The following is a 72089-nucleotide window of genomic DNA, read 5'->3' on the forward strand; positions in this document are numbered from 1 at the left end:
TTTAGAAGCACAGTTCAGATCTTATATTACTCCAGAGAAATAAGTTAACATATTTTGGTATAGGTTGTGCTATTAATAAAAAAAACTGAAGTGGGAAAAATTACAAAAAAGTGTATATGTTTTTACATTTTTAGTGATTTGTCTGCTCATAATAAAAATAAAAAACATGGAATGAATTAAACAAATCTAGAATATGAAAGCCTCATAAGTCTTGTAAAAAACAAAGTTAAAAAAAAGTTTAAGATATTCAAAGCAGTTGCAAAGATATTGTCATTTAAAGAAGTGGATATCAGAAGTGGAAAATTTGATCTGGACACAGGGGTATCAATGACCCTTGGTCATGAAAGGGTTAATGGTGAAAAACATGCCACAATTAATACGTACAGTAAAATGTGGTTGTATTACGGCTGTCCAATACTAGCATAAAGCATGAAAAAGTTGGGCCCCTTGTAAGCATATACAGATATAGCAAGTTTAGGCCTCAGGCACGCGACCGTAGTTGTGTGCACGGCCGTGATTTTCAGCTCGGAAGGCCGCGGAGTGTCACCCGCGGGCAGCCCGCAAATCACGAGCCGTGCACATGGCCGCGTGCATTTATTTATATGAGCCTGGACTGCAAAACATGGCCGTAATAAAACATGTTGTAATGGTGGTGGTAGGGAAACAGACAAGTGAGCCCTAATCTACCCGCCACTCTGTCCCTGCCTACTTGCAACGACCCGCCCTAGGCGACGGGGTACAACTGAGCGACGGTCCCTACGCTCAGTAAGTGCACGAGACGAACAGACAAGGGTACACAAAGCTAAGGGAAATGGGGCAGTTGCCCACGGCAACACCGTGAGCAACAAGAGTGGTGAACGAGCCGAGTCAAACCAGGAGTGTACGAGGTACCAAACGCAGAGCAGGAGAGTAGTCAGTAAGCCAGGGTCAGTATGGAGCAGGGTCAAATAGTTAGGAGCTGTAGCAGGGCCAGGAAACCACACGAGAAGAATCACAAGCAAAGGAGGAACAGGAAAGGCAGGTATAAATAGACAGAGGGCGGGAGCTATCTCCATCTGGCCAGGCTGCGATAGGCTCTCCCACTCCTAAGCCTGCCATCCTGAGTGGTGGAAGATGGAGTCAGTCTCAGAGACTTAGACTCAGGTGCAGACTGATTACCTATGGGCATATACACAGAAGTTGTGCCTGGCAGATCCTTTACACATGTCCTATCTTTTTGCGGTCCAGGCTCCTGTGCAATGCACGGACCGTGGAAACCACGGTTGTGTGCATGGACCCATAGAAATGAATGGGACTGCAATTCACCCGCAGATTGCGGGTGAATTGCGGCCGCAAAAACACATTCGTGTGCATGGGGCCTAACTTGACCGATAACTTGCTGCAGAGTGATAACAACAAAAGCCATTGAAAAGTCAAGGTAAAGTTTCTTGCTACAGTTTATTTAATGCGTTATTTACATTTGTATTCTCTGTAATTTTACAGATTTCTTACTTAATCCGATCTTTAAAATGGCATTCATCAATAAATCTTTATTGACTGGGTTAGAAAACTAATTGTATTACTAACGTCTGACCGTTCCAGAAAGGTTGGACCTAATTATATGGAAGAAAACTATTTTAATGATGAGATTTAAATACCTGATCTTTGTTATGAGGGATGGACACGTAATACAAGAGGAATTCTTTCCAAAACAAGATCCAGTATAGCGACTTGAAATACCAGTTTGAGAATGAACACAAATATTCCCTGACGTCACCTATGACACTGCAAGTTATTATAAGACAGTACAAAGATTGATGTTAGTAAATAATGCTGGCCTTCCATGTAGTATATTATGGCAAGATAGACCTTTTAATTACATTATAGATCAGTCCAGTTCTGGATGCTATCTTTTCATATATTTCATTAGGTACTTCCAACCTCCACCAAGGTCTCTGCTATTGCACATAAGACTTCGTTTTAGATCAGATCTGTGTTGTGTTAAAGGGTTTAAAGAGGCTCTGTCACCACATTATAAGTGGCCTATATTGTACATGATGTGATCGGCGCTGTAATGTAGATTACAGCAGTGTTTTTTATTTAGAAAAACGATCATTTTTTACGGAGTTATGACCTATATTAGCTTTATGCTAATGAGTTTCTCAATGGACAACTGGGCGTGTTTTACTTTTTGACCAAGTGCCCGTTGTACAGAGGAGTGTATGACGCTGACCAATCAGCGTCATACACTTCTCTCCATTCATTTACACTGCACATAGCGATATAATTATATTGCTATGTGCAGCCACATACAAAAACACTAACGTTACTGCAGTGTCCTGATAATGAATATACTGTACATTACCTCCAGCCATGACGTGATGTGTATTCAGAATCCTGACCACTTCTGTAGTGTCTCTGTGAGATTCCAGCACAGCACAGCGAGATCTTGCTGTAAATGACAGTTTACAGCGTAATCTTGCAAGACTACGCCTGCTGTGCTGTAAATCACAGAGACATGCAGAGAAGTGGTCAGGGTTCTGAATACACATCCCGTCCAGGCTGGAGGTAATGTGTATTCATTGTCATGACACATAAGTAGCGTTATAGTGTGTTTATGTGGCTGCACATAGCGATATAGCTATATCGGTATGTGCAGTGTAAATGAATAAAGAGAAGTGTATGAAGCTGATTGGTCAGCGTCATACACTCCTCTGTACAACGCCCACTTGGTCAAAAAGTAAAACACTCCCAGTTGTCCATTGAGAAACTCATTAGCATAAAGCTAAAATAGGTCATAACTCCGTCAAAAATTATTGTTTTTCTAAATAAAAAACACTGCTGTAATCTAGATTACAGCGCCGATCACACGATTTACAAGATAGGCCACTTATAATGTGGTGACAGAGCCTCTTTAACAAAAATACACTGTTGTGTCCCTAGTAGACAAGCTAGTAAAGAGTAAGATTTACAGGAGAACTTCCAAAAGCATTATATTAAAGCTCCATTACTGTACAAACACTGGGTAAAACAGAAATACTGTGTTAAACCTAGTGGAGCTACAGATGACCAGCATTCAAAGAACACCAAAGAAAATCCCTGTCATGCACTTCCCCCACAGACCCTGTACTAGGCATAACATAACTAAGTGTGTCAGTTGTACCTGAAGTGTTCCTTTAAACCCTTCCGGCACCTTGACGTAACTGCACGTCGATGTGTGCAGTAAGTTTGCGCACCTTGACGTGCAGTTACGTCTGTGCTTTGAGAGTTAACCGCCACGCGGCGCTACACCGCAGCGGCGGTTAACTGTGCAGGGTGTCTGCCCTGCATTCCCCGTTGCCGATCAGCGGCCCATCGCCGCTGATTTAGGCAGTTAACCCCTTGAAATCACGGGGGCTGGCGATGGTACCCATGACAACCGGGCGCCAGACAATGGCTTCCGGGCTGCCATGGTGGTGGTCGTAGGTTTCCTGTCAGTGTGACTGTCACAATGACAGTAGGAATGCATTACACTATGTAGGTAGTGTAATGTATTCCAGCAGCGATCAGAACTGCAAGTCTAAGTGTCCCCTAGTGGGACAAGTGAAAAAAGTAATAAAAAAAGAATAAAAATGTTTTAAAAAAAGTGTAAAAATAAAAGTTATAAGTGACAAACAAGAACTGCTTTTTTTCCTATAATAAGTCTTTTATTATAGGAAAAAAATTACACATATTTGGTATCACCGCGTTCGTAACGACCCTAACTATAAAACTATAATATTATTTTTCCCGCATGGTGAACACCGCAAAAAAATAAACGAAAAACAATGCCAGAATCACTATTTTTTGGTCACCACCCCTTGCAAAATATACAATAAAAAGTGATCAAAAAGTCACATGTACGCCAAAATAGTACCGATACAAACTACAACCCATCCCGCAAAAAACAAGCCCTTACACAGCTTTTTTGACTGAAAAATAAAAAACTTATGGCTCAGAATACGGTGACAGAAAAAATAAATTTTCTAAATAAGATATTTTATTGCACAAACGCTGCAAAACATAAAAAAACCTATATACATATGGTATCGCCGTAATCGTACCGACCCGCAGAATAAAATCTAATGGTCATTTATAGCCCAGGGTAAACGCCGTAAAAAATAAGTAAAAATCATTGTCAGAATTGATGGTTTTTGGTCACCTGGCTTGCCGAAAAATGGCATAAAAAGTGATCAACAAAATCGCATGTACCCCAAAATGGTACCAATGAAAATTACAGATTGTCCCGCAACAAATAAGCCCTCACAGAGCTCCGGTGGTGAAAAAATAAAAAAAGTTTCGGCTCCCAGATTATGGCGATGCAAAATGTGCAGAGCGTTCCAAAAGCGGATAGGATCGGGCAGGGCAGCTATCAGGAATTTCAGGGCCCCATACAGCTAAATTTTCTGGGCCCCTCTACCGTGGCACCGCTTGTTAACGGTACTCCGTCCAGCACTATATCATGCTATCCAGGACCGCCATCAGGGGGATATTAGGGGTACTGATGTGAGGGGCCCGGCAACTGCCGCGACTTGCCTTTGGTAGAAAAAAAACAGGCCCCTGCAATGGGGCCCGTTTTTTTCACCAAAAGAATGTCGTGAGCTGCGGGCCCCCCCTCTCGTCATGGGGGCCGTCAAACACCGCCCGCGCGACCTAGCACCTGCGACCGCCCGCGCACCCACGGCCGCCTGGAAGCGCGCACCGAATTTTGAGGCAGATTTTGACCTGCCCACACTATCTTGCCGCGTTTTTTACCCGCGGCGACTGAGGACAGCAGACAAAAAACATAGCGAAAAATGCATTTTCTGCCTCCCATTGATTTCGATGGGAGGTAAGAGGCGGAACAGCGTCAAGAAAGGACGTGCTGCTTTTTCTTTTTTCCGCGACTGGCTCCCATTGATTTCAGATTATATCAATGGGAGGCGGTTTTGGAAGTTGTTTGCGGATTCTGATGCAGTGTCCGAGTCAATATCAAGGCCCAAAAACTCTGTGAACTGGGCCTTATTGTTAGGGCTTATTCAGTTGAACGTGTAATACATCCGTGCAACGCGCGTGATTTTTACGCGCCTCACACTCTATGGGGCCGTGCAGACTGTCAGTGATTTTCACGCAGCGTGTGTCCGCTGCGTAAAACTCACGACATGTCCTATATTTGTGCGTTGTTTGACTTCAATGGGTGCGTGAAAATCACGCCCAGCACTTCCGCAGCCGTATAAACTATGAATGAAAACAGAAAAGCACCACGTGCTTTTCTGTTTACAAACATACAAACAGTGTCATAATGATGGCGGCTGCGTGAAAATCACGCAGCCACGCATCATACGCAGCTGATACACAAAGTTGTTATGAGGGGTTTAGTTTCCAAAATGGGGTCACCAAATTTCAAGAAGCTTACACCCCCGAAAAGAACATTTCAATAGACGAGTCCCTTGTACATTTTAAGGGGAGACTAAAATTCCGCCAATACCTGCCCAGTAAGACGGTGAGGTATGGAATTAAAATGTACCAGCTGTGCGAGTGTAGCTACATGTTTAGGCTTTATGAAGGGAAGGACACCAGGATAGAACCTCCAGAATGCCCCCCTGTCCTGGGAGTTAGTGGAAAAAGGTGGGATTTGGTGCACCCACTGCTGAACCAAAGTTATCACCTTTACATGGATAACTACTACATCAGCATCCCACTATTTAACTGCCTCTACACCAGAAGTTCTGTAGCATGTGGCACCTCACACAAAAATCAGAGAGGCAACCACTGAGAAAGGGAGAAAGCAGGGCTCTACACAGCGAGAACATGTTGCTGCTCAAGTATAAGGACAAGAGGGATGTCCTTACGTTGACCACAATACAAGGTACCGGCAGCACCCCTGTCCCTGTCCGAGGTAGCACTACAATGAGCCCCAAGCCTGATCAATTACTGAAGCCGTACAGTGCCTTGCGTAATACAAAGGTGTGGTACAAAAAGGTGACCATGCACATTGTACAGATGGCATTGTATAACTCTTACGTGCAATAACAATATGCCGGACAGGGACATTCCTTCAGATTCAAGAGGCGGTTATCAAGGCCCTTGTATTTGGGAACCAGGAAGGGGAGGGCCCCAGTACTTCTAGAAGTGATGGTTCACGTATTGTATCAGGGCAACACTTTCCTAGCGAAATCCCCTCCACTGGTAAAGGGAAGGACCCAAAAAAGATGTAAAAAAAACCTGAAATTTGTAAATTTCATTTCTTCTTTGCTTTAATTCCTGTGAAACGTTTAAAGGATTAAGAAACTTTCTAAATGCTGTTTTGAATTCTTTGAGGGGGTGAAGTTTTTAAAATGGGTTGACTTATTGGGGGTTTCTAATATATAAGGCCCTCAAAGACACTTCACAACTGAACTGGCCCCTGTAAAAATAGCCTTTTGAAATTTTCTTGAAAATGTGAGAAATTGCTGCTAAAGTTCTAAGCCTTGTAACATCCTAGAAAAATAAAAGCATGTTCAAAAAACGATGCCAATCTAAAGTAGACATATGGGGTATGTTAATTAGCAATGTGTGGTATAACTGCCTGTCTTACAAACAGATACATTTAAATTTAGGAAAATGCTAATTTTTCGCAAAATTTTGGTGTTTTTCACAATTAAATACTGAATGTATCGAGCAAATTTTGCCAGTAACATAAAATCCAATGTGTCACGAGAAAACAATCTCAGGATCGCTTGGATAGGTAAAAGCATTCTGATGGTATTACCCAGGGGCGTAGCTAGGGGGGGGGGCAGGCGGGGCATGTGCCCCGGGCGCAACCTGGAGGATAGGGAAGGGGGGGCGCCGAAGAGCAGCTGATCGTTGCTGACAGACGCCCCGTATGTCGGACACCTGCAGCAGCTTTAGGAAGAGCCAGGAAATTACGGCGTTCTGACTGGGGTCTGTGACAGCCAGGGAGTGGCCCAGTCCAGTAACCTGACTTGTCACCTGACCTCACATCAGTGACATGAGGTCAGATGAGACTCAGGTCAGGGGACAGGTCCACTCCCGTGCTGCAGCCTTCCAGCTCTGCTGTTACACAGCCGAGAAGCAGAGAGGAAGCTCCGCCCACAGCCCGTCCTGACCTGTGATGCTGTCAGCAAGGAGACATGGTGAGTGTCTGTGTGTGTATGTGTGTGTAGTGTGAATACAGTGTGTGTCTCTGTGTTTGTATGTGTATATGTTACAGTGTGTGTGTGTGTGTGTGTGTGTCTCTGTCTGTCTGTGTCTCTGCATGTAGAGATTGGTTCGGAATGCACTAGATCAGAGAAGGTGCACGAATAGGGTCCAAACCCAATCGTATTTTAGAGAAAGTATTCGGCACACTGAGTCGTGAGTTTCAATTTCTTAGAATTTATTATATTAGATGCCAAGGGTTTGGTGCGTGCAACGTTTCGGTCAAAGGACCTTCGTCAGGCACTACAAGTGTACAGAACATTACACGTGAGTATATTTGCATCATATACATATATAAACCATAGAATTAACATAATATATGACATAAGTAAGACAAATGATAAGAGAAAATAATGAAAATTAAATGTGCTATAAAGTAACACACGAAAATAATAATGTTACAACAAGAACAGAATCGGTAAATGGATGACATCCTAGTCCTGGGCACAACAACACGATATAGTCAGATATACGGTGGAATGTCTCCCAGTAGTCTATATGATACACGGTACAATTTAGTAAATGACGATACCCACAGGAGACGGCGCCAGCCAGTCAGATGTTGGCTAGGCAGGGTCTTGACAGGAGATACCACAAGCGTCCCCTGACTAGTAGAACGCCCTCAGCGTGACGTTGATAGCTAGACGCGCGCCGAGGAACGCCCACCGCCCGCCCTATACAGGGATATTTAAACCATGAGTGTCACTCTCAAACTAGTGCCAAAACAAGCGGAAACCCGCCATTCTGAGGACAGTGCCGATCATCTGGATATACCAGTAACCTGGGGGAACGAGGTATGCCTATAACAGCCCTTCACTCACTATAGTCCTTCTTTACATCTGTGATACGATAGTAAGCAATATGCTTACCTTGGAGTCCCTGAGTTGTCAAATTGAAGGAGTGACATGGTAAACTGATAACACATTAGCAGCTTACAGCAAATGAGTACATGGGTCACCTGACCTCCAACAGACCTTATATGCTAGCTATGTCACTTTGTGTTATCTGCCCACTTGACCATACAACGTTAATGCATTGTACAAGTAATTAGAACTACAGAATAACAAGTATAGGATGTTTACCTTGCTATATCTTATTTCCTTAAATGCTGAAGTCTAGATATTTCTTTTGAACAAAGCTTCTACAAAACTGTCTATCAGCATACATTCTTCCTATATCAGCGATCAGGGTAAGGCTGGGTTCACACAACCTATTTTCAGGCGTAAACGAGGCGTATTATGCCTCGTTTTACGCCTGAAAATAGGGCTACAATACGTCGGCAAACATCTGCCCATTCATTTGAATGGGTTTGCCGACGTATTGTGCACACGACCTGTAATTTACGCGTCGTCGTTTGACAGCTGTCAAACGACGACGCGTAAATTGTCTGCCTCAGCAAAGAAGTGCAGGGCACTTCTTTGCAACGTAATTTGAGCTGTTCTTCATTGAACTCAATGAAGAGCAGCTCAAGATATACGAGCGTCACAGACACCTCGTATATTACGAGGAGCTGCTTTTACGGCTGAAACGACGCAGCTGTTTTCTTCTGAAAACAGGCTGTCATTTCAGCCGTAAATGACAGCTAGCGTGTGAACATACCCTTACATGGAATAGTAGGATTGATGGGTATCGTCATTTACTAAATTGTACCGTGTATCATCTAGACCACTGGGAGACATTCCACCGTATATCTGACTATATCGTGTTGTTGTGCCCAGGACTAGGATGTCATCCATTTACCGATTCTGTTCTTGTTGTAACATTATTATTTTCGTGTGTTACTTTATAGCACATTTAATTTTCTTTATTTTCTCTTATCATTTGTCTTACTTATGTCATATATTATGTTAATTCTATGGTTTATATATGTATATGATGCAAATATACTCACGTGTAATGTTCTGTACACTTGTAGTGCCTGACGAAGGTCCTTTGACCGAAACGTTGCACGCACCAAACCCTTGGCATCTAATATAATAAATTCTAAGACATTGAAACTCACGACTCAGTGTGCCGAATACTTTCTCTAAAAAAAAATAAAAAAAAAAATTTGTCTCTGCATGTGTTTGTCTCTTACATTATCTGTACTCAGAGAGTTATCACTGTGTTATTTGTGGTGTTACATAGGACTGCAGGCAACACTACTACATTATCTGTAATCAGAGAGTTATCACTGTGTTATCTGTGATGATACATAGGACTGCAGCCAACATCTGCTACATTATCTGTAATCAGAGAGTTATCACTGTGTTATCTGTGGTGTTACATAGGACTGCAGGTAACATCTGCTACATTATCTGTACTCAGAGAGTTATCACTGTTATCTGTGGTGTTACATAGGACTGCAGGTAATAATACTACATTATCTGTAATCAGAGAGTTATCACCGTGTGTTATCTGTGGTGTTATATAGGACTGCTGGTAACATCTACTACATTATCTGTACTCAGAGAGTTATTACTGTGTTATCTGTGGTGTTACATAGGACTTCTGGTAACATCTACTACATTATTTGTGCTGTGCACATATATGTGCCTGTGTGCGTATATATGGGTCTGTTTGTGAATGTGTCTTTGTGCTTGTATATTTATGCCTTTTATGTATTTGTATATGTCCCTGTCTGTGTATTTATCCGCTGGTGTGTGTGTGTATATGTGTCTGTACGTCTATATATTTACCTGTATGTATATATTCCAGAATGTGTGTATGTATATTTGCCTGTATGTCTAAATATCTATCTTTATGCATGTACAGTATATATGTTCCAGCGTGTCCATATATGTGGTTAATTTTTGGTTTGTGTAGGGGGCGGCAATAGAGAGTCCCGCACAGGGCGCCATCCAAGCTAAGGCCGGCACTGGCTGTCACCAACCCTAGTCAGAAGGAACTCCGTCGCTGCCTGCGCCGAATGACCACCTCGGCTTCTCCGGTAAGTCACACCAGGCAGAGCGGAGAGTGGTAGCGGTAGGCTACCGCTCACCGGTCTGTTCACAATGTGGCGCTAAGTACAAGGGGGGGGAGTGTGCCGCTATTTAAAAGGGGGGGAATGTGGCACTATTTACAAGGGGGGGGAGTGTGGCCCTATTTACAAAGGGGCAGCGGGCTGTGTGTGGCACTATCTACAAGGGGGGCAGTGTGGCGCTATCTACAGGGGGCTGTGTGTGGCCTCTTTAATTTATTTTCTTTTAATTTATTTTTATGTTAATTACATTATAGAACTATATCGCTTGTAAAATGTAGAAATGCTTTTATACTCGAGTTACATTAAAAAAATTGTGAAAAAAAAATGACACCTCATTGATTGGTAGGGAAAGAGAACATGGCAAGGGGGAAGGAGATGTCAGGAAATAAATGGGGTGGGGGGCGCCAATCTGAATCTTTGCCCCAGGTGCAGGAGAACCTAGCTACGCCTCTGGTATTACCACATAAAATGAAACATGTCAGATTTTAAAATTGGGGCACTGTCAGGAAGGTCAAAAGTGGCTGCAGCGGGAAGAGGTTAATAAATGTAGCCCATTATAAGGATCCACTTCACAGCTAGTGTGTATACATTGATGTGGTAGGTTATTTGGATCCCTATGACAATACTCAACTTCCAAACCACAGAAAAGAAGTGAAAGCCTTTGGTTCTGTAACTTATCCCCACACAGAAAATTAATAAAATCTTCAATGAGCAGTAAAGTTGGTTTTTCGAGAAATATTATATGAGTTATACAACATCTTCTGGTTATTTTATGTGAAAACTGTTTTGGAACAAATATGTGCAAACATTCCAGAAACCTGTCAGAACTCATGGTATTTCATAAGTCTTCGATCATGTATGCATGTCTATGTACTTTAATCTCATATTTGCACGCAAGCAAACAGATTCATCCCATGTCTGATAAAGGGTCTATAAAGTGCTATGAGGACAAAGAGAGGCTGAAGGCAAGTATGGCCCACTGGGGAGATTAGGTTCGTACCTTGTGGTGCAATGCATGCTGCCTGAGTTTTATAGTCGGGTCAAATATTTTTTTTTTTTAAATCAAAGACCATTTGTAATAAAACAGTACATGTGTACTATTATATAGGCTATATTTAATTTTTGTGTCAAAGTCTGCAAAGTACAATGTCAAATAAATAAAAACTGTAAGGGTATGTTCACACGGCCTATTTACGTCCGAATTACGTCCGAAATTACGGCTTGAAAGCGTTGACAAACATCTGCCCATTGAAAGCAATGGGCTGACGTTTGTCTGTTCACACGAGGCGTATATTTACGCGTCACTGTCAAAAGACGGCGCGTAAATAGACGCCCGCGCCAAAGAAATGTCATGTCACTTCTTCAGACGTAAATGGAGCCGTTTTCCATGGACTCGATGGAAAACCAGCTCCAGTTACGTCCGTAATGGACGCGGCGTTCAAGCGCCTGCACATGCCGTTACGGCTGAAATTACGGGGCTGTTTTCTCCTGGAAACAGCCCCGTAATTTCGGCCGTTACGGACGCTGCCGTGTGAACATACCCTAAAGCAACAGAGTAGGACCCGCAGGTCCACAAAGAAGGACACTTTTAAATTAAAAAGTCATTACAAGTGATAATGAGGAATCTATGACATAAGTGCAAAAGAAAGAGTTATGACAATTCGTCAAACAAGTAATAACAATAACAATACAAGGGATCAAACGGTCATCACTTCCGATCTTTAGATGAGAATATGTAGAATAGTCAAAGTAAGCTTTATTTACATAACATAGTCTCAAGTCTATCTGGTCCTGTGGCTGTGCAGTAACTGGTAAAGGAGGAATGCTATGGTGTAAAAGGGGGTATTTCAGGCTTTATGTGCAAAATCCAACCAAGTCTTCCAGCCTGCCAATTCTTCAAAATGGCAGATCTGTGAGACCACATAGAAATTGTTGGGGGTTCAACATCTGTCCACTTTAATGATTTCAGCCCCAAATTTGCTGATTCCATTAAAGTAGATAAGTTAGGCCGGATTCACATGAGCATGTTCGGTCCGTAAAGGACGGAACGTATTTCGGCCGCAAATCCTGGATCGAACACACTGCAGGGAGCCGGGCTCCTAGCATCATAGTTATGGACGACGCTACGACCTGCGGCCGAAATACATTCCGTCCAGTATGGACCGAACATGCTTGTGTGAATCCAGTGTTCGTTTTTGAAGGACGTAAAGAGGCAGAAGATTTCCACACAGTTATTAGTTCTGGCGTTAATTTAATTGTAGTTAAACACATTTTATTACCGTAATCTGTTCAGTAATAGCAGGCCAGAATTAACGCACATTCCCACCAATTATGCAATATAGTGCCCGTGTGGGTCTAACACTGCAAAACGAAATATGAAGGAGCTAGATTCAGTTTGTATAGGAAACCCAGAGGCCTATACCACCTTGTCATAAGTTTAGATGAGCTTTCCTGAATGCGTACGCACATAGAGAAACCATACGAATTACACATTATTTCGAAGGTTTCTTCCTTTGAAAAGGTGGTATGTAACTCAGCCTCCCACCCTCTAATAAATCTAGGTTTATCAGAAGATGAGTTAAGAAGACCTGAGTATAGTTTAGATACAAATTTTGGGGGCAATTTGGGCAGGGCTAAATACTTTTCATACCATGTAGGTTCTCTCAGCTTACTCGAGAATTTAGTCCGAAAATGTCTCAATGTCTGATTAAAGGTCTTAGACCTCAAGATGATTCAGAGATGTGTCAGGTATAAGATCCTGTACAAGGGTTGAGTCAGAAACGAAGGTGATTTTAGGAAGTCATGTATTGCGGTTTTACCTAATTTTCTCCATAGGGTTATATCTATTTTCCCCCCAAACATTTTATTAGATTTTCTTAGTATGAACAACAAACCACAAATGTGGGGAAATAAAAACAATAACTATAATATAATATAATAACTATTGCGAAAGAGAAACACATCTAAAACGCTATATAATTGTAGTACAGATATATCATAAACTCCAGTATTAATCTTCTAGATTCCATTTTATGTTCACATTTTATTTTAAAACGTTTGTAGATGCCATGTAATGGCTACTAAAAAACGTCTGATAAAGCCTGTATAGACATAGATCATTACTAATAGATATTTTTAATCTTACAGTTATATACCACATTGCTGTTACAATCGTATATATTGTATATATATACTAGCAGTCTATTTGTCTGTTGTTTGTGTATGTGGTTAAAACTTTGTTTCCTGCTGATATGAAGCCAACATATCCAATAAAGTAAAGCATTTTACTAGAAAATACATACATTTTTGTTCTAAAAGATTATTTATTTATTATTATTTTTTTTTTTTTTTTTTTAATTATACAGAAAACATAAAATTATTAAACAGTTCAATAATTTGACTGCAGTCGTGCCTAAGGCTTTATTCACATGAACATATAATACGTCCGTGCTACGCGCAAGGAAATCACGCGCGTCACACGGACCTATGTTAGGGAATGGGGCCATTCAGACTGTCAGTGAATTTCACACAGCGTATGTCCGCTGCGTGAAATTCATGACATGTCCTATATTTGCCCGTGTTTCCCGCAGCACGCACCCATTGAAGTCAATGGGTGCGTTCAAATCGCGCTCGGCACACGGAAGCACTTCTGGGTGCCGCGCGTGATTCGCGCAACAGTTGTAAAAAGAATGAATGAAAACAGAAAAACACCACATGCTTTTCTATTTGTAATCATAAAACCAGAGTGTCATAATGATGGCGTCTGCGCGAAAATCACGCAGCCACGCATCATATGCTGATGACACATGGACCTTTTGCACGCGCAAAACGCAGCGTTTTTTTGCGCGTGCAAAATGGACACGTTCGTGTGAATAAGGCCTAAGTCTGCTGGGGAGTTTCAACAGCTCATTGTTGGCAGTGACGTATCTTGTCAGCCTGGAGACGGGCTTGGGTCTGTTAAGGGGTTTCAGTAGCTCGGGCAGCAGCCATGCGCTTTGCTGCAGGAGTCTTTTGTCCAAGTGCAGGGTTCCTTTTTGAGGCATCACTGGTCTGAAAGGGGTTAAATTTATGAGAAGCCTGAAATCCAGTATAGGTACAGCAGAGGCGTAGCTAGGTTTTCCAGCACCCGGGGCAAAGATTCAGTTTGGCGCTCCCCCCCCCCCACCACCAACCTCTTTCCCGACATCTCCTTCCCCCTCGCCGTGTTTGTTTTCTCTACCAATCGACGTGTCATGTATTTTTATGTAACGCGAGCATAAAAAACATTTGTACATTTTACAAGCAATATGGTTCTATACACAACACCAGAACCAAGCTCACTACATATATACAACACCAGCACAAATACAGCTCAATTTAGTGCAACCCCTTGCGTATATGTATGTACGGCGTAAAACTACAGCTCCCAGCATGGCCCAAACAATGATAAGGATATGCTGGGAGATGCCGTTTCACAAAAAGTAAATCCTATCATAATCATACCACCCATCATCTCGCTGCAGATCATACAGTGACTACAGTGCTGATTAGAGGCAGAATAAACATTTACATTGAGTGACTCACCGGTGACGTCTCATATTCTAGTTCTTTTTCTACATCCGGTCCAGACCACTATGATGACTTCTCCCGGTCACAGCCCATTTCTGCAGTTTGCCGCTCACTTTTCCAACATTTCTGCACATATAAATAAATATAAAGTTATCATTATACCACACACTACGCCCCTAAATATAATAGCACCATACACTGCACCTCTAATTATAATAGCCCACCCCTGTATATAGTACTCTACAGATAGCCCAACCATGTATGTAGCCCCCTGTATATAGTGCTCCACATATAGTCCACCCCTGTATATAGTGTTTCACAGATAGCCCATCCCTGTATATAGCCCCCCTTGTACATATAGTCCACCTCTGTATATAGTGCTCCACTAGATAGTCCACCGCTGTATATAGTGCTCCACAGATAGCCCACCCTTGTATATAGCATATACAGGGGTGGGCTATCTGTGGAGCACTATATACAGGGATGGACTATATGTACAAGGGGGCTATATACAGGGGTGGGCTTTCTGTGGACCAATATAGGGGGAGCTATTTGTGGGATACTATATACAGGGGTGGGCTATATCTACAGGGGGACTATATACAGGGGTGGGCTATATCTACAGGGGGACTATATACAGGGGTGGGCTATATCTACAGGGGGACTATATCTACAGGGGGACTATATCTACAGGGGTGGGCTATATCTACAGGGGGACCATATCTACAGGGGGACCATATCTACAGGGCTGGGTTATACACAGGGGTGGGCTATATCCACAGGGGTGGGCTATATCTACAGGGGTGGGCTATATCTACAGGGGTGGGCTATATACAGGGGTGGGCTATATCTACAGGGGTGGGCTATATCTACAGGGGTGGGCTATATCTACAAGGGTGGGCTATATCCAGGTGTGGGCTATATACAGGGGTGGGCTATGTACAGGGGTGGGCTATATCTACAGGGGTGGGCTATATCTACAGGGGTGGGCTATATCTACAGGGCTGCGCTATATACAGGGGTGGGCTATATACAGGGGTGGGCTATATACAGGGGTGGGCTATATCTACAGGGGTGGGCTATATACTATATCGGGGCGCTCTCCTATACCGCTGGGTCACATTCAATCTCCCATACATGGGTAAGTGCACATATCGGATTTAAATTTGGCTCTATGCCATTTTTCCAGGCACCAATTACTTTTTAGTTACTATAGGCCTCTTTTGAGTTAGGCACATTGTCCTTCTTTACACAACTTATATTTTAAAATTATTCCTATTTTGATGCACCCCATGCTGGAGCTACATTGAGTTACAGTAATTGTGCATACTATCAGTGTATTAAAAATATATATATATATTTATACTCAATGTATACATCTGTGATCCGCACAAGGATTTATTTTTAGATTCTCTGTCTTTGTCATTTAATGTATTTTATGTTATCAATAAAGATGTTTAGTTTTTTCATATATTGATATGTATGGACTCCTTTTTTTCTCTTGTTTATCATATATAGCCCCCCCTGTAGCTATAGCCCACCCCTGTATATGGTGCTCCATAGATAGCCCACCCCAGTATATAGCCCCCCTGTAGATATAGTCCCCCTGTATATAGCCCACCCCCTGTAGATATAGTCCACCTGTATATAGCCCACCCCCTGTAGATATGGTCCCCCTGTAGATAGCCCACCCCAGTATATAGCCCCCCTGTAGATATAGTCCCCCTGTATATAGCCCACCCCCTGTAGATATAGTCCACCTGTATATAGCCCACCCCCTGTAGATATGGTCCCCCTGTAGATAGCCCACCCCAGTATATAGCCCCCCTGTAGATATAGTCCCCCTGTATATAGCCCACCCCCTGTAGATATAGTCCCCCTGTAGATAGCCCACCCCACTATATAGCCCCCCTGTAGATATAGTCCCCCTGTATATAGCCCACCCCCTGTAGATATAGTCCCCCTGTAGATAAAGTCCCCCTGTAGATATAGTCCCCCTGTAGATATAGTCCCCCTGTAGATATAGTCCCCCTGTATATAGCCCACCCCCTGTAGATATAGCCCCCCTGTAGATATAGTCCCCCTGTATATAGCCCACCCCCTGTAGATATAGCCCCCCTGTAGATAAAGTCCCCCCGTAGATATAGTCCCCCTGTAGATATAGTCCCCCTGTAGATATAGTCCCCCTGTAGATATAGTCGCCCTGTAGATATAGCCCCCCTGTAGATATAGTCCCCCTGTATATAGCCCACCCCCTGTAGATATAGCCCCCCTGTAGATATAGTCCCCCTGTATATAGCCCACCCCCTGTAGATATAGTCCCCCTGTAGATAAAGTCCCCCTGTAGATATAGTCCCCCCGCAGATACAGACACACTTCTATTACAGTTAAAAAAAAATAAAAAAAATATTCAAACTCACCTTATTCCCGCTCCCACGCCGTCCGGCAGCCATGGCGACCTGCTCTATTCTGCGCAGGTCTCCAGGGGGTTGACACAGCGTCTATGCAAGGCGCTGATTGGCTGGGCAGGATGACTTTCCCTGCCAGTCAGTCAGCGCCTTTCATCGACGGAAGCGTCAATGGTACAAAAGGTACCAGTCGCTTCATTCGTGGAGAGGTGCTGAATGGCCGGGCACGGAACGTGCCCGGAACGTGCCCGGTCATACATTGCTTCTAATTGTACCTGTGTCCTTGCGACACAGGTACAATTATAGTGCAGGAGGAGGGGGCGCTGGCGCCCCCCTCTAAGCTGCGCCCGGGGCACGTGCCCCGCCTGCCCCCCCCCTAGCTACGCCCCTGGGTACAGTGTAGTATAGGTAAAGGCCATTCACGGCGAGTAAAGAAAGATGGCTGGATTGTTATGGAAACCCGGTGTAAAACAAAAATGACTGGGTTGAATGGGAAACTGGTGTAAAACTGTGTGTATGTCAGTGAAGCTAAGGGTATGTGCACACGAGAAGTGGCTTTTACGTCTGAAAAGACAGACTGTTTTCAGGAGAAAACAGCTGCCTCGTTTCAGACGTAAATGCTCCTCCTCGCATTTTGCGAGGCTTCTCTGACAGCCGTAAATTTTGAGCTGTGCTTCATTGAGTTCAATGAAGAACGGCTAAAATTATGTCGGAAAGAAGTGTCCTGCACTTCTTTTGACGAGGCTGTATTTTTACGCGTCGTCGTTTGACAGCTGTCAAACGACGATGCGTAAATGACAGGTTGTCTGCACAGTACGTCGGCAAACCCATTCAAATGAATGGGCAGATGTTTGCCGACGTAATGTAGCCCTATTTTCAGACGTAAAACGAGGCATAAAACGCTGAGTTTACGTCTGAAAATAGGTCGTGTGAACCCAGCCTAAGAATGAAGAACCTGCGAGCTTCTATTGGCTAATACGGGTAATCTGATGTGATATGGAGGAGAAAGCCAGTGGTGCCATATTTGCTTTGTATTGCAATTTTTTGCAAATATGTTAAGAAGAGCCCTAGAGAGCTGAAACCTGATGTAACACCTTCGAAATTGCCTGATTTACTTATGTGCTAAATTTAATGCAGATTGGTCCAGTTGTTAGGCTGTTAGGCCGTGCATAAAGAATAGACCGCAGAAATTTCTTTCTTATACATATATAAAGACAAAGGTGTATGTATATATATATATATATATATATATATATATATATATATATATGTATATGTATATATATGTGTGTGTGTGTGTGTATACAGGGCCGCCATCAGGAATTTCAGGGCCCCATACAGCTACATTTTCTGGGCCCCCCTACCGTGGCACCGCCTGTTAACGGTACTCAGTCCAGCACTATATCATGCTACCCAGGGCCGCCATCAGGGGGGTATTAGGGGTACTGATGTGAGGGGCCCGGCAAATGCCGCGACTTGCCTTTGGTAGAAAAAAAAACAGGCCCCTGCAACATGGGTCAAACACCGCCCGCGTGACCGATCGCGCACATACGCAAACTCCCGCGCGTCCGCAAGCGCGCACCCGCGACCGCACGTACCCGTGACCGCCCGCCCGCGCACCCGCGACCGCCTGGAACCGCGCACCGAATTTTGAGGCAGATTTTGACCTGCCAACACTATCTTGCCGCGTTTTTTGCCCGCGGCGATTGAGGACAGCAGACAAAAAAATGCAGGAAAAATGCATTTTCTGCCTCCCATTGATTTCGATGGGAGGTCAGAGGCGGAACCGCGGCAAGAAAGGACGTGCTGCTTTTTCTTTTTTCCGCGACTGGCTCCCATTGATTTCAGATTAAATCAATGGGAGGCGGTTTTGGAAGTTGTTTGGTGCTGATTCTGACGCAGTGTCCGAGTCAATATCAAGGCCCAAAAACTCTGTGAACTGGGCCTTATTGTTAGGGCTTATTCAGACGAATGTGTAATACGTCCGTGCAACGTGCGTGATTTTCACGCGCCTCGCACGGACCTATGTTACTCTACGGGGCCGTGCAGACTGTCAGTGATTTTCACGCGCCTCGCACGGACCTATGTTACTCTATGGGGCCGTGCGGACTGTCAGTAATTTTCACGCAGCGTGTGTCCGCTGCGTAAAACTCACGACATGTCGGTTGGCGCATCACGCACCCATTGAAGTCAATGGGTGGGTGAAAATCACGCCCAGCACTTCCGCAGCAGTATAAACTATGAATGAAAAACAGAAAAGCACCACGTGAAACAAAACATACAAACAGAGTGTCATAATGATGGCGGCTGCGCGAAAATCACGCAGCCACGCAACATACGCTGCTGACACACGGAGCTGTTATGGACCTTTTGCATGCGCAAAATGCCACTTATTTTGCGCGCGCAAAAAGCACACGCTCGTGTAAATCCGGCCTTAGGGTAGGAACACACTAGGCATGAACACCGGATTTTATGCAACACATTTTATTGTGGAAAATCCGCAGCGTATTACAGTCGCAGCAGAGGAGATGAGATTTAAACAAATCTCATCCACACACTGCAAAAAAAATTTGACCTGCAGTGTGGCTTTTTAAGCCGCAGCATGTCAATTTATTCTGTGGAATCGCTGCTCCTCTGTTGCGGAAATGCTGCGGTTCTGCCGCAAAAATCACACATGAGAGAAAAAAAAAGGTACTTTTTTAAATTTATAAAAAAGTTTAGACTTGCCCCGGCCGTAGTCCTGGTGACGCGATCCTCTATTCTTAGCACAGCCCAGCCTCCTGTCATGACGTTTCATCCCATGGGACTGCTGCAGCGGTCACATGGTTTACAGCGTCATCCCAGGAGGCGGGGCTACGTTCAGAAGAGAGAGACGCGTCACCTAAAATACGGCCGGGGCAAGTCTAAACTTTTTTTTCCCTGCAGGATTCCCGCAGCGGACACGCCTCATGAAACCTGCGCCACTATTTGGTGCGGTTTTGCTGGCAGAATTCCCTGCGGCTACCAGGGCAGATAAGCTGTGGAGTTTTACTCAGCATATCCGCCTAGTGTGATCCTTATGATGTCGCTCCTGGAGCTGCTGCCGGTCTCTAAATAGGCAATTGGTCCAGTAGAATTTGGAATTATTTTTTTTTGTGAACCAGCTTAAAAAAACACAAAACTTTTGTGTTAGGGCCTGTTCACATCACCGTTCGCTTCCGCTCCGGGGTTCCGTCTGAGGTTTCTGTCGGGTGAACCCCGCAACGGAAGCGAACGGTGATGTGAACAGGCCCTAACACAAAAGTTTTGTATTTTTTTAAGCTGGTTCACAAAAAAAAAATAATTCCAAATTCTACTGGACCAACTGCCTATTTAGAGACCGGCAGCAGCTCCAGGAGCGACATCATAAGGGACACACTAGGCGGATATGCTGAGTAAAACTCCACAGCTTATCCGCCCCGGTAGCCGCAGGGAATTCTGCCAGCAAAACCGCACCAAATAGTGGCGCAGGTTTCGTGACGCATGTCCGCTGCGGGAATCCTGCAGCGAAAAAAAGTTTAGACTTGCCCCGGCCGTAGTCCTGGTGACGCATCTCTCTCTTCTGAACGTAGCCCCGCCTCCTGGGATGACGCTGTACACCATGTGACCGCTGCAGCAGTCACATGGGATGAAACGTCATGACAGGGGGCCGGGCTGTGCTAAGAATAGAGGATCGCGTCACCAGGACTACGGCCGGGGTAAGTCTAAACTTTTTAATAAATTTAAAAAAGTACCTTTTTTTTTTTCTCATTTTGTGATTTTTGCGGCAGAACCGCAGCATTTCCTCAACAGAGGAGCGGCGATTCCACAGAATAAATTGTCATGCTGCGGCTTAAAAAGCCACACTGCAGGTCCATTTTTTTTGCAGCCTGTGGATGAGATTTGTTCAAATCTCATCCCCTCTGCTGCGACTGTAATACGCTGCGGATTTTCCACAATGAGGGTATGTTCACACGAGGGTGTCCGTAACGGCTGAAATTACGGGGATGTTTCAGCCTGAAAACATCCCCGTAATTTCAGCCGTAACGGCATGTGCAGGCGCTTGAACGCCGCGTCCATTACGGACGTAATTGGCGCTGCTATTCATTGGAGTCAATGAATAACGGCTCCAATTACGGCCAAAGAAGTGACAGGTCACTTCTTTGACACGGGCGTCTATTTACGCGCCGTCATTTGACAGCGGCGTGTGAACAGACAAACGTCAGCCCATTGCTTTCAATGGGCAGATGTTTGTCAGTGCTATTGAGGCGCTATTTTCGGACGTAATTCGGGGCAAAAACGGCCGAATTACGTCCGTAATTAGTGCGTGTGAACATACCCTAAAATCTGTTGCATAAAATCTGCAGTGTTCATGCCTAGTGTGTTCCTACCCTAAGGCCGAATTCACACAAGCGTGTGCTTTTTGCACGCGCAAAAAACGTGGCATTTTGCGCATGCAAAAGGTCCATAACAGCTCCGTGTGTCAGCAGCGTATGATGCGTGACTGCGTGATTTTTGCGCAGCCGCCATCATTATGACACTCTGTTTGTATGTTTGTAGCACGTGATGCTTTTCTGTTTTCATTCATAGTTTATACTGCTGCGGAAGTGCTGGGCGTGATTTTCACGCACCCATTGACTTCAATGGCTGCGTGATGCTCAAACAATGCACAAATATAGGACATGTCGTGAGTTTTACGCAGCGGACACACGCGAATCACTGACAGTCTGCACGGCCCTATAGAGTAACATAGGTCCGTCGTACGAGGCGCGTGAAAATCACGCGCGTTGCACGGACGTATTACACGTTCGTCTGAATAAGCCCTAACAATAAGGCCCAGTTCACAGAGTTTTTGGGCCTTGATATTGGCTCGGACACTGCGTCAGAATCAGCACCAAACAACTTCCAAAACCGCCTCCCATTGATTTAATCTGAAATCAATGGGAGCCAGTCGCGGAAAAAAGAAAAAGCAGCACGTCCTTTCTTGCCGCGGTTCCGCCTCTGACCTCCCATCGAAATCAATGGGAGGCAGAAAATGCATTTTTCGCGGCGTTTTTTGTCTGCTGTCCTCAATCGCCGCGGCCAAAAAACGCGGCAAAAAAACGCGGCAAGATAGTGTGGGCAGGTCAAAATCTGCCTCAAAATTCTTTAAGGAATTTTGAGGCAGATTTTTTTTTTGCCTGCAAAATACTGTGTGAACAGGGCCATACATAAACAGCACTTTGAGATAATTTACTCACTGTGTCAGAAGAGCTGCTCCCACTCCAGTCCTCGTCAGGCGATGTCTTCCAGGCGAGGTCTTCGGTCCAGACGTCCAGTCCTTCACCTCCAGCCAGGCTCCAGGTAAGTTTTGTCCATGTGTGTCCGCGGCTGTGCGCGCGGGCGATCGCGGGTGCGCGCTTCCGGGCTTTCGCGGGTGCGCGCGCGGGCGGCCACGTGTGCGGGCATTCGTGGGTGTGCGCTCGCGAGTGCGCACGCGCGGGAGTTTCCTTGTGCGCGCGATCGGTCGCGCGGGCGGACGGTTTGACGGCCCCCCATGACGAGGGGAGGGGGCCCGCAGCAGCAGCAGCAGCTCACGACATTCTTTTGGTGAAAAAAACGGGCCCCATTGCAGGGGCCCGTTTTTTCCTACCAAAAGAATGTCGCGGCAGTTGCCGGGCCCCCCTTTCAATCAGGTTTGGCCGGGCCCCTCACACCAGTACCCCTAATACCCCCCTGATGGCGGCCCTGTGTGTATATATATATATATATATATATATATACACGGTGGGGTTAAAAAAAAAATATCAGTGAGTTTAAAAGAGCAAATAAAGCTCAAAACAATAATAATATTTATTCAGTTTGCGTTAACCCCTTGAAGACACGGCCAATTTGAGTTTTTCATTTTAGTTTTTCCCTCCCCGCCTTCCAAAAGCCTTCTTTGTTTTTTTTGTTGACATAGCCGTATGAGGGCTTGTTTTTTGCGGGAGAAGTTGTAGTTGGCACCATTTATTGTACTGCATAATGTACTGTGAAGCTGAAAATAAATTATTTGTGGGGCGAAATGGGAAAAAAACAGCGATTACACCATTTTTTTTTACGGTGTCCATCAGGCGGTAAAAACTACATGTGCACCTTATTCAAGTGGTTTGAAGCACATCGGCAGCCCCCACGAAGTGATCGTGGGGGGTTCCGATGCTTGTCGTGGCAATCGGAGGTCAGACAATGACCTCCGGGTTGCCATGTACGGAAGCCTCGGAGGAGCAGCCTCCTGCCGGTCCTCCGAGGCTTCCTGTCAGTGTGACTGTCATGTCACAATGACAGTTAGGCTGGGTTCACACAACCTATTTTCAGACGTAAACGAGGCGTATTATGCCTCGTTTTACGTCTGAAAATAGGGCTACAATACGTCGGCAAACATCTGCCCATTCATTTGAATGGGTTTGCCGACGTACTGTGCAGACGACCTGTAATTTACGCGTCGTGGTTTGACAGCTGTCAAACCACGACGCGTAAATTGACTGCCTCGGCAAAGAAGTGCAGGGCACTTCTTTGCAACGTAATTTGAGCCGTTCTTCATTGAAGTCAAGACGCCTCGCATAATACGAGGAGCAGCATTTACGGCTGAAACGAGGCAGCTGTTTTCTCCCTAAAACAGTCTGTCTTTTCAGACGTAAAAGCCTCTCATCGTGTGCACATACCCTTAGAGTACATTACACTACATGTGTAGTGTAATGTACTCTAGCAGCGATCAAAGCTGCAAGTCTAAGTGTCCCCTAGTGGGACAAGTGAAAAAAGTAAAAAAAAGATAATAAAAATGTTTTAAAAAAAGTGTAAAAATAAAAGTTATAAGTGATATAAACAAACACTGCATTTTTTTCCTATAATAAGTCTTTCATTATAGGAAAAAAATGAACACGTTAAAAAAAGTACACATATCTAGTATCATCGCGTTCGTAACGACCCCAACTATAAAACTGTAATGTTATTTTTCCCGCACGATGAACACCCCAAAAAAAATCAATAAAAAACGACACCAGAATCGCTATTTTTCGGTCACCACCCCTCCAAAAATAGAGAATAAAAAGTGATCAAAAAGTCGCATGTACCCGAAAATAGTACCGATAAAAACTACAACCCGTCCCGCAAAAAACAAGCCCTTACACAGCTTTTTTTGACTAAAAAATTAAAAAGTTACGGCTCTCAGAATATGGTGACACAGAAAATAAATTATTTAATAAAAAAGTGATTTTATTGCGCAAACGCTGCAAAACATAAAAAAAAACTTTATACATCTGGTATCGCCGTAATCGTACTGACCCGCAGAATAAAATATAATGGTCATTTATAGTGCAGGGTGAACGCCGCAAAAAATAAACTAAAAAACATTGTCAGAATTGCTTGTTTTTGGTCACCCGGCTATAATAAGTGATCAAAAAAATTGCATGTACCCTAAAATGGTACTAATGAACACTACAGATTGTCCCGCAACAAATAAGCCCTCACGCAGCTCCGAAGGTAAAAAAATAAAGAAGTTCTGGCTCTCAGAATATGGCGATGCAAAATGTGCAGTGTTTTCTAAAAGCGGGTAACATCTGACACCATTTATCAGTGCGACATGGCCACACATCTATGAATTATTATTTATTTACCGCATTATTATACCCTCTTATTATGCCCTGATGTTCTCCGCACAGATTACATATGCCCCCACAATATAAACTGAAATACCAGCGAAACCCCAAACAGAAAAACTACCAAGCAAAATCTGCGCTCCAAAAGCAAAATGGCGTCCCTCCCTTCTGAGCCCTGCAGTGTGCCCAAACAGCAGTTTGTGCCCACATATACATTACCGTTCAAAAGTTTAGGGTCACCCAGACAATTTTGTGTTTTCCATGAAAACTCACATTTATATTTATCAAATGAGTTGCAAAATGACTAGAAAATATAGTCAAGACATTGACAAGGTTAGAAATAATGATTTTTATTTGAAATAATAATTTTCTCCTTCAAACTTTGCTTTCGGCAAAGAATGCTCCATTTGCAGCAATTACAGCATTGCAGACCTTTGGCATTCTAGCTGTTAATTTGCTGAGGTAATCGGGAGAAATTTCACCCCATGCTTCCAGAAGCCCCTCCAACTAGTTGGATTGGCTTGATGGGCACTTCTTGCATACCATACGGTCAAGCTGCTCCCACAACAGCTCTATGGGGTTGAGATCTGGTGACTGCGCTGGCCACTCCATTACAGATAGAATACCAGCTGCCTGCTTCTTCCCTAAATAGTTCTTGCATAATTTGGAGGTGTGCTTTGGGTCATTGTCCTGTTGTAGGATGAAATTGGCTCCAATCAAGTGCTGTCCACAGAGTATGGCATGGCGTTGCAAAATGGAGTGATAGCCTTCCTTATTCAAAATCCCTTTTACCTTGTACAAATCTCCCACTTTACCAGCACCAAAGCAACCCCAGACCATCACATTACCTCCACCATGCTTGACAGATGGCGTCAGGCACTCTTCCAGCATCTTTTCAGTTGTTCTGCGTCTCACAAATGTTCTTCTGTGTGATCCAAACACCTCAAACTTCGATTCGTCTGTCCATAACACTTTTTTACAATCTTCCTCTGTCCAATGTCTGTGTGCTTTTGCCCATATTAATCTTTTCCTTTTATTAGCCAGTCTCAGATATGGCTTTTTCTTTGCCACTCTGCCCTGAAGGCCAGCATCCCGGAGTCGCCTCTTCACTGTAGACGTTGACACTGGCGTTTTGCGGGTACTATTTAATGAAGCTGCCAGTTGAGGACCTGTGAGGCGTCTATTTCTCAAACTAGAGACTCTAATGTACTTGTCTTGTTGCTCAGTTGTGCAGCGGGGCCTCCCACTTCTCTTTCTACTCTGGTTAGAGCCTGTTTGTGCTGTCCTCTGAAGGGAGTAGTACACACCGTTGTAGGAAATCTTCAGTTTCTTGGCAATTTCTCGCATGGAATAGCCTTCATTTCTAAGAACAAGAATAGACTGTCGAGTTTCACATGAAAGCTCTCTTTTTCTAGCCATTTTGAGAGTTTAATCGAACCCACAAATGTAATGCGCCAGATTCTCAACTAGCTCAAAGGAAGGTCAGTTTTATAGCTCCTCTAAACAGCAAAACTGTTTACAGCGGTGCTAACATAATTGCACAAGGGTTTTCAAGTGTTTTCTAATCATCCATTAGCCTTCTAACACAGTTAGCAAACACAATGTACCATTAGAACACTGGAGTGATGGTTGCTGGAAATGGGCCTCTATACACTTATGTAGATATTGCATTAAAAACCAGATGTTTGCAGCTAGAATAGTCATTTAGCACATTAACAATGTATAGAGTGTATTTCTGATTAATTTAATGTTATCTTCATTGAAAAAAACTGTGCCTTTCTTTCAAAAATAAGGAAATTTCTAAGTGACCCTAAACTTTTGAGCGGTAGTGTATGGCATCGCCATACCCGGGAGAACCCGCTTAACGCTTTATGAGGTATTTGTCTTCAGGGGCACAAACTGGGCACGACATATTATGCACTAAAATGGCACACCAGTGGAAAATTGCAATATTCACACCATACGCTTTGCATTAACCCCTTTGAGCACTATGACTTAATAGCACGTCATGGTGCGGGGGTGATGTATGGAGCGGGCTCACGTGCTGAGCCCGCCCCATACGCTGCAGGTGTCGGCTGTGTATTACAGCTGACACCCGGGACTAACGGACAGGAACCGTGATCGCTCTGTTACAGGAGTCTGTAAAAATAACAATATACTGCAATACATTAGTATTGCAGCATATTGTACCCGCGATCCAATGATCGCTGGTACAAGTCCCCTAAGGGGACTAATAAAATGTGTAGAAGAATTAAATTTATTAGTAGTGAGAAAGAAAAAAGTTTAAAGTTAAAAAAAAAAAACTTTTCCCATTTTTCTTCAAAAGTAATGTAAAAAAATAAACAGAATTGATATCGCTACGTCTGTAAAAGGCCAAACTATTACAATATACCATTATTTAACTCGCACGGTGAACACCGTAAAAAACTTAAATAATTTAAACTGCCAAAATCGCTGTAGTTCTCGTTTTTACCGCACAGCGAAAGCTGTAAAAACGAAAACCCCAAAAAATGGAATCAGATTTTTTTCCTATATTACTATATTTTCCTATTTTTTTTCCAGTTTCCCAGTACTTTTTATGCCACTTTAAATGGTATCAATAGAAACTACAATTCCTCCCGCAAGAAGTAAGCATCACTCTACTGACGGAAAAAGAAAAAAGTTATGGCTCTTGGAAGGCGGGTAGTGAAAAACGAAAATAAGAAAGCAAAAAATGGATCAGTCCTGAAAGGGTTAATTCATTTCTAATGAAAAAAATGTATGACCACATGTGGGGTATTTCCGTACTCGGGAGAAATTGCTTTACAAAAATTGATTGTTTATTTCTCCTTTATCCCTTGTGAAAATGAGAAAATTCAACATTTTAATGGATAAAAATTGTGATATTAATTTTCTACGCCTAATTCTAGAAAAATTCTGCAAAAGACCCGTGGAGTCTAAATGCTCACTATACCCCTAGAAAAATTCCTTGAGGGGTGTTTCCAAAATGGGGTAACTTGGGGGGCTTCCACTGTTTTGGTCCCTCCAGGGCGTTGCAAAGGCGGCATGGCACCGAAAAACAATCCAGCAAAATCCGTGCTCCAAAATCCAAATGGCGCTACTTCCCTTCTGAGCGCTGCTGTGGGTCCAATCAGCAGTTTATTACCACATATGGGATATTGCTGTAATCAGGAGACAATGCTTTACAAATGTTGGGGTGATTTTCTTCATTATTCCTCGTAAATATTAAAAATTTCTATGTTTTTTCAGAAAAAAGTAGATTTTCATTTTTACAGACTAATTCCAATATATTTAGCGAAAAACCTGTGTGGTCAAAATGCTAACTATACCCCTAGATAAATTTCTTGATAGGCGTAGTTTCCAAAATGGGGTCACTTTTGGAGGGTTTCCCCTGTTTTGGTCCCTCCAGGCTGTTGCAAACGCGACATGGAACCGAAAACCAATCCAGCAAAATCCGTGCTCCAAAATCCAAATGGCGCTCCTTCTCTTCTGAGCCTTGCTGTGGGTCCAATCAGCAGTTTATTACCACATATGGGATATTGCCGTAATCGGGAGACATTGCTTTACATATGTTGGGGTGCATTTTCTTTATTATTTCTTGTAAATATTACAAATTTCTATGTTTTTTCAGAAAAAAGTAGATTTTCATTTTTACAGACTACTTCTAAAAATTTAGCGAAAAACGTGTGCGGTCAAAATGCTAACTATACACCTAGATAAATTCCTTGAGGGGTGTAGTTTCTAAAATGGGGTAACTTTTGGGGTGTTTCCACTGTTTTGGCACCACAAGACCTCTTCAAACCTGACAAGGTGCCTAAAATATATTCAAAAAAAAGGAGGCCCAAAATCCACTGGGTGCTCCTTTGCTTCTGAGGCCGGTGCTTCAGTCCATTATCACACTAGGGCCACATGTGGCATATTTCTAAAAACTGCAGAATCTGGGCAATAAATATTGAGTTGCATTTCTCTGGTAAAACCTTCTGTGTTACAAAATTTTTTTTTATCAAAAATGAATTTCAGCAAAAAAAATAAAATTTGTACATTTCACCTCTACTTTGCTTTAATTCCTGTGAAACGCCTAAACGGTTAAAACACTTTGTGAATGCTGATTCGAATACCTTGAGGGGTGCAGTTTTCAAAATGGGGTGACTTCTGGGGATTTTCTAATATATAAGGCCCTCAAAGCCACCTCAGAACTGAACTGGTCCCTGAAAAAATAGCCTTTTGAAATTTTCTTTAAAATATGAGAAATTGCTGCTAAAGTTCTAAGCCTTGTAACGTCCTAGAAAAATAAAAGGACGTTCAAAAAACGATGCAAACATAAAGTAGACATATGGGAAATGTTAACTAGTCACTATTTTGTGTGGTATTACTATCTGTCTTACAAGCAGATACATTTGAATTTAGAAAAATGCTAATTTTTGCAAATTTTCTCAAAATTTTGGTGTTTTTCACAAATAAATATTGAATTTTATTGACCACATTTTTTCACTAACATAAAGTACAATCTCAGAATCGCTTGGATAGGTAAAAGCATTCCGGAGTTATTACCACATAAAGTGACACATGTCAGATTTGAATAAATCGGCTGGGTCCTGAAGGCCAAAACAGGCTGTGTCCTGAAGGGGTTAAACATAAAAAAATCCATTATTTAACTGTTTTTTACTTTTTTTTATTAGTCCCCCTAGGAGACTTGAACCAGCAATCATTGGATTGCTTGCATGATATACTGCAATACTAATGTATTGCAGTATATCATGATACTGACAGTCTCTTTTGAAGCCCTGAAAAAGGCATACAAGGGAGTACAAAGATGGCAGATCTGGGGCCTTTATTAGGCCCCCAGGCTGCCATAACAACTATTGGAACTGGCCGATCGCGCTGCGGGGGGCATGATGGCGTGTTTGAGGGGGCGCCCCCTTGATTATAACAATTTAAATGCCGCAGTCACGATTGACCGCAGCATCTAAGGTGTTAAACGGGCAGAATCACTGTGAACTTTGATTCCGCCTGCTGGAGTGAGGTGTCGGCTGTGTAACACAGCCGTCACCCGCCGAGAATCGAGCGCACTCAGCCCGTACTTCCCCATGGCGACAGCAACGTAATAGTACGTGGCATGTCGCCAAGGGGTTAATCCTTAAAGTAAAGAAAAAGGAATCAGAGAGTAATCAGAAAGTAAAGCAAAAGGAAAACTAGGCTGTTCAAAAAAATAGCAGTGCCAGAATTTTGCTTTAAAAACTCAAAAATGTAATTTATAAACTGAAAAAATATTTCAGATTTCACTTTACTAAACTAATATTTAGTGGCATAACCATTGTTTCTTAGAACTTTTGGACATCTGTGGTGTATGTTGTCACGGACGCAATGATAGCCAGAGATTGGTCTGGAGACCACATGGGCAACACAATAAAGAGGCCTTCATAAGGGAACCTCACACCGGTCCTACTCCCGGGATTATGGTGTGTGGTGGCATAATGTAGAGTAGCTGAACCTCTGTAGTCTTCATTTCAGGTACACTAATAGCTCGACGTTACATTGATTTGGTCGTGGAACCAGTGGTACGGCCATTTCCCCAAAATGTCCCAAAAGCCGTTTTTCAACAGGACAATGCCAGGCCGCATTTTGCTCGTGCTACGGTGAGAAGCCTGCCTAGCCTAAACGTGCTACCAGGGCCTGCAGTGTCTCTGGACTTTATTGATAGCATGCCAAGGCATATAATTGCATGTATTTCTGCGCGTGGCGCTCATACTCGATACTGAATAAATCAAGATGTTTGGAATATTCTGTTTCCATTTTTTTTAATAATTTGCATATCATTAACATGTCTATCGATCCTGTGATTTCCACAATTTCAAAACTTTTCCTTCTTGGTGTTGAAATTTCGATGTTGAGGAATGTATTTATACACAGTATAAGCTATATTTAATACCAATGGCAGTTTCCAGTCTTTTGAGTCCTCCAAGGGTCTAGTAGCTGTACCCAATGGCGCTGTCGTTCCTTTAATAATGGAATAAAATAAAATCCTAGATAAAATGTATTTTTAAAAACGCATCGATTTATTAATAATTTCATGGAAGATAACTCGTTTCGGGGCATGTATACCCCTTCATCAGATTGAGAGAAACATTCTTTCTCTTGATTAGATGAAGGGGTATACATGTCCCAAAGTGCCTTACCTTCTATAAGACGATAACTGTCAATACATTTTATCAAGGACTTTATTTTATTCCACTATTGGAGGAACTACAACATCATCAGATACATGATTTTTCACAACATTTTAGTTGGTAGTGAATACTCTGGCCCTGGCCAGGACTCGGATATAAGAAATTTTCAGGCTCCAACCAATTCCTCTACCCCTCAGTTGGGCTTTATGTACTTTAATTTTCTTTAATAGGTAAGCAGCATATCTTTCGAAATCTACTCACCCCTAACATGTTTTGTGCGTATTACACTTTGTGCGGTCCATTCTTTTCTTTCTTCAATGGTCTAGTCCACTGCTTCTCAAACTGTGAGGCGGGCCTCACTGGTAAGGCACCAACCAATTGTTGGTAAGTGGCAGCTGGGTAGACATGTTTTACAGAAGAGATCATATGCTAAACAAGCCTCTCTTTGGTTGCACCAATCTCTGGTTTAGCAACATAATTGTCACGATGCGGGGTGTGGACCCACTGGGCCGTACCGCAAAGCGGGATGGCAGCTGGCCAAACAGGTATAGTACTGAGTCTGTAGTCCAGAAAGAGTACCTGTGGCAACTCGGACAGTAGCAAGGCAGGCTCGGCTGGGATCAGGCAGCAGGTAGACGTCAGGCGTGGAGTAGCAGAACAGGCGTGGAATACAGCGCAACACGACATCAGCTCAGCACGGAACTTGACCAGGATAGCACGGGATACAGGATACAGGAACAGGGAACACTTGGGAACATGATGACACTAGGTATAATGTCCGTGGCTGCGGGCTGTCAGCTTCGTTCTCCCTCTGACAGCCGCAGCCACGAGTCGGCAAGTGCTGGCTCCAGCCTCCTCCACAGGAGATGCCAGCGCTCGCGTCTACTCACCACAGCCGGATCCCGTAGGATGCGTGCGCACGCTCGTGCCTGCTCTTCAAGGGGCAGCACGCGCACCGGACCACGTTCATGACCCTTGACCCGTGAGTACTCTGGACTATAAGAGGGGTCCAGCCCCCTAGTTCTTTGCCTGAGCTTTGTTGTGTATTCCTAGTCTGTCTTGCATATGGCCTCCTAGTGTTTCCTGCTCCCAGTGTTCCTGTTCCTGTATACTATATATTTGGCAGAAGTGTTGACATCATGAATGATATATAATGTGAGATTTATTGGAGACCATGTTGGTCTAATACTTTGTTTAATTGTATTATTGATATGCAAAAGTTGAGACTCTGCGAGTCTGTGTTATTATTATATTACAAAAAACTGTTTAATAAAAAACTATTGAAAACAGAACAGAGCTCATTTTTGCCTTCAGGAACAGCCCCATTTTTTTCAAATCTTTCATGTGTCACTTTATGTGGTGATAACTTGGGAATGCTTTTACCTATCCAAGTGATTCGGAGTTTATTTTCTCGTGACATATTGTACTTTATGTTAGTGGAAAAATTTGGTCGATAAATTTATTGCTTATTTGTGAAAAATACCAAAATTTAGAGAAAATGTGCAAAAATTATGATTTTTCTCATTTTAAATGTATCTGCTTGTAAAACAGATAGTAATACCACACAAAATAGACACTAATTAACATTTCCCATATGTCTATTTTATGTTTGTATCGTTTTTTGAACGTTATTTTATTTTTCTAGGACATTACAAGGCTTAGAACTTTAGCAGCAATTTCTCACATTTTCAAGAAAATTTCAAAAGGCTATATTTTCCGGGACGAGTTCAGTTCTGAAATGGCTTTGAGGAGCCCATATATTAGAAACCCCCATAAAACAGCCCATTTTGAAAACTGCACCCCTCAAAGTATTCAAACAGCATTCTGAAAGTGTTTTAACCCTTTAGGCGTTTCACAAGAATTGACGCAAAATAGAGGTGAAATGTACAAATTTCATTTTTTTTGACAAAATTCATTTATAATACATTTTCTTCTGTAACACGGAAGGTTTTACCCGAGAAATGCATCTCAATATTCATTGCTCAGATTCCGCAGTTTTTAGAAATATTCCACATGTGGCCCTACTGTGGTAATGGCCTTAGAAGCAAAGGAGCACCTAGTTGATTTTGGGGCCTCCTTATTAGCATATATTTTAGGCACCATGTCAGGTTTGAAGAGGTCTTGTCATGCCAAAACAGTAGAAACCCCCCAAAAGTGACCCCATTTTTTAAACTACACCCCTCAGGTAATTTATCTAGTATAGTTAGCATTTTGACCCCACAAGTTTTTTGCTAAATTTATTTGAATTAGTCTGTGAAAATGAAAATCTCCTTTTTAAAGGAATAAAGGAGAAAAAGCAACCCAACATTTGTAGAGCAATTTCTCCCGATTATGAAAATACACCATATCATGTAATAAACTGCTGTTTGGACCCATGGTAGGGCTCAGAGGGGACGAAGCACCATTTGGATTTTGCAGCTCAGATGTAAAGGATCTGCCAGGCACTACGTCTGTGGATACTCCCAGGATTAATCAGTCGACACCTGAGGCCAGACCTCTTAGACTGACACCGGCTCCCACCAATCAGGGTGGCAGGCTCAGGAGTGGGAGAGCCTATCGCGGCCTGGTCAGTCGGAGTTAGCTCCGCCCCCTGTCCATTTATACCTGCCGTTTTCTCTTCCCCATTGCTTGTTATTCTTCTTGGATTCCTGGCCCCACTGCTGCCTTGCTCCAGCCTGCTTCTGCCGTGCTTCTGCCTTGCTTCAGTTCCCGCTTATCCTGCTTCGCTCTGCCCCTGGCTTGCTTCCTGCTCCGTGCTCTGCGTTTGTATACTCCACTACATCCTGATCCTGACTGGCTCGTTCACCACTCCGTTTCCTCACGGTGTTCCGTGGGCTACTGCCCCTTCCCTTGCTTGTACCCTGTTTGTATCCCCTTGCACTTAGTCAGCGTAGGGACCGCCGCCAAGTTGTACCCCGTCGCCTAGGGCGGGTCGTTGCAAGTAGGCAGGGACAGGGCGGTGGGTAGATTAGGGCTCACTTGTTCCCTTCACCTCCTTCCTGCCATAACATAATAACAAGCCCATACCTAGTCTACCATTTCTCCTACGCTGACGCTATCATGGACCCCCTTGAGACCCTGACCCAGCAGATGCAGGGCCTCTCCCTACAGGTCCAGGCCCTGGCTCAGAGGGTCAACCAGTCTGACGCTGCCATAGTAGTACCCCTCACCTCACCTCTAGAACCCGACCTCAAGTTACCTGACCGGTTCTCAGGGGACCGTAAGACTTTTCTCTCCTTCCGGGAGAGTTGCAGACTTTACTTCCGTCTAAAACCTCACTCCTCCGGTTCCGAGAACCAGCGGGTGGGTATCATTATATCCCGACTCCAGGAAGGGCCCCAAGAGTGGGCCTTCTCCTTGGCTCCTGACGCCCCTGAACTTTCCTCCGTCGATCGTTTTTTCTCTGCCCTCGGACTAATTTACGACGAGACTGACAGGACAGCCTTAGCCGAGAGTCAGCTGGTGACCTTACGTCAGGGTAGGAGACCTGTTGAGGAATACTGTTCTGATTTTAGAAAGTGGTGCGTAGCTTCTCGGTGGAACGACCCGGCCCTAAGGTGCCAGTTTAGGTTAGGATTATCTGACGCCCTGAAGGATCTGCTTGTTAGCTACCCCTCTTCTGACTCCCTAGACCAGGTTATGGCCCTAGCATTACGACTTGACCGACGTCTCAGAGAACGTCAGCTTGAACGTTTCAATGTTTTCCTCTCTGACTTCCCTGCGATTCCCCCCGAGGTCCCGTATCCTCGCTCTTCCACGGAAGACTCGGAGGTACCTATGCAACTCGGGGCCTCCATGTCCCCTCGACAACGTAGAGAGTTCCGCAGGAAGAATGGTCTCTGCTTCTATTGTGGGGGTGACAAGCATCTACTGAACACCTGTCCCAGGCGCAAGAATAAGCAGCCGGAAAACTTCCGCGCCTAAGTGATCATCGGGGAGGTCACTTGGGCGCACAGGTATTTCCCGTTAATATGAAACGCAATAAAATTTTGCTTCCCTTTCAGGTCTCGTTTGCTGGCCGGTCTGCCACTGGCAGTGCCTTCGTGGATTCTGGCTCATCTGCTAATATCATGTCTGTGGAATTTGCTATGTCTCTAAAAATGCCTTTTATTGATTTGCCTTATCCTGTCCCGGTAGTGGGTATCGACTCCACTCCTCTTGCTAATGGTTATTTTACACAGCATACTCCTGTTTTTGAACTCCTTGTTGGCTCCATGCATTTGGAGCAGTGCTCTGTACTGGTGATGCAGGGATTATCGTCCGATCTGGTATTAGGTCTTCCCTGGTTGCAGCTGCATAATCCCACATTTGATTGGAATACTGGGGATCTCACCAAATGGGGTAGTGAATGCCGGACGTCATGTCTTTCGGTTAACTCTATTTCTCCCCGTGAGGAGGTAAACACGCTACCTGAGTTTGTTCAGGACTTCGCTGATGTGTTTTCTAAGGAGGCCTCCGAGGTGTTGCCCCCTCATAGAGATTACGATTGCGCCATCGATTTGGTACCTGGTGCTAAGCTTCCTAAGGGTAGGATATTTAATCTTTCATGTCCTGAACGTGAAGCTATGAGGGAGTATATCCAAGAATGCCTGGCCAAGGGTTTCATTCGCCCCTCGACTTCTCCTGTAGGTGCTGGCTTCTTCTTCGTGGGGAAGAAGGATGGTGGTCTTAGGCCGTGCATTGACTATCGGAACTTGAATAAGGTCACAGTAAGGAACCAGTATCCCCTTCCTTTGATTCCTGATCTCTTTAATCAGGTTCAGGGGGCCCAATGGTTCTCTAAGTTCGATCTACGGGGGGCATATAACCTTATCCGCATCAAAGAGGGGGATGAGTGGAAGACTGCGTTCAACACACCCGAAGGTCATTTCGAATACCTGGTCATGCCCTTTGGGTTGTGTAATGCCCCTGCCGTCTTCCAGAATTTTATTAATGAAATTCTGAGAGATTACCTGGGAAATTTTCTTGTAGTGTACCTTGATGACATACTGGTGTTTTCCAAGGACTGGTCCTCCCACGTGGAGCATGTCAGGAAGGTCCTCCAGGTCCTCCGGGAAAATAATCTGTTTGCGAAAACCGAAAAATGTGTGTTTGGGTTACAGGAGATACCATTTTTGGGTCAAATCCTCACTCCTCATGAATTCCGCATGGACCCTGCCAAGGTTCAGGCTGTGGCGCAATGGGTCCAACCTGCCTCCCTGAAGGCGCTACAGTGTTTTTTGGGGTTCGCTAACTATTACAGGAGATTTATTGCCAACTTCTCGGTCGTCGCTAAGCCTCTTACGGACCTCACTCGCAAGGGTGCTGATGTCCTCCACTGGCCTCCTGAGGCCGTCCAGGCTTTTGAGACCCTCAAGAAGTGCTTTATCTCGGCCCCCGTGCTGGTTCAGCCCAACCAAAGGGAGCCATTTATTGTGGAGGTTGACGCGTCCGAGGTGGGAGTGGGGGCCGTCTTGTCCCAGGGTACCAGCTCCCTCACCCATCTCCGCCCCTGTGCTTACTTCTCTAGGAAGTTTTCGCCCACGGAGAGTAACTATGATATTGGCAACCGCGAACTTTTAGCCATTAAATGGGCTTTTGAAGAGTGGCGTCACTTCCTGGAGGGGGCCAGACACCAGGTAACGGTCCTTACTGACCACAAGAATCTGGTTTTCCTAGAATCTGCCCGGAGGCTTAATCCTAGACAAGCTCGATGGGCGCTATTCTTTACCAGATTTAACTTCTTGGTTACCTATAGGGCTGGGTCCAAAAATATTAAGGCTGATGCACTGTCACGTAGTTTCATGGCCAATCCTCCTTCTGAGGAGGATCCTGCTTGTATTTTACCCCCTGGTATAATCGTTTCTGCCACTGATTCTAAACTAGCCTCTGACATTGCGGCTGATCAAGGTTCAGCTCCCGGGAACCTCCCTGGGGACAAGCTGTTTGTCCCCCTGCAATACCGGCTAAGGGTACTCAGGGAGAACCATGACTCCGCACTATCTGGTCATCCTGGCATCTTGGGTACCAAACACCTCATTACCAGAAACTATTGGTGGCCTGGGTTGCCTAAAGACGTTAGGGCTTACGTCGCCGCTTGTGAGGTTTGTGCTAGGTCCAAGACCCCTAGGTCCCGACCTGCGGGCTTACTACGTTCTTTGCCCATTCCCCAGAGACCTTGGACCCATATCTCCATGGATTTTATCACCGATTTGCCTCCATCTCAGGGCAAGTCGGTGGTGTGGGTGGTAGTAGACCGCTTCAGCAAGATGTGCCACTTTGTGCCCCTTAAGAAACTACCTAACGCCAAGACGTTAGCTTCTTTGTTTGTTAAACACATTTTGCGTCTCCATGGGGCCCCAGTCAATATAGTTTCTGACAGAGGGGTACAATTTGTTTCCTTATTTTGGAGAGCTTTTTGTAAAAAGTTGGAGATTGATCTGTCCTTCTCCTCCGCCTTCCATCCCGAAACTAATGGCCAAACGGAAAGGACTAATCAATCCCTGGAACAATATTTAAGGTGTTTCATCTCTGACTGTCAATTTGATTGGGTCTCATTACTTCCCTTCGCCGAATTTTCCCTGAATAACCGGGTCAGTAACTCGTCAGGGGTCTCCCCGTTTTTCTGTAATTTCGGGTTTAATCCAAGGTTCTCCTCCGTTTCTCCTGGTTGTTCCAATAATCCCGAGGTAGAGGACGTTCATCGGGAACTGTGCACAGTCTGGGCCCAGGTTCAGAAGAACCTAGAGGCGTCCCAGAGCGTACAAAAGATTCAGGCTGATAGAAGACGTTCTGCTAACCCCCAGTTTGTCGTCGGGGATGTGGTGTGGTTGTCGTCTAGGAACTTGCGCCTTAAGGTCCCGTCCAGGAAGTTTGCTCCCCGATTTATTGGGCCTTATAAGGTCATTGAAGTCCTCAACCCTGTATCCTTCCGTCTGGAGCTGCCTCCATCCTTTCGCATACACGACGTCTTTCATGCCTCCCTCCTTAAACGCTGCTCCCCGTCCTGGTCCCCCTCGAGGAAACCTCCTGTTCCCGTTCTCACCCCTGAGGGGGTGGAATTCGAGGTGGCCAAGATTGTGGACAGTAGGATGATCCAGGGCTCCCTCCAGTACCTGGTCCATTGGAGAGGATACGGGCCGGAGGAGAGGACTTGGGTACCTGCTCGAGATGTTCACGCTGGGGTATTGGTCAGGAGGTTCCACCTTCTCTTCCCCACTAAACCGGGTCCTCTTAGTAAGGGTCCGGTGGCCCCTCATAAAAGGGGGAGTACTGTAAAGGATCTGCCAGGCACTACGTCTGTGGATACTCCCAGGATTAATCAGTCGACACCTGAGGCCAGACCTCTTAGACTGACACCGGCTCCCACCAATCAGGGTGGCAGGCTCAGGAGTGGGAGAGCCTATCGCGGCCTGGTCAGTCGGAGTTAGCTCCGCCCCCTGTCCATTTATACCTGCCGCTTTCTCTTCCCCATTGCTTGTTATTCTTCTTGGATTCCTGGCCCCACTGCTGCCTTGCTCCAGCCTGCTTCTGCCGTGCTTCTGCCTTGCTTCAGTTCCCGCTTATCCTGCTTCGCTCTGCCCCTGGCTTGCTTCCTGCTCCGTGCTCCGCGTTTGTATACTCCACTACATCCTGATCCTGACTGGCTCGTTCACCACTCCGTTTCCTCACGGTGTTCCGTGGGCTACTGCCCCTTCCCTTGCTTGTTCCCTGTTTGTATCCCCTTGCACTTAGTCAGCGTAGGGACCGCCGCCAAGTTGTACCCCGTCGCCTAGGGCGGGTCGTTGCAAGTAGGCAGGGACAGGGCGGTGGGTAGATTAGGGCTCACTTGTTCCCTTCACCTCCTTCCTGCCATAACATCAGATTTTGCTGAATTGGTTTCTGGGGGCCATGTCGCATTTTCAGAGTCTCTGAAGTACCAGTACAGTACAAATTCCCCAAATGTGATCCCATTTTGGAGACTATACACCTCATAGAATTAAATTAGAGGTGTAGTGAACATTTTGATCCCTCAGGTGTTTTATAGATTTTATTAGAATTGGGCCGTGAAAATATTTATTTTTTTTCCAATAACATGTAGATTTAGCTCATAATTTTTCATTTCAACAAGGAATACAGGAGAAAAGACACCACAAAATTTGTTACACAGTTTCTCTTGAGTAGGAAAATACCCCATATGTGGTTGTAAACTGCTATTTGGACACATGGCAAGGGTCTAAAGGGAAAAAGCGCAATTTCGTTTTTGTGGTGGAGATTTTACAAAATTGTTTTTTGGCGTCATGTTGCATTGCGCTGAGGTAACAGTATAGTGAAAACCCCAGAGAAGTGACCCCATTTAGGAAACTACACCCCTCAAGGAGTTCATCTAGAAGTGTAGTGAGCACTTTGACCCAAAAGGTTTTGCAGAATTTAGTACACAGTAGATGTTGCAGATTGAAAATTGTCATTTTCCACAGATATGCTATTTCAGTGCCCAATGTGTTGTGCTCAGATTGTGTCACTTTAGACACACACCCTATAAATTGTTAAGCGTAATCTCCATATGTGTTCATAAACTGCTGTTTGGTCACACTGCCAGGCCCAGAAGGAGCGCCATTTGGTTTTTGGAGAGCAGACTTTGCTTGGTAGTAGGTTTGTTTAGTGTTTTACTGGTGTTTCAGTTTATAATGTGGGGGCATATGTAATCTGTGCGGAGTACATCAGGGTATATGTAAACTGTGCGGAGTGCATCAGGGTATATGTAATCTCTGCGGAGTACATCAGGGTATATGCAAACTGTGCGAAGTACATCAGGGTATATGTAAACTTTGCTGAGTACATCAGGGTATATGTAATCTGTGCGGAGTACACCAGGGTATATGTAAGCTGTGCGGAGTGCATCAGGGTATATATAAGCTGTGCGGAGTGCATCAGGGTATATGTAAACTGTGAGGAGTATATCAGGGTATAATGTAATCTGGCCGGAGTGCATCAGGATATATTTAAGCTGGGTGGAGTACATCAGGGTATATGTAAGCTGTGCGGAGTACATCAGGGTATATGTAAGCTGTGCGGAGTACATCAGGGTATATGTTAACTGGGCGGAAAACATCAGGGTATATGTAAACTGGGCGGAGTACATTAGTGTATATGTAAGCTGGGCGGAGTGCATCAGGGTATATGTAAATTGGGCAGAGTGCATCAGGGCATAATAGGATTAGGGCCAGCCTTAGGGGTGTGCCCTTGCACAGGGCGCATCACTCCAGCAGGTGGAAGGGGGCGCTACGCTGGCTCCCTTCCCCTGCTTGTTTCAGAAACGCCCGGGCCCAGCGACTCAGTAGTCGCCTTTCCGCCCAGGCGCTTCTTCACTCAGTGGTGTCGCTACCGCTGTAGCAGCCATAGCGGCTGCTAGCAACGGCATTGGGCATGAGGGGTTGCAGACACTGTGACCGGGGATTCCACGCCAGGAGAAGCCAATGACGTCGCTGTCCATAAATGGACCCAGACGACAGGAACTTCTCCTGGCGTGGAATCCCCGGTCACAGCAACGGCAACACTGTGGACTGGGATTCCGCTTCAGGATTTTCCCCTGATGTCCCCGGCCTTCAGGGAGCTACAGTGGCGCTATCTACAGGAAGGGGGGCTTGCTATCTACAAATGGGCTGTGTGGCACTACCTGCAAGGGGGCTATGAGCTGTGCGGCACTACCTACAAGGGGGCTGTGAGCTGTGTGACACTACCAACAAGGGGGCTGTGTGGCACTACCAACAAGGGGGCTGTGTGGCACTACCAACAAGGGGGCTGTGTGGCACTCCCTACCAGGGGGCTGTATGGCACTCCATACCAGGGGGCCGTGTGGCCCTCTCTACCAGGGGGCCGTGTGGCCCTCTCTACCAGGGGGCCGTGTGGCCCTCTCTACCAGGGGGCCGTGTGGCACTCCCTACCAGGGGGCCGTGTGGCACTCCCTACCAGGGAGCCGTGTGGCCCTCCCTACCAGGGGGCCGTGTGGCACTCCCTACCAGGGTGCTGTGTGGCACTCCCTACAGGGGGCTGTGTGGTGCTACCTACAGGGGGCTGTATGGTGCTATCTACAAGGTGGTTGTGTGACGCTATCTACAAGGGGGCTGAGTGACGCTATCTACAACGGGGCTGTGTGGCGCTATCTACAAGGCGGCTGTGTGGCGCTATCCACAAGGGGGCTGTGTGGCGCTATCCACAAGGGGGCTGTGTGGCGCTATCTACAAGGTGGCTGTGTGGCGCTACCTACAAGGGGCTGTGTGGCACTACCTACAAGGGGCTGTGTGGCACTATCTACAGGGGGACTGTGAGTGGTGGGCTGATGGTCATTTTATTGAGAGTTTTGGGCTGATGGTCATTTTACTGTGAGTGGGGGGCTTATGGTCATTTTATTGAGAGTGGGGGGCTGATGGTCATTTTACTGTGAGTGGGGGGCTGAGGGTCTTCAAGTGGTTTCCACCTCTGAACCCCAATTGAAATTAATAGGAGGCAGAAAATACCTGCTGCACTCGTTTGGTGCTTTTTTGCCTGCGTCTTCTGCATTAGCTTCAACGGCTTAAGAAAAAACTAAAAAAAAAGGTCAAACAACGCTGTCAATACAAAATCTGCTTCAAAATTCCCGAAGGAATTGTATGGTACGATCTAGAAGGGGGAGGTGGGGATTATGGCACTGTCTACGGGGAGGCTGTATGGCAAAATCTACAGATGGGCACTATACTATGTGGGGGCCACTAAGCGGACATTATACTCTGTAGGGGTACTACAGGGGGCATAATACTGTGGGCACAATTAGAGAACAAAATACTGTGTCCTTGAAAGGGTTGTAATATATTATATTATTAAATATTATTATTATACTGTTTGGGGGCACTAAAGGAGCATTATAATTTTTTTATGGGGCTTTTTTTTTTAATGATGGCGGTATGGCACCGAAAGATCATTTCGCACGGGTCGCCATCTATCCTAAGGCCGGCCCTGAATAGGATGATGTAATAATGGAGTAAATGAATAATAACATTAATTATCCATGGATAGTGACGTACGCTTTGAACCAATCCTTTAGGCACAGGCCATATTTTTGGGTGCAGGAGTATCACTTCTAAACGGTGTCCGTGGTATTGTACAAAATATCCGCACTCCAACATTGCCTAATCTTTGACTTCTTCACTAGCCCCATATGTAGCACAGACCCCAAAATGTTATCGTTTCCGCTGCATTTACAGGGTCTACCAGTGGTGGCTAGCATATGATGACGTGGGGATTTAGCTGAAGAACCGCTGCACATATAAATTAGTCTGGGCCGTTGTTTTGCATCTTTGCGTTCCGAGAGTCATTGCTTTTTATTTTTCCGTTAACGAGCATCGTGAGTGCTTGATTTTCATGTGACGTGCTTATTAGTATAATTTTGGGGTACATGCAACTTTTTTTATCAGTTTTTATTCCATTTTTTGGGCAGATGAGGAGACAAAAAAACTGAAATTCTCTAACTTGTTTTTTATACATTTTTAAAAGAGTTCTTTGTGCAGTGGAGCCCCCTCCCTCTGGATCAATCACTTAAATGCCGCTGTTGCTATTGACAGTGGCATTTAAGGGGTTAAACGGCGGTGATCGGAGATAACTGTGATCGCCGCCGTTGCAGTGGGATGTCGGCTGTATATTACAGCCGACACCCACTGAAGATGAAGCGCGCACAACTCCTGTGCCCGCTTCATCCTCAGGACGTTAAAAAAAAGACGTACAGTAACTCCCATTTGCGGGAAGGGGTTAATGCAATGTATTTAATGCCCTATGTGTGAGAATTTAACACTGATGTCTCAAAATATTGACATAGGGATATGATAGAAGGAATAGTCCTTGTATGGCAAGATGAACAGATCCAGTTTAAAACTGATCCATTTTAACAACCTTTTGATTCTGATCAGGCCCTGTAATGATCAAGGACATTGACCTGGTAATAAAAGTGGACAAGTGGCAGAGTTTGTGGTAGTTAATAGAGCATGAATAAGCACTAAAATTATTAGGAAAATATTGACTAGTCTAAGGGTATGTTCACATGCAGTGACTAAAAACGTCTGAAAATACGGAGCTGTTTTCAGGCGAAAACAGCTCCTGATTTTCAGACGTTTTTGTAGCAACTCACGTTTTTCGCGGCGTTTTTTACGGACATTATTGGAGCTGTTTTTCAATGGAGTCCATGAAAGACGGCTCAAAAAACTTTGCAAGAAGTGACATGCACTGTTTGACGTGGGCGTCATTTTACGCGCCGTCTTTTGACATCGACGTGTAAAATTACACCTCGTGGGAACAGAACATCGTAAAATCCATTGAAAGCAATGGGCAGATGTTTGTAGGCGTAATGGAGCCGTTTTTTCAGGCGTGATTCGAGGCGTAAAACACGTGTGAACATACCCATAGGCTTGCAAATTATCTCCTGGTGTTACGTTGGGTTCGTGGACCCACTGGGCCGTACCGTCTTGGCAGTAAGGCAGCTGGCCAACAGGACAAAGTCTATAGTTCGTATAGGTACCTGTGGTAGCTCGGACAGTAGCAAGGCAGGCTTGGCAGGAACTTGGCAGCAGGTGAACGTTAGGCATGGAGAAGCAGGACAGGCGTGGTATACAGCACAGCACGGCACTAGATCAGGATACAAGTATACTAACATAGGTAACCAATCTTGACATCACATTGCTTTATAGAGTACCTTAACATGGCCTCTAAGGAAAAAATATAAGAGAGAAAAACAAAACACACACAATAAACAAAAGAAGGATAAGGAGGGGGGGAAGGAAAGGTGTAGGGTAGAAGGGTCTCCTAACCATCTCTATGTATTCACGAAAATGTGTGGTTCCTCCATGGGTCCCAAATGGCATCAAATTTGTCTAATGTACCCGCCAGCTGATGTGTTAGGCGGTCATTAACCATTATCCATGAGATCTTAGCGATCAACATATCCATAGACAACGTGGGTGTTCGCCAGGCCCTAGCAATAGTTATTTTAGCTGCCAGAAACACATATCGGAGAAATTTACATGCGGGGGCCCGAACCTCGGGAATAGGACCGCATAGCAGAGCCGTAATCACATCCCTGGGGGGTTTGACTTGGATCACTGTGTTAATAAGCTGGTATACCTGGTTCCAAAATGTGGCAACCACTGGACACTCCCATAGAATATGCATTAGTGTACCCTCCGCACCACATTGTCTAAAGCAGTGCTTATCCACCAATGGGTTAAAGCGAGCTATACGAGTAGGGACCATATACCATCTCATTAATACTTTATAACCCGCTTCCACCAAGGATGTATTGATAGATAGTTTTGAGGTCGTACATGCCATCTCCCGCCACTGCTCCAATTCCACTCCCGTACCTAGATCATGTTCCCATCGTGTCATGTAAGGGAGTTTACCTTCCGGAGTAACCAGATCGGAATATATCGTGGAAATTTTATGTCGTAAGCCAGAAAGCCAACACAGCCGTTCAAAAGTGGTCAATGTGCTGATGTCCCCCCTCCTGGATTTCCAGTTCAACAAGAAGTGGTGTATCTGGATATATCTAAAATGCTCCGATGGGGGCATCGAGTGTGAGTCCTTAAAGTAATCCAGAGTTCTGATGTCCCCCCCTACAAAAAAGTCCTTAATCCTGTAAAACCCCTTATTGAGCCACCACCGGAATTCCATTCTACGCAGACCCGGAGGAAAGGCAGAATTACCCGTGATGGTCATGAGCGGATTATGGGGTGATTTAATATGGAATCTCTTTCTAAGCGAGTCCCACAGCTGTAACATCTGAGAAAGCACAGGGGAGAGAACCGGAGGCCTGTCCGAGGACTCCATCCACAGTAGCGTTTCCAGCGGGAAACTGGTACATGCGGCCGTCTCAATTTGCGTCCACTGGGGACAGTATGGTCTCGCATACATATCTGTAAATTGCGCCAGACGTGCTGCGTGATAGTATTGTTGGATATTGGGAACCCCCAGACCCCCCGCCGTTTTAGGGGTGAATAAAGTTTGTCTCTGTATTCTCGGTCTTTTAGAACCCCAAATAAACCCCATGATGAGCCCTTGGATTTGTCTAAGCGCCTTCTGAGGGACCACAATAGGGAGCGTGCGAAAATAATATAGCAATCTGGGCAATATCGTCATTTTGATGGAGGCAATGCGGCTAAACCATGAAAGATTAAGAGGGGACCATCTAGTGAGATCCGTAGCTATTTGTTGAAAAAGTGGAGGGAAATTGTCCTCGTAAAGGGACTCTATGGTAGGTGTCAATTTAATACCCAAATACGTCAATCTACGTGCATCCCAATGAAAATCAAAGTTAATTTTTAGGAGCTTCACTACCCCTATTGGCAATGTAAGATTCATTGCCACCGACTTGGAGTGATTGACCTTAAGCCCAGACAGCTTGCCAAACTGATCAAGAATATGAAAGAGATTCGGCAATGATGTGAGAGGTGTCGATATGAAAAGCAGTATGTCATCCGCAAACAAGGCACATTTGTGTTCTACTCCTCCCACCTTCACCCCCCTACTGTCGGGAGAATCTCGTATGAGGTTGGCCAATGGCTCAATAGCCAGCGCAAACAGGGAAGGCGATAGCGGGCACCCCTGTCGCGTTCCTCTGCATATTGGAAAAGCTCCCGACATAAATCCCATAGAATTTATTTTTGCTGTAGGAAGACAATATAAGATCTTAAGAATAGACAAAAATCCCGTACCGAAGCCCATTCTCTCAAGGACATAAAACAAATAGTCCCAGGATAGCGAGTCAAAGGCTTTCTGGAGGTCAAGGCTTAATAACATACTTTGACGTCCGGAAGTGCCATCCCACCCCGAACGAACAGCTGAGATAATGTCCACAGCCCGTCTCGTCTGGTCTTCCGCCTGGCGGAGGGGTATAAATCCCGCCTGATCCTTATGTATATATGTGGCTAGGAATGAATTCAATCTAACCGCCAGAATTTTTGTCATAATCTTAAGATCCACATCAAGAAGGGATATCGGGCGATAGTTAGCCTGATCTGTATGATCCTTATGAGGCTTGGGGATAAGATGTATATAGGCTAGATTCGAAAAAGGGGGCAAATTGTTACCCTCCCGATAAGCATTGAACAATTCAACCATGTGCGGGGCCAGGACCTCCCTAAAGTGTTTGTAATAACCTGAGGAAAACCCATCTGGTCCCGGGGCTTTGTGAGCCTTCAGATTTTTAATAACATCCAATACCTCCTCCAATCTAAATTCAGCATCCAGTGTTTCTCTATCCCCTTGGGAAAGTTTAGTAGGGAATGTTTTTTCCAACAAGACCCTAGCCTTATTTTTATCAAACTGAGGTGGAGCTGAGTACAACGCTGAATAAAAATCCTGAAAGGCCTTTACAACTTTTGTGGGATTCTGTGATAAAGATCCATCCGCCAATCGCAGTTTCGGTGGTGTTGAGGTGTTAAATCGGGGCGTGAGGCGTCTAGAGAGTAATGTTCCCGGTTTATCCCCTTGTGTAAAAAACTTATGTTGTGACCAACGCAGACTTTTTTCCGCCCAACTTGTCAGACATAAATTTAATTCTGTTCTAGCTTCTGCTAATTTTGCTTTAATAACTGCTGAGGGGTCTGTTTTAAATTTCTTAGACAGGTCCGCAAAATTCCTCTCCTTTAACGCCAGAACCTCCTTCAACCGTTTCTTATTACGCGAGGCTATCTGGATGAATTTCCCCCTAATCACTGCTTTGTGAGCCGCCCAATTGGACATAATGGAGGTGTCTGGTGCCTTATTAAGTAGAAAATATGTGTCCAATTCCCTTTGGATTTCTTTAACTATCTCCTGATCCGATAGTAATGACTCATTCAATCTCCAAGAGGAGATAGGCGGTCTCCCACATAAATCTGACAACCGAACCACAATCGGGTCATGATCAGACCAGGGTGTAGCTAAAATCCTAGCATCCGTGACCTTAGGGAGTAAGCTAGTTGACATCATAACATGATCAATACGGGTGTGGATATTATGGGCTGAGGAGAAATAAGTATAATCCCTTGCTGTGGGGTTAAAATCCCGCCAGACATCTATGACGTCCACCGAATGGAAGAAACGTGCTACTTGTATGCTGGTTGACGTAGGAGGTATAAGTCGCACCCTGAATGCGTGGGATTTATCCATGGACGCGTCCAAGGCGATATTAGAATCCCCACCCATGATTATCGGGCCCTCTATCGATGAATGGATCTTGCGCCACATACCCTGGAAGAACGCCGGTTGATTGGAGTTCGGGGCATAGTAGTTAATAAAGGTTATTGGAGATTCATGTAACAGACCCGAGACCAGGATGTACCTGCCATCCGGGTCAGAGATCGTGTTGTGAGGTGTAAACGGGACCGACCGAGACAACCATATGCCCACTCCCCTGTGCTTAGTAGAGGCACTAGCCAAAAATTTTTGTGAGTAGTGTTTATGAAAGTACGATGGAGCAGAGGAGGTAGAAAAATGCGTTTCCTGTAAAAATAGAATATCAACATGAGAGGATTTATAATACAAGAAAGCTTTTCGACGCTTGATCGGGGAATTAAGGCCCTGCACATTATGTGTGAGTAAGCTAAAGGTTTTAGCAGATTCCATGGCCGCCATCATAGAGCAGGAGGTAGAACCATGTGCGTATTAGGATCCCGCCATAGAGACAAAGGTCAGAAATAGGAAAGAAAGGAAAGGGAAGGGGGTAAAAGACAGAACAAAAATAAGACATACACAAGGTATCAATAGTACCGAACATAGTCTACCGACTAGGCAGTCAAGGAAGACTGCTAACAGGGGGACAGCAGACCGTCGTGAAGGCACAGCATTTCCGAAAATATATATCCAGACATTCAACCCCTTAACCTATATCAACCCTGAGCATAATAGGCATTCACATGTTAAACATAAGGTAAAGCAAACTTTCATATTTTTTTTTTAAAAAAAACAAAACAAACATATCTATAGCCAGAGTACCAACTCACTGCGAACTTGACCCATCCAAACCCTTCCTCGCCTTTTTCGGGTCAGCTTATAAACAAATTTCCATTACTATACGTGGGAGTCCAGAGAAGCAAAAGAAATCCCCACATCCCCCCCAACGTATGGATCCCCAGCTCCCAGTCCGCTGAGAACTGCAAATGGCGGTATCCGGCTGAAATTCAGCCTCCATGCTGCTTGAAGACATCTCCGGCCGATATGAAGAATAAAGAAAGAGAAAGAAAAAGAAACTATCTGCTTCTATAATCGACCTCCTTTCCGTCATGTCGGATTCAATTGTTGCCGACGAGATTCCACCCTCTGTTCCCGAGGAAACTCTGGACGGCCTCCTTGGGTACGCCATATTGGTGACAACGGGGGATCCCGTATGGGGAGTCGGAAGGAACTGGCTTTATCCTGGGGTGGTAGAATATGTAAGTCCCTCAGCAGGTCCTCTCCCTCCTGTAGCGTAGAGAAGCCATATTGCCTATTATTGCGCATGAAGAGGAGACGAAATGGGAATGCCCACCGGTATGGAATCGCATGGTGTTTGAGGGTCTGCAGAATAGGGCGAAGCATCCGCCTTTTTTGAATGGTTTGGGGAGCCAAATCAGCATATATCTGAACCGCTGTATTATAAATGGTGATCACCGGAAGCTTCCTAGCTCTTTCCATCACCTTCTCCTTAATCGAATAATAGTGGAGTTTCACTATAATATCTCTGGGAAGTCCATCCCTCCTCATGGCCGTCAAAGCTCTATGGGCCCGGTCAATTTCCATATGTGATTCCGATATATCAGGTATCAAGGTAGTGAGTAGCAGGCGAACCACCCCCGGTACCTCCGTCTGAGATTCCGGGACCCCTCTGATCCTGAAGTTATAGCGTCGGGAACGATTTTCCAGGTCCTCAATTCTGGTGTTCGCTTCCTCCAATTGCTCCTGCAGATCCTCCATAAATCTAGTATTCTGGTTAACTCTTGCAGTGACTGAGGTCATTTTGGTCTCAATAGCCTGCATATGCGCCCCCACTTTATGTAAATCTTGATGTACCGCGGCTATCTTGGAGCTTATTTCCCCCATCTGAGCTTGCATGGCTCTTGATATGCAGGAAAAGATGGCTTCCTCTGTCAACCCGGAAGTAATGGCCGGCTGCATGGGCGAGTGCTGTGAGACGTGAACGGGCGCTAATTGCGGCAGTCCCAGGTCTGGGATCGGGCCCTCTTCTTGTAAATCCTCCTGTGCCTGCAATAGTGATGTGCTGCTATTTTCCCGCAGGAGCACAGGATAATCCTGTGATAACACCGCCGAACTGGATTCTATCTGTGTCCCCTGCTGCTGCTGCAGCAGGCCTTGCTCCGCCATGTTCGGCGCCGCCATCAGCATATCTGCCACGGACCTCTGAGCCTGGGTTTGCTTACCCCTTCTTCCACTCCCTCTGGCCATAGGTGGATGCCCGAACCTCTAAGGTACCTCTCCTTTCTTTTATGGGTCTCGATGTCTGCTGTTAGCGATATATATGCTGGAATGCCTTCACGAGGTGCGGAGCCTGGTTAGAACGCGTCCACCATGTTCAGCTGCGCGCATGCGCCCCCCATGAGCTCTGTTCTGAAGGGGTTAAAAGTCAAATCGAATACAAGTATACAAAAACATTCTAGGCCTGCTAGTAACAGCCTTTGTGTAGTCATGCTGAAGACTTGCCCGCAATGGCTCCTACTGTTAATTATTGCCTCAATCAGGTAGGGCCTTTGTTCTCCTGATCAAGCAGTTATACAAGAAAAAATAAGAGGTGTGTTGTTCTCTGCCTAAGAATCTGAAATGTCACCGAGGACACAGCACTCAGAAACTGGGCAAACAAAGAGAATTACTAAATATTAACCTTGATTTTACTTCTGTGGAATACAGGCCAGTGGTATTGGAAATTATACCATATTAATGCACACAACATTGTACGATTATTATACTATAATGGGGATTTAAATAGGGTAACTGACATAACATACTTTTAGTTTTAAAATTATTTTATTCTAAACCTAAATATACTACTGCATACAGAGTAGATTCTTACAATGATCTCTCAACACCATTGTAACTTAAAAATATTGTACTGTATATTGAAACCATAACGATATGGAAAACTGGTAATTGGCTCCGAAGCCTCCGGAATGTCAAAACCCAAAACAAGAAAAAATGAGGATGGAAGAAAAATAATCGAATAACTAATACAGATAAAGCAAGTTCTTACATATAACATTCAGTAGGAGCAACTGGAAACTGGTTAATCACTTTCTACAAGGATGGGAGTATCTTCAGGGTCTGTTCTTTGCACTTTGGCACTGCTGAAAAATTTGTCCAAAGTAGCTTGTTTCTGGTGTTTTTTCTACAGGTTTTTAAAGTAGCTCAGCACCTATGTGTCTAACATGCAGTAAATACTGTAGTACTGTATTGTATTTCAGATATAACACATTAAAGGGGTAGCAGTAGGGGACGGAATTACATAGTAAACTAACAGATTCTCACCCCCTGAAATACCCTCTGCTCCAGCACTGAGGTCCGGTTCGGTGCCTCTCCGGTCCTGGAAGATCCTGCAGCGGTCACGTGCTGTTCAATGGTCACCTGCCACTGCTGCCAATGATAACTTAATGTATTTAATAATAAATGGCTCCACGTTTCAAAACCATATCGGCATCTTCTTTAGGCCATGAGAGGCAATCATAAGTTGATTTTATCACAAGTTGAGGCCATCGTATTCATCTGTACACAGATAAAGCAGCTAATAATGGGACATTGAATCATATTCTGCGTATCTTGCCTGAAACAAAATGTGCAGTGTTAGTATGGATATTGATAAGATAATTTTTGGGCATGTTAAGTATGCATTAGGAAAATTGCCACTATTATGAGCCCTGCACACTGTCACGGAGCCTGTGGAATTGACTGGTCCAGCAAGGGGCAGTGTAGACCCACCTTGTTCCCAAAGTATTTAACTTGGGGCTACTCCGGGGAGCAGAGTCTAAGGGAACCCCTGGTCTTCACATTTTAACCTCTGTACAGGGATCTTGACTTTGCTGCAGGGGAACCCCGGGTTGCTACCCCCAGAGTAGTGTCCCTCGGTGACGGCTGATGTAACAGTTGTTCGTTGTCTGGTATGGCAAAAGGTCAGGGTAGGCGGCAGAGGTTCATCACAGGTATCATAGCAAATAGTTAGGGCAGCCGCAGAGGTTTATCAAGGGTAACAAGGCAAAAGGTCAGGGTAGGCGGTGGGCTAGGATGGTCAAGCTGCAGGCTGAGGTCTAATTACGAGAAATCCAATATATAGGGAAGATAAACAAGGAACTCAGGGAACATTAGTGAATCAAATTGCTCTGGCAAAGGGTGAAAGAAGGGGAGGTCCCTTTATACCCAGGGTGACTGGGTTTTGGTGCACGCTGGCTTTTTAGGAAACCAAGGGTCAGCATGTGCGAGGAACCAGTGCAGAGCGTTGGCAGTGAGAGTGGCCGCCAGACGCGGAGCAGAAAGAAGAGCAGCATGGACCTGGACACCGTTAAGAGGTGAGTATAACGCAGGGAGCGGGGATGCAGATTTTCCGCCCACACATGAAAATCCTCCGAAGGAGACTGTTTAGGCAAGTAAAGAGATTTAAAAAAAAACCTCATCCACATGCTGCTGAACATTTTCCGCATGGAATTCATAGCCTGCTGTGGATTTTCAAGCTTGTCTCATTCTGTTAAGAATTTCACCATATTCAATGTAGAAGGGGTGAAATCCGCATTGAACACGTGCATATTTTTCTGTAGAAAGACTGCAACAAGTTAGATAGGTGTGAGGATACCCTTAGTCTCCTCACCATGTACCGTTCAGCCATAACATAAAAACCACTGACACGGGAGGTAAGTAACAACATTGACTTTCTAGTGACAGTGGCACCGGATCTAGGTGACTTTGACAAGGACCAAATTGTGATGGCTAGGCGATTGAGTCAGAGCATCTTCAATACGGCACGTCTTGTGGAATGTTCCCGGTATGCCGTGGTTAGTATCTACCAAAAGTTGTATAATGAAGGACAACCGGTTACTGGATCATGGACACCACAGACTCATTGATGTGCAGGGGGGAGCAAAGACTAGGCCATCTGTTCGAATCCAACACAGAAGAGCTGCAAAAGCACAAAAGTTATTGCTAGTCATGATCGAAAGGTGTCAGAAACGTAGTGCAGTAGCTCGCAGCTTGTTTATTTTGGATTTGCGTACCCGCAGAACATTCAGAGTGTCCATGCTGACCCCTGTTCACTGCTGAAAATGCCTACAACGGATACTTGTTCATCAGAACATGGAGCAATGAGAGGTGGCCTGGTCTGTTAAATCACATTTTTCTTTTACATCAGGGTGACAGCAAGGTACGGGTGCGTAACTTATCTTGGGAAGAGATAGCACCAGGATGCATTATGGTAATAAGGCAAGCCGGCGGAAGCAGTGTAATGCTCTTGGCAATGTTCTGCTGAAAAAACCTTGTGTCTTGGCATTCATGTGGATGTTAGCGTATGTGCACACACTTACTAAAATATATTTGAATATACAGAGCTGTTTTCAAGGGAAAACAGCTCCTAATTTTCAGCCGTTTTTTAGCAACTCGCGTTTTTTACAGCTGTTTTTGGAGCTGTTTTTCTATAGAGTCAATGAAAAACTGCTCCAAAAACGGCTCAAGAAGTTACATGCACTTCTTTTTTGCGGGGGCATTCATTTTATGCGCCGTTTTTTGAAAATGAGGCGTAAAACAACACCCCGTCGGAACAGAATGCCGTATTTCCCATTGAAATCAATGGGCAGATGTTTGTAGGCGTTCTGCTTTCGTTTATCGAGGCGTAAAAGCCCCGAAATACGCCTGAAAGCACTACGTGTGCACACACCCTTACTTTGACACATATCACCTACCCTTACATTGATGCAAACCAAGTACACCCCTTTATGGCAATGGTGTTCCCTAATGGCAGTGACCTCTTTCAACAGGATAATGAGCGCTGCCACACTGCAAAAATTGTTCAGGAATGGTTTGAGGAACATGACAAACGGTTCAACGTTTTAACTTCGACTCTACATTTGCCAGATTTTAATCCAATCGATAATCTGTGGGATGTGCTGGGAAAAACAAGTTCGATCCACGGAGGCTCCACCTTGTAAGTTACAGGACTGCTGCCAACATCTTAATACCAGATACAACAGGACACCTTCAGAGGTTTTGTGGATCCATGCCTTGACTGGTCACAGCTGTTTTGGCAACCCGAGGGGGACTAAGGCCTCATTCACACGACAGGGTTTCCCGGCCGGGTGCCGGCCGTTCATAAATCGGCCGGCCCCCGGCTGCATTAGGAATAATAGACCCCTAATGGGGCTATTCACACGACCGATTTTTTGACGGCCGGGAAAACCGGCCGTCAAAAAATAGGACATGCTCTATTTTCGTCCGGGTACCCGGCCGCCCGGCTCCCATAGAAGTCTATGGGGCCGGGTAATACACGCCCATCACCGGAATGTGTCCCGAGTGATGGCCGGGTTTTCCGTGGCTTGCGCTCTATCTCCTCCTCCTCACAGCGCAGAGTGCATGTGAGGAGGAGGAGTTGATGCCATTCGGACGAATGGCTGGACGCTGTACACTGTGTGGCAGGGCCGGGGTGTACAGCAGGTGGAGGGAGCACTGCACTGGCTCCCTTCCCCTGCTTGTTTTAAAAGCGCCCTGGCCCGGCGACACCTTCCATGGGGCCGCTAGCAGCTGCTGCTGCTGCGGCTGCTACTACTGTAGCGACGCAACTATAGCAGAGCAGGGAGGTATCTCCCCGCTCTGCTATGTGCTAGCCCCACTTTAGCTCCTTGAAGGAGCGGAATCCCCGTGTTTTCGGGGATTCCGCTCCTGGACAGAGCGCTTGATGTCTCTGTCCATATCTGTCTGGGCAGTGACATCAGGGGAAACTCCTGAAGCGGAATCCCCGAACACATGGGGATTCCCCTTCAGGAGTTTCCGCTGATGTCACTGTCCAGATCTGCCCGGCCCGGCCCGGATGCAAAACTTTATGCAAACCGGCCGGGCAAAATGGCCGATTTTACCGGCCGATACTCGGGCTCGGACGGGACCCGGTCGTGTGAATCCCGCCTTACACATTATTAGGCAGGTAGTTTCAATGTTATGGCTTAACAGTCGTCTTTTGGAAATCAACTGTCTAAATATTACTTATTACTTGTCCACCATTGTGTTAACTGAACCAATTATTTGCTGCCTGTTAAATGAACAAAATCTTAGTCTATATTTTGTAAGCTATAGACATTTCAGCAGTGGAAACACCCAGAGAGTGCTAGTCATATTTGATTTATTTATACAAATCTGAACTCAGTGACTGAGGCGAAGGTTGGATGGTGGATAGTATTTCACTGCACATAGATAAAGATCAGTCTGCCCTTGGATTGGGCACCGTTGGAAAAAGACTGACATGTCCCTTGTTTAACTTGTCCCAAGTATGACAGTTCTACATTTGTAGTGTGTCTGCTCTTCTGGGGTCAAGGACATACAAGACAACTTATAAACATAGTCACCGCCACTCTGCAAGTCTACTAACAATAACTTGCATTTTAGGGCATCAGTTAAAATCAGAGAAGTCTATGAGCCAGACTGGGCATATAAAGACAGTGTTGCATACAGACACAACACAGCAACATTGATCAAATTCAGGATTTCCTCCTCTAAAATGTTGCACATCGTTGACAGTCAAGGAAACACAAAACCACAATGTGACAAATGTGGCAGTGCCCAAAAGTGATCTGTTTACTGGTAAATAGCATGGAATAGATAAGAACTGTACTGAACAAACAAATGCATGGGTGTCATTGTGTACATAGTGAAAAAAATAAACCAATACTAATGAATTGACTTGAATACTGGAGAATCATAGTTCGGTGTTGTTTTTAAATACTTTATATTTGATCTCACAATTAAATATTAAATTTCTTTGTTGGATTATACAAAATATAATTTAAAGGGAGTCTGTCACCAGAAACCACATTGTGGTTTTGTGTTTCCTTGACTGTCAACGATGTGCAACATTTTAGAGGAGGAAATCCTGAATTTGATCAATGTTGCTGTGTTGTGTCTGTATGCAACACTGTCTTTATATGCCCAGTCTGGCTCATAGACTTCTCTGTTTTTAACTGCTGCCCTAAAATGCAAGTTATTGTTAGTAGACTTGCAGAGTGGTGGTGACTATGTTTATAAGTTGTCTTGTATCTCCTTGACCCCAGAAGAGCAGACACACTACAAATGTAGAACTGTCATACTTGGGACAAGTTAAACAAGGGACATGTCAGTCTTTTTCCAACGGTGCCCAATCCAAGGGCAGACTGATCTTTATCTATGTGCAGTGAAATACTATCCACCATCCAGCCTTCGCCTCAGTCACTGAGTTCAGATTTGCATAAATAAATGCAATATGACTAGCACTCTCTGGGTGTTTCCACTGCTGAAATGTCTATAGCTTCTTTTTAACAGGCAGCAAATAATTGGTTCAGTTAACATAATGGTGGACAAGTAATAAGTAATATTTACACAGTTGATTTCCAAAAGACGACTGCATATACACTGTTAAGCCATAACATTGAAACCACCTGCCTAATAATGTGTAGGTCCCCCTCATGTTGCCAAAATAGCTGTGACCAGTCGAGGCATGGATCCACAAAACCTCTGAAGGTGTCCTGTGGTATCTGGTATTAAGATGTTGGCAGCAGTCCTGTAACTTGCAATGTGGGGCCTCCATGGATTGAATTTGTTTTTCCCAGCACATCCCACGGATTTTCGATTGGATTCAAATCTGGCGAATTTAGAGGCCAATTTCTTGTGACTGACTCCCTTTAACAAAGGGAATCATCTAAAAAATGCTCCTGTGTCAAGATATTTGTAATGCTCCGTATTAGACTATAAACCCAAGAGCGTGCCTTGATACTGGTCCCTAGCTAGCATAGTCAATGCTAGCGATGCCTTAAAGATGGTGAGGCAGAGTAGCACGTCGTAGCGGGAAGAGACTTCAGTGGCACCATGTACACTTGTTAGAGAAGGAGTTGCACACAGCACAGATGTAGTTTGTCAGCCAGCAGGATCAATGAATTACTGGGACCGCTATTGAGTTGTCACAGGCTAACCCTTGGGTGTGGAGTCTCAGGAATCCACTATTCTTCACTCCTGCAAAGAGGGATGGATTTTGCCGGTAAGATTCCCAAGTTGTTGTCCCCAGGATAGTCTCCAATAGACGGTCCGGTAATAGACGGCTTGAGCCACATAGCAGTAGCAGGTGAGAGCCGCCCAAGGGAGAAAGCTGTAGGGTCTCATGTCGAACCACAGTTGAGAATATTGCTGTTACAAACTAGTGTCTATTGATTTCCTTCTCAGAATGTCCACCTGATATGGACAGAGGCAATCTCAAAAATGGGTACCACTAAACCACCTAGAACTACTACCTAGTGTAATTTCCATTAAATTTACTTTTGCAATCAGGTGATCATGGGATCCACTTCAGCCACATACCTAGTATATGTTAGTGACTTCCCCTTGGTCTTGCATTCTTGCTATCAGTCTACGCGTGGAAGCTGCTTACCTCAGCCTTGTGGGGGTAGTCCAAGTTTTCTTATGGGCCCCTGAATGGTATATCATGAGAGTCTAATGTAAGCTGATTATATAGAATGTCCTGTTCTCGCAAGGAGGTCCTCACAGGATCGGTGGCAGACCACTCCCACTAAATATTGCTAGTGTGTTCTCTTGTTTATTTCTATGTTAGCAGAAATATTTGCAAGGTCAGAAAACACTCATAATACAGTGCTCCCTGAAGTAACCAAGCTAAATAATTCCGGCAGGAACATTGTAACCTGAAAATGTTGTTATATCTTGAGCCTTAAAGGTCAACATACAACAAGAAATAATATTGGTAAATCTCTTTCTATGTTGGGGACAGGAGCTCTATCAATCAAATGATTCATGTCTACATATCAGAATGTCAGAACAACCAATGATTATTTTTATGTTCAATTAAATACTTGGGGCCCACCCTTCAACTATATAGAAATAATTTTACCGCTTCTTATTGTATAGTAAAACAAAGATCAATATTACCACCATATAGTGCCACACACCCTTGCAAATAGCACCCCCCTTGCAGATAGCACCCCTACTCCATTGTGGATCGCACCCCCACCCCACCTCATTGTAGATCGCAACACGACCCCACCCCCCTTGTAGATCGCAACACAACCCCCTCCCTTGTAGATCGCAGCCCCACATGTAGATCGCACTCCAACCCCCCCTGTAGATCGCAGCACCCCACCTCATCCTTCTTGTAGATAGCGGCCACTGTAGCTGCCACTAGAGGCCGAATCCCCGACCAGAGGTTGCCAACATTTTGACCAGGGATACAGCTCCTAGTGGGTGCTACAGCGGCGCTATCTACAAGAGGGGGTGCTGCGATCTACAAGGGTGGGTGCGATCTGCAAGGGAGGATGCGATCTGCAAATGGGGTGCGACTTGCAAGGGGGGGGTGCGATCTGCAAGGGGGGATGGTGGCGCGATCTGCAAGGGTGGGTGCTATCTTCAAGGAGGGGTAGTGTCTACAGGGTGGTGTGGCTATATATACTAGGAGTCTCTGCTCTCCCACGGAACTGCTGTTCCGTACTGTATCATTTTGTTCATTACAGAACTGCAGCTCCGTAGGAAAGCAGAGACCGAACGTGGAGCAGCTTATCAGATGGGGCAGATCAGGCAGTGACGAGGCAGCGGGACAGAGCTTCGTCCTGCAGCACGGCACCATTAAAAAAAATCGATTTAACGATTCTGTTAAAAAACAGAATTGTCGGAGGCCTTGAGGTCAAATTAATCTAATTAATTTGATTAATCGCCCAGCCCTACACTGAGGAATACATTCCTACAACATGGATGAACTGAAGGCGAAATTCCGGGATTTACCTCTCCTTGCATACAAAGAACCACTAAACCTAAGAACTCTCCTGGTCAGACGTGCCCTCTCATCACCATCAGAGACTGGCACTTTTCCTTGCAACAGTAGAAAATGCAATACCTGTACCAACATCTTGTCATCAAACACCATCCACATACCAAACACGAAATAGGACTATAAAATCACTGGCACATTCTCCTGTACATCCTCCAAAGTAGTGTACATGATCCTGTGTACAAGTTGCATCAGTAAAGGTATTTACATTGGAGAAACAAAAACTACAAACCAGGATGAATCTTCACAGACATACAATAAAACAGGAGGTGGATACACGCGTGGGAAAACTCTTCTCTGGACCTGATCACAGTTTGGCAGATGTAAAGGTCCTAATACTGAAGGGTCAGCTGCTAACATGCTAGAAAAATAAAAGGATGTTCAAAAAACGATGCCAACATAAAGTAAAGGGAGCATAAAGGGAAATTGTAACAAGTAACTATTTTGTTTGGTATTACTATTTGTTTTACAAAATGCTAATTTTTGCAAATTTTCTCCAAATTTTGGCATTTTTCACAAATAAGTACTGAATTTATTGCAATTTTGACACTGTCATAAAGTACAATATGTCACCAGAAAATCTCAGAATCGCTTGGATAGGTAAAAGCATTTCAAAGTTATTACCACATAAAGTAACCTATGTCATATTCGAAAAAATCGGCTGTGTCCACAAGGCCAAAACAGGCTGTGTCCTGTTAAACAGCCAAAATAACATTACTCATAAATATAAAATGTATATATTTTATTGAATACAAAATCTAGTAAAAACATGCACAAACAGATCAAGGATGGAAGAACTAAAAATCCTGCAACAGGCTGATATGCAAAGTAAACAGGTGAGTTTTGGGTAATATATAAATTGTGGTAAAGTATAGAACTATATAACACACTATACTGGATGGTCACCTATGTGATATGGCCTCCCTCAAAAAGGGGCCCTGGAATAAGGTTAAATATGAATGTGATGCCAAAATGGCAGTAACCACAAATAAAGGGCCAAAGGGAATAACGTAAATAGGCAAAAGTACAAATGCAATAGCAAGGGAATGCAGAGTGTGCAACAACATGAGTTGTATAGAGTCTCCTAATGTGGAGTAGACCAAGATGCAAAGGGTAAGTACAGCAAATTGCACTGATTAAAAAAGCGACTCACCCGGGCAGTAGTGACTCACAGCGTGTCTGCAGGTGACTCAACGCGAGTGACGCAAATGATTAATCAGGAGGCATTTATTTATTACCCAGCACTCAACTCTGTTCACTTTGTATATCGGCATGTCGCAGGATTTTTAGTTCTTCCATTCTGTCACGGCGCGGGGTGTGGACCCACTGGGCCGTACCACAAAGCGGGGTAGCAGCTGGCCAACAAGGTACAAAACAATGTCTATAGTTCAGAATGGGTACCTGAGGCAATGTAGACAGTAGCGGAAGCACGACTTGACTTTCACAGCAGGTGGCACCGTGGATGCAGCGGAAGACACGACTTGACTTTCACAGCAGGTGGCACTGTGGATGCAGCGGAAGACACAACTTGACTTTCACAGCAGGTGGCACCGTGGATGCAGCGGAAGACACGACTTGACTTTCTCAGTAGATACGATAGCACGGTTATACAGGGTACAGGCAGCAGGAACGGGTAACACTGGGAACTGGAAAACACTGGGAGACCATTTGCAAGACAAACAGGTATACAACAACGCTCAGGCGAGGAACAAGTGGGCAGAGCCCCTTTTTCTAGTCCAGCAGCCATTTGGGCTAGTTATTGGTTGGTGACAGCAGGACGCGTACTGGCCCTTTAAGGCCATGCACGTGCGGGCGCGCGCCCTGTGGGAAACAGTCCGAGGACCCGGAAGTGAGTGCCAGAGTCTCCCTGGAGGGAGCTGACGCCTAGCAGACAGATGTCCCTGGCCGGGGCCGTCAGAGGGTAAGTCTGAACGACGGCCCCCGGCCATAGACGTTACACATCCTTAATCTTTTTGTGTATGTTTTTACTAGATTTTGTATTCAATAAAATATATATAGTTACATAGTTACATAGTTAGTACGGTTGAAAAAAGACACATGTCCATCAAGTTCAACCAAGGGATGGGAAAAGGGAAGGTAAAAATTTCTTCACATAGGAGCTAATATGTTTTTGTTCTAGGAAATTATCGAAGCCTTTTTTAAAGCCACCTACTGTAGATACTGTGACCAGCTCCTGCGGTAGACTATTCCATAGATTCACAGTTCTCACAGTAAAGAAGGCTTGCCGCCTCTGCAGGTTGAACCTTTTTTTCTCCAGACGGAGGGAATGCCCCCTTGTTTTACATGGAACAGGAATTCACCATATTTTTTGTATGTGCCATTAATATATTTATATAAATTAATCATGTCCCCCCTTAGTCGTCTTTTTTTAAGGTTAAATAGGTTTAATTCTTTTAATCTTTCCTCATAACTTAGATTCTCCATGCCCCTTATTAGCTTTGTTGCTCTTTGTATTTTTTCCAACTCCAGGGCATCCTTTCTATGAACTGAAGCCCAGAACTGAACAGCATATTCTAGATGAGGCCTCACTAAGGCTGGATTCACACGAGCATGTTCGGTCCGTAATGGACGGAACGTATTTCGGCCGCAAGTCCCGGACCGAACACACTGCAGGGAGCCGGGCTCCTAGCATCATAGTTATGTACGACGCTAGGAGTCCCTGCCTCGCTGCGGGAAAACTGTCCCGTACTGAAAACATAATTACAGTACGGGACAGTAGTACCACGGAGAGGCAGGGACTCCTAGCGTCATATATAACTATAATGCTAGGAGCCCGGCTCCCTGCAGTGTGTTCGGTCCGGGAATTGCGGCTGAAATACGTTCCGTCCTTTACGGAGCCAACATTCTCGTGTGAATCCAGCCTAATGCTTTGTAAAGTGGTAATATCACATCCCTGTCCAGCGAGTCCATGCCTCTTTTAATACACGACAATATCTTGCTGGCCTTTGAAGCAGCTGATTGACATTGCATGCTGTTATTTAGCTTATGATTTACAAGTACACCCAGATCCTTCTCAACAAGTGACTCCCCCAGTGTAGCTCCCCCTAGGACATATGATACATGCAGGATGTTGGTACCCAGATGCATAACTTTATATTTATCTACATTAAGCTTCATTTGCCAAGTGGACACCCAAACACTAAGGCTGTGTTCACACGACCTATTTTCAGACGTAAACGAGGCGTATTATGCCTCGTTTTACGTCTGAAAATACGGCTACAATACGTTGGCAAACATCTGCCCATTCATTTGAATGGGTTTGCCGACGTACTGTGCCGACGTCCTGTCATTTACGCGCCGTCGTTTGACAGTTGTCAAACGACGACGCGTAAATTGACTGCCTCGGCAAAGAAGTGCAGGATACTTCTTTGCAACGTAATTTGAGCCGCTCTTCATTGAAGTCAATGAAGAGCAGCTCAAGATTACGGGCGTCAAAGACGCCTCGCATAATGCGAGTAGGAGCTTTTACGTCTGAAACGACACAGCTGTTTTCTCCTGAAAACAGTCTGTCTTTTCAGACGTAAAAGACAGTTCTCGTGTGCACATACCCTTAGTGTGTTCAAATCAGCTTGCAATTCACAAACATCTTCCATAGACTGAAAATACTATATAGCTTGGTGTCATCTGCAAAAATAGAAATAGTGTTATTAATCCCATCCTCTATCATTAATAAATAAGTTGAATAATAGTGGTCCCAGCACTGAACCCTGGGGTACACCACTTATAACCGTGGACCATTCAGAGTAGGAATCATTGACCACAACTCTCTGGATACGGTCCTTGAGCCAATTCTCAATCCAATTACAAACTATACTTTCTAAACCTATAGTCCTTAATTTACCCATTAGACGTCTATGAGGGACAGTGTCAAATGCCTTTGCAAAGTCCAAAAACACTATATCCACAGCGGCCCCTCTGTCTAGGCTTCTATATACCTTTTATATTTCTATAGGCTTCTATATACCTTTTATATTTATGAGTAATGTTATTTTGGCTGTTTAAGCTCCTGAGCTATTTTGACAGACTGTGGCCTACAAGAGTAAGCTGCGGAGCAGGGAGCTAATGTCTCTCTGCTCCGCGGCTGGAGAGATGCAGCTCAATGCCTGTGCCCACCGAAGGATCCCCCGGTCCTCCAGTGGATCAGTCCGACTCTGATGATGCATCACATTTCATGTGACTTGAGAGGAGCTCTGATAAAGATTTTGCATGGGTCTCAGTAGCTTCAAGTTATGCCTGTCGGAGAACTTCTTTTAAGTATTAACTTTTTTTAAGTATTAGGGTATGTTCACACAGCCTATTTTCTGCCGTTTTTCGGGCCGTAAACGCCCGAAATACGGCCGTAAAATCGGAAGCAGAATGCCTCCAAACATCTGCCCATTGATTTCAATTGGAAAAACTGTGTTCTGTTCTGCTGGGCCGTTTTTTTACGCGGCTGTTATGAAAAACAGCCGCGTAAAAAAAACGCCGCGAAAAAGAAGTGAATGTCACTTCTTGGGACGTTTGTGGAGCTGTTTTTCATAGACTCTATTGAAAACATCTCCAAAAACTCCGAAAATTTCGAGTGGCTTAAAAAATGTCTGAAAATCAGGAGCTGTTTTCCCTTAAAAACAGCTCCATATTTTCAGACGTTTTTGAGTTTGTGTGTGAACATACCCTTAGAGTGATGACCTTTGGCATAGACATGAGATGTTCTTGACATGTCCCACAAACATTCTTATTTACATTTAGTGGATTCCACTCTATCCTTAAAATGTGTTAATCACGCAGATACAGGGCTCATTGCAAGAGAGACTTCTAACACGCTAATGCTGAATGCACACGTGGCGTAATTATTATGCAGAAAATCTGCATCAAAACCGCAGGTATACGTACATAATTCTGCAGCTAAAATCGCAACTAATGGTGTGGTTTTATAAGCGTTTTTTGGTGCGTTTTTTTCGTTTTGATGCGTTTTTGGCACGTTTTCATGCTGCGGGTTTTGATGCGATTTTCCTCTGCACTAGGCAGTTAGAATTCGCAAGCAAAAACGCAAGATAAATTGACAGGCTGTGGATTCTAACAAACGCACCACAGGTCAATTTCAGTCCCGAAAAATACCGTGCATTTACATGAGATTTCCAGCATAGTCAATGCTGCACGCAAATGCCACATGCAAATTTGCCGCACGCAAATCCGCGCTGCAAAACCGCACGTAATACGCATCGTGTGCGTTGACCCTAAACCTGGCTATACACATTCGATTTATGTCAGCCGAACCAGATGATTTCAGTGGACAGGACAACCATCTAATGTGTATGGTGGCGTCCCGACTCTCCCCAGCAGGGAGAAAAGGGGATGAAGAAAAGGGGCCCGCCGGGCTGCCATCGCCCCCCCCCTCGGACTGTCGCTCCCCCCCTCGCAACGCTCGCGGGCCCCCCTCGCGACGCTCACAGGCCCCGCCTCGCAACGCCCATACTAATCCCCGCAGCACCCCCCTAGCAACGCTCGCTGCACCCCCTGCATACCTGTTGTGGCTTCACCCGTCCTGGACGGGGAAGATGCAGCATGTGCTGAAGCTCCGTGTGGAGATCCCGCCCCCCCCAGCCAGCTCCTCTACACTGCCGACCGGACCTGCAGGCTGGTGAGTGTTTTCCCCTATCCATCCTGCTTCCCATTCCCACTGACCCCATTTGTAACTAGACTAAGGCCTTATTCAGACGGCCGCGTTCGGTCCGTGACATACGGAGCGTGTATCGGCCGTATTTCCCAGGCTGACCACAATTCATGGAGCCTGACTCCTAGCATCATAGTTATCAGTGTTGCTGGGAGTCCTTGCCTCTCCGCGGAAATACTGTCCCATACTGTAATGATGCTTTCAGTACAGGACCGGGGACAGTATTCCCACGGGAAGGGAGGGACTATGATCATAGATAACTGTGATGCTAGAAACCCGGCTCCCTGAACTGTGGTCGGTCCGGGAAATATGGCCGATACACTCTCCGTATATCACAAACCGAACATGGACGTCTGAATAAGGCCACTTACTTGCCTCCTATTTTTGGTGCGGATTGCGCACTGAAAATTCACTACAAATTACAATATAAGGCCATAATCACACGAACGTGTTATACGTCCGTGATACGCGCTAACTCATGTGAATGGGGTTTGTCAAAACCTCATGCACGTACAGCATTTCACCCCACAAATAATTTTTTTTCAGCTTGCCAGTACATTATGCGGTACAATAAATGGTGCCATGAAAAACTACAACTTGTACCGCAAAAAACAAGCCCTCAAGTAAAAAAAAATTATAGCTTTTGGAAGGTGGAGAGGAAAAAACAAAAGTTAAAATCCAAAAAATGGCTGAGGAGGGAAGGGGTTAAATAAGCTGTATGCCTATTAGGGTATGTTCACACAATTAGCAAAAACAGTCTCAAAATACGGAGATATTCAAGGGAAAACAGCTCCTGATTTTCAGAAGTTTTTTTCGCGATGTTTTTTACGGCTTTTTTTGGAGCTGTTTTTCTATAGAGTCAATGAAAAACGGCTCCAGACATGTCTGAAGAAGTGACCTGCACTTCTTTTTCGCGGACGTTTTTTTACGCGGCCGTTGTAAAAAAAACGGCCCGTTGGAACACAACGCCGTTTTTTTCTCATTGAAATCAATGGGCAGATGTTTGGAGGCGTTCTGCTTCTGATATTTCGGACGTTTACGGCCAGAAAATCGGCCGAAAATAAGCTGTGTGAACATACCCTAATGTTGCAGAATTGTAACGTATTTCATCCTTTACAATGTAAAAGGTTAATTTGATGTAAATCCCCAGCAAATTCTGTAACGCACACATTGAGGAATCTGGTGCACAAAATCCGCATCAAACCGCAGGTAATTCCGCAGGTAAAATCTGCACCTAATAGTGCGTTTTTTGATACGTTTTTAGGTGTGGTTTTTAGATTTTGATGCGGAAATAGGTACAGGTTTTATGCTGCAGATTTTTTTATTATTTTTTAAACTAGTCAGAAACAATTCGCACGCAGAAACGCAAGATAAAGTGACATGTAACATATTTTCAAATACGCACCGCAGGTCAATTTTTGTGCAGAAAAGGCGACATGTAGATGAGATTTCTTGATCTCATTTACTTTGCTGGTACCGTATTAGGGGGGATTCACACGAACGTGTATTGGGTCCGTGCGGGCCGCGTGGTTTTCACGCGCCACGCACAGACCAATACAAGTCTATGGGGCAGTACAGACAGTCCGTGCTTTTTGCGCAGCGTTTGTCAGCTGCGCAAAAAGCGCGACATGCTCAATATCTCCGCGTATTTCGCGCATCACGCACCCATTGAAGTCAATGGGTGCGTGAAAACCACGCAGGTCGCACGGAAGCACTTCCGTGCGAACCGACTGAAACAGCGCACCAGCTGTCAAAAGGATGAATGTAAACAGAAAAGCACCACGTGCTTTTCTGTTTCCAAACATCCAAACGGAGTGTCTTTGAGATGAGCGAACCCGGACAACCGAACCGAACTTCACCGGGTTCGGCCGAACTCGTTTTGGCCGAACCCGGCAAAAAAATTTCCGGTACGCGACGTCAGGAGATAGTCACTGTCCAGGGTGCTGAAAGAGTTAAACTGTTTCAGCACCATGGACAGTGACTTCCGATCCCAATATACATGAACCTGTAAAAAAAAAACTAAGTTCTGACTCACCGATAACTCCCGGCTTCTTCCTCCAGTCTGACCTCCCGGGATGACAATTCAGTCCAAGTGACAGCTCCAGCCAATCACAGGCCAAGCACAGGCTGCAGCGGTCACATGGACTGCCACGTCATCCAGGGAGGTGGGGCCCGATGTCAAGAGAGGCGCGTCACCAAGGACGCGTCACCAAGGCAACGGCCGCGAGGGAAGTTCTCGGTAAGTACGAACTTTTTCTTTTTTCTTAACAGGTTTCTCGATATTGTGTTCGGCATTCACTGTCGAGGGTGCTGAAAGAGTTACTGCCGATCAGTTAGCTCTTTCAGCACCTTGGACAGTGACGGGCGTCGACTAGCCTCATCTCTATATGATGGCGGCTGCGCGAAAATCACGCAGCCGCGCATCATACACGGATGACACACGCAGCTGTCAAGTGGTTTTTGCGCGCTCAAAACGCCGCGTTGTTTGCGCGCGCAAAAACGCAACGTTCGTCTGAATCTGCCCTTACACTGCGGATTTGCCGCACGAAAATTCCCGGGACAAATTTGCACGTAATAAGTATCGTGTGCATTTGGCCTAACAGAGTTTTTTTTAACTCCCCCTAAGGCCGCGTTCACACATGTTGGATTTGATACGGATTCCGATGACATGCCGATGATTCTGCATCCCATGCATATGAGGTTTCCGCAACCCAGTTCACATGCTGTGAAAAATTTTCCACGTGTATTTTTGTCCGCACCATGAAAAGAAATCTACCACAGCAGTAAGCAGCATGCGACTTATATTACATGGAAAACCCGAGGATGAGCAACTTTGAATGACAATGGGACTTTGTTCACTTTGTTGCTGTGACCTTGTTCACACAGTATTTTGCAGGCACAAAAATCTGCCTTGAAATTCCTTCAGGCTTTCTCTGCCTCCCATTGACAGAAGAAAGGGCATGTCGCTTCTTTCTCTCGCGAGCGTTTTTTCCGCTCGCGGGAAAAAAACGCCTTTGCGTCCCATTGAAATCAATAGGAGGCGATATCAGACGTTTTTTGCCGCGGTTTCCACCGCAGTTTCTGCTGAAAAAAATGTGGCAAAAAACTCTGTGTGAACAGGGCCTTATTCTCGTGCGGATCTGCTACACGCTTGTAGCATCTGCGCCAGGAATCAAAGGAAAAGCCTCCGATTTTTGCTGTGGAAAAACACATTGAACTTTAATGGCAACGTAAGAGCGGAGCATTAGTGCTCCTTACATCCTCACAAGCGCTTCCCCCTCCCTTCCCCCTTCACATCGTGTTTTTGCCCTAAGTTTCTCGTGTAGTCAATAAATCTTCTACCTTACAGTATAAACAACGTAGACGATAATTCAGTAGAAAGCTCCTGACATCACTGTCCATATATGTAAAGTGACGCCAGGGGATTCTCCAGGGCCGGAATCCCTGGCCAGAGCGTTGCAGACGCTCCAGCCGTGTACTCATGCTTTGCAAAGCTTCGGACGTCACTTTACGTATATGGACATCAGGAAAAGTGCCAGAGTCCCTGGGCAGAGCGCTAGTAGAAGGATCCAGCGCTGTTCATGGACTGTGACTTCAGTAGTTTCCCCTGGGCCATTCCCCAGGCGACGTATCCCACTATATGCCATACTGTCGGATAGATTTTAGCTAAATAGATCAAAATCCGGAGCATTAACCGGTCACTGCCGGCTCCATGGTTTCCTTCACTATAATTGACATCAGCACCAAAATCAGTTAATGCGTATAACGTACAAACGTGAGTGCCACAATTTCCGTTGCCCACCCCCGGTAATAGAGGGGGTCCCCAGACATCTTGGCTGTATGGGGCCCAGAAATTCCTGATGGCGGCCCTGCTCCCCAGATGGCAGATGTCTGGGGAGAGAAGGATCGGGCTCTTGAATTTCAACATGCCCGGTCCTTTTATTCGTTAGGAGATAAGCCAGAGTATACGTCAGGAGATTTTCCTGACATATACAAAGTTTGTCAACATCATACTTGGTGTGAACAGAGTCTAAATACTACAATATAAAATGTTTAAGAATTTCAGAAAGACTTAATTTTCAAGGCTACACCTTTACTGAGTCATGTCTGGAGCATAACACTTGCATTAGTAATGTACCTGGCTGGGAGAAGGTGTTGTTTTTGTGATGAACAGAAAGAAAAGAGGATCATAAAATGCTCAGGCAGTGTAAGGATACATTAGATATTACAATCACAGTATTGATACATATATGAGGCACAACCCATAACAGGATGACGTGGTCATTGACATACACCTTCCGATATAGAAATACACTGACAGGTCACAGTAATATATCAATAGATATAGGGTATGTGCACACGTGTTTTCAGACGTTTTTCGGGCCGTAAACGTCCCGAAAGCGTCCCGAGAAAAGGCAGAAAAATCGGAAGCAGAACGTTCCGACGGGGCGTTTTTTTACGTGGCCGTTCTGTAAAAATGTCTGTGTAAGAAAACGGCCGCGAAAAAGAAGTGCATGTCACTTCTTGAGCCGTTTTTTATTGACTCTATAAAAAAACAGCGGGAAAAACGTGACTGAATAAAAAACATCTGAAAATCAGGAGCTGTTTTCCCTTGAAAACAGCTACATATTTTGAGACATTTTTTATTTTGTGTGTGCACATACCCTTAGGCCTCATGTACATGACCGTAGCCATGTGCACGGCCGTGATTTTCGGGTCGGTCGGCCACGGAGTGTCAGCCGCGGGCTGTGCACATGGCCGCGGCCATTATTTTCAATGAGCCCGGACCACAGAACACGGCCATAATAAGGCTTGCCCGTTCTTTCTGCGGTCTGGGCTCCGGGGGCCATGCACGAACCGTGGAAACCACGGTCGTGTGCATGGCCCCATAGGAATGAATGGGGCCGCAATTCTCCTGTGGATTTTCGGGGGAATTGCGGCCGCAAAAGCACGTTCGTGTGCATGAGGCCTTATAGTTGAAATTTCAATTATTATACAGAGCCATTACAACTATTAGACCCAGAACCGGCCTAGGGTCACCCTTAACATTTGCCAGAACATACTAAGAGATTACTATTTGTATGAATTCTGCCGGGAAACAATTATATAAAATAAAGGTACCCCATGGTGTTAGTTCCTTTGTGTAGTTATGTATCTATCCATATCTAGCAAGTGCCTGATATTACCAAGTATATCCTCTGGTCTGTGTTAGGGTATGTTCATACCAGGGGTGTAACTAGGAAAGACTGGGCCCCATAGCAAACTTTTGACTGGGGCCCCCCCTCCACTGGGGGGCTGTATGGCGTTATCTACAAAGGGGGCTGTATGTCGTTATCTACAGGGGGGACTCTGTATGGCGTTCTCTACAGTGGGGGCTGTATGGCGTTATCTACAGGGGGGCTGTATGGCGTTCTCTACAGGGGGATGTATGGCGCTATCTACAGAGGGGACTGTATGGCGTTATCTACAGGGGGGTCTGTATGGCGTTCTCTACAGTGGGGGCTGTATGGCGTTCTCTACAGTGGGGGCTGTATGGCGTTCTCTACAGAGGGGGCTGTATGGCGCTATCTACAGAGGAGGCTGTATGGCGTTATCTACAGGGGGGGGCTGTATGGCGTTATCTACAGAGGGGGCTGTATGGCGTTCCCTACAGGGGGGCTGTATGGCGTTCCCTACAGGGGGGCTGTATGGCGTTATCTACAGGGGGGCTGTATGGCGTTCCCTACAGGGGGGCTGTATGGCGTTCCCTACAGGGGGGCTGTATGGCGTTATCTACAGAGGGGGCTGTATGGCGTTATCTACAGAGGGGGCTGTATGGCGTTATCTACAGGGGGGTTGTATGGCGTTATCTACAGAGGGGGCTGTATGGCGTTATCTACAGGGGGACTGTATGGCGTTCTCTAAAGGGGGGCTGTATGGCGTTATCTACAGAGGGGGCTGTATGGCGTTATCTACAGGGGGGCTGTATGGCGTTCTCTACAGGGGGGGCTGTATGGCGTTCTCTACAGAGGGGGCTGTATGGCGTTATCTACAGGGGGGACTCGGTATGGCGTTCTCTACAGTGGGGGCTGTATGGCGTTATCTACAGGGGGGCTGTATGGCGTTCTCTACAGGGGGATGTATGGCGTATCTACAGAGGGGGCTGTATGGTGTTATCTACAGGGGGGCTGTATGGCGTTCTCTACAGTGGGGGCTGTATGGCGTTCTCTACAGTGGGGCTGTATGGCGTTCTCTACAGGGGGATGTATGGCGCTATCTACAGAGGGGGCTGTATGGCGTTATCTACAGGGGGGCTGTATGGCGTTCTCTACAGGGGGGCTGTATGGCGTTCTCTACAGGGGGATGTATGGCGTTATCTACAGAGGGGGCTGTATGGCGCTATCTACAGATGGGGCTGTATGGCGTTATCTACAGAGGCGGCTGTATGGCGCTAATGCCATACAGCCCCCCCTGTAGAGAACGCCATACAGCCCCCCCTGTAGAGAACGCCATACAGCCCCCCCTTTAGGGAACGCCATACAGTCCCCCCTGTAGGGAACGCCATACAGCCCCCCCTGTAGGGAACGCCATACAGCCCCTCCTGTAGGGAACGATGTACAGCCACCCCCCCTGTAGGAAATTCCATACAGCATCCCCCCTCCCAAAAAAATGCGACCTACAGTGTGTCCTACAAAAGACATGTATCCCCTCTCCTCAGGAGAGGGGATACATGTGTGATCGCTGGCAGCGATAGGGAGAACGGGGGACTGAAAGTCCCCAGAAGTTCTCCATGACTAACCTCTGACGTCCGGCGTCTGCGCAGCTCAATAAAGAAGAAAGGAGCGCTGGTCACGCATGCGCACAAGCGCGACCGGCGCTCCATTCATTTCTACGGAGCTGCCGACACAGACCCCGGAAGTCCGAGGTTTGTGATGGAGAACTTCAGGGGACATTCAGTCCCTGTTCTCCCTATCAATGCCAGCGATCACACATGTTTCCCCTATCCTGTGGATAGGGGATACATGTCTTTTGTTTAATGGCAGAGCGGGGAGATACCTCCCTGCTCTGCCGTAGTGTTCAGTGGCGTCGCGCTGTAGCAGCCATAGCGGCTGCTAGCGGAGCCTCCGGCCATGGTGGGGGCCCGTGCCGGCGGGCGACACGGGCCCCCTCATGTTGCGGGCCCGTAGCAGCCGCTACGGCTGCTACGGCGGTAGTTACGCCACTGGTTCATACGCTTACTAAAAATCGGCTGTAAAATACGGAGCTGTTTTCAAGGGAAAACAGCTCCTGAATTTCAGCCGTTTATTTTAGCAACACGCATTTTTCACAGTGTTTTTTACGGCCGTTTTAGGAGCTGTTTTTCTATAGAGTCAATGAAAAACGGCTCAAGAAGTGACATGCACTTCTTTTTCGCTGGCTTTTTTTTATGCGGCCGTTTTTCAAAATGGGCACGTAAAAAAACGCCCTGTCGGAACAGAACGCCGCTTTTCCCATTGAAATCAATGGCCAGATGTTTGGAGGCGTTCTGCTTTCGATTTTTCGGTCATTTTTCGGGACATTTACGGCCCGAAAAACGGCTGAAGACACTACGTGTGCACATACCCTAAGGGCACGGCCAGACGTGGCGGAATTGCTGTGGAAATCCGCTGCGGACAGTCCGCAGTGGAATTCTCCTGCGGCCGCTTTTTACAGTTGTTTCAATACATTTTGAGGCAAGTTAGTTCAGACGTTGCGGAAAACTCCGCTGCGGATCATAGGTTGCTGTGCAGAATTTTCCCTCCGCAGCATGCACTGACTGTTGCGGAGAAGAAGCAGAATTTCGCTGCGGATTTCAGCGTTTGCAATGCAAAAACTGAAATCTGTTGCATGTCCACTGTCTTTTCTGCAACGTCTGAATTACCTGTCAAATATGCAAATGTTGGTGCAGATTCGTTGCGTAATTGCCCCAAATCTGCACCAACATTTGCAGCGGAAAAACGCCGCCACATCTGATCGTGGTGTGAGATTGTGAAAAGATTGTTCAGCCACCAACAAGGTCATGAGGACCTTCAAGGAGGAAGAAATAAAATTAAATTGAAGGAGTTTTCTGTAGGAGCACTATCCCCCATATTGTATTGGACACACCAGTGGCGTAACTACTTTTGTAGCAGCCATAGCGGTTGCTACGGGGCCCACGGCATGAGCCCCCCCATACCCAGTGGTGCTGCTATGGCTGCTACAGCAGTACATTCAATAGTCCTTAGGGTATGTGCACACACAATAATTACGTCCGTAATTGACGGACGTATTTCGGCCGCAAGTCCCGGACCGAACACAGTGCAGGGAGCCGGGCTCCTAGCATAATACTTATGTACGATGCTAGGAGTCCCTGCCTCGCTGCAGGACAACTGTCCCGTACTGTAATCATGTTTTCAGTACAGGACAGTTGTCCTGCAGCGAGGCAGGGACTCCTAGCGTCGTACATAAGTATGATGCTAGGAGCCCGGCTCCCTGCACTGTGTTCGGTCCGGGACTTGCGGCCGAAATACGTCCGTCACTTACGGACGTAATTAGTGTGTGTGCACATACCCTTAGGA

The sequence above is a fragment of the Rhinoderma darwinii genome, chromosome 1 (assembly GCF_050947455.1).
Source record: "Rhinoderma darwinii isolate aRhiDar2 chromosome 1, aRhiDar2.hap1, whole genome shotgun sequence".
In the NCBI taxonomy this organism is placed as follows: domain Eukaryota; kingdom Metazoa; phylum Chordata; class Amphibia; order Anura; family Rhinodermatidae; genus Rhinoderma; species Rhinoderma darwinii.